Below are 68,795 nucleotides of genomic sequence, written 5' to 3'. Positions count from 1 at the left end.
AAGCACAACTCTATTCCCTTTGTTTCCCAATTTTGTACAACGCTAGTCTCTTTGCTTCACTAGTTTTGTTGGCCAAAAAGAAGAATGGCACCTGGAGGTTGACATTTGAATCATCTGACAATTAAGGATAAGTTTCCTATACCAAATATTGAAGAACAACTAGATGAATTGGGTGGAGCAGAATAATATTCCAACTTAGGTTTGTGTGTAGGGTACCATCAACTTAGAGTGAAATTAAATAATACATTTAAAACTGGTTTTCAGACCCATGAAAGGCATTATGAGTTTCTAGTCATACCTTTTGGCTTGACAAATGCTCTTGCAACCTTCCAAGCATGAATAAGTTAGGTTTTTCACTCTTATTTTAGGAAGTTTGTTCTCATATTGATGATATGCTAGTTTATAGTAAAACTTTGGAAGAGCATCAGGAACACCTTAAGGTAGATTTGAAAATCTTAAGAACCAATCAACTCTATGCAAAAGCCTCAAAATGTTTGTTGGCTCAGAGGCAAGTGGATTATTTGGGCCATGTAATGTCTGCAAAAAGGGTAAGCATGGACATGAATAAAGTGAAGGACATAGCAGAGTGGCCTACACCAGGTTCAATCAAAACACTCATAGGGTTTCTTGGGTTGACTGGGTACTACAGAAGGTTCATCAGAAATTATGGAATAATATGCACTCACTGAAGTTCTCGAAAAGGATGCTTTTGGCTGGAATAAGGAGGCGTAGTGTGCTTTTGAAACATTAAAATAGGTTATGTGCTCTGCACCTATGTCAACGCTTCGTGACTTCAAAATTCCATCTGTTCTAGAGTTTGGTGCTAGCAGTGGTGGAATTGGGGCAATGTTACAGCAAGAATCACACCCCATTGCATATCTCAGTAGAGCTCTGTCAGGAAAGAATCTGGAACTATCAGTATATGAAAAGTAGCTGCTAGTATTAGTATTAGCAGTTAAAAAGTGGAGACATTACCTCATTGGACATCACTTTGTTATCAAGAGTAACCACTAGTCCCTCAAATACCTACTAGAATAGAAATTAACTACTCCTTTGCAACACAAATGGCTCACTGAGCTAGTTGGTCTTAACTATAAGATACAGTACAAAAAAGGCTGCGAAAATTCTACAGCAAATGCTTTGTCTAGAAGTGTGCTTGATAACCATGAACAGGAACAAGAACAGAACAATTCATGTTCGGCTATTTCAGTTGTGAAACCAAAATGGATGGACGAGTTGTATAAGAGTTATGAAGAGGATATTAACTGTCAAAATCTCATCTCACAATTATTTCTAGACCCTGGTTCTCTTGCAAACTATGAGCTGGTTGATGGTTTGCTCAACTATAAATGGAAACTATTGGTAGGATCAGCTAATGACATTAGGAAACAACTGATTACGAGTATTCATGACTCAGGAGTGCAGGGTCATTCTAGTGAAAGAGGTAGTTTTCATAGGCTCCAATCCATCTTTTATTGGAAAGGCATGCGAAAAGATGTGATACAATACGTTAGATCGTGTGATATATGCCAGAGGTTTAAATTTGAACATGTGGCTTATCCTGGATTATTTCATAATCTACCCATATCAGAGTAGGCTTGGGCTCATATTACCATGGATTTTGTGGAAAAGTTGCGTATTTCAAATGGCTATGATACTATTTTAGTGATCATTGACTGTTTTACCAAATATGAACATTTTTTCTGCACTCAAACATCCCTTTGATGCATCTCAGGTGGCACAGCAGTTCCCAAATGGCATTTACATATTGCATGATTTGCCAATCTCTACAGTCACGAACAGAGACTAGTTATCTATCAGTCAATTCTGATAGAAAATTTTCAAGCTTTTGGGAGTATTTCTACATTTTAGTTCATCTTTTCACCCCCAGATAGATGGATAGTTTGAAAGGCTCAATCAATGTGTAGAAAACTTCTTAAGACGTATGATAGGTGACCACCCCACCAGATGATTTAAATGGTTACCACTAGCGGAATGGTGGTACAATACAACATATCACTCCTCACTACATGCTACACCTTTTGAAGCAACTAAATGGCTATCAACCTAATCACATACCATTGCAACCTTATCAAGACTCACTTGTTCCAGCAGCTGCTCATATGATCTAGGAAAAGGTTAGATTGACCCAGAACATTAAGGAACACCTTTCTAGAGCCCAGTAAGGGATAAAATTCTTTGCTAATTGACATAGGAGTGAGAGATCCTTTGAAGTTGGTGATATGGTGTTCCTTAAATTGCAACCTTATAGATAGCAAACAATGGCTATAAGGAGGAGTTTGAAGCTGTCTGCTAAATACTGTAGGCTTTTTGAAATATTAGAGAATGTTAGAGAGGTCGCATTTAGATTCAAGTTACCAATAGGGGCTAAATTGCACCCGATATTCCATGTTTCACTACTTTTAAAGGAAGATTGGTCCTACCCAAACAATATCCCCACATTTACCTATGTTTAGTGATCAAGATGAATGTATGATGCAACCAAAAAAAATACTGAAGAGGGCAATACTCATTCCAGTCTTACTGTCTTAGGGACAAGACTGATTTCTTAGGGGAAGTATTGTCAAGAATTTAAGGACTTGAAGGTAATTAGTTAATTGCAATAATAGTCCTTGTAACAAAAACTTTTTGTAACATAATTTTAGTAGTAATAGTAAAATAATTCAGTTATGATGAGAATGAGAACAATAGAAACTGTAAGCATATAAATGTAACCACCTTTCGTAAGAAAAAAGGCATGCAAGAAGATGATTTTGGTTCTCTATATTCTCCTTGCAATTTCTCTCTTTTTTCTTCTCTTCTTTTTCCTTTTCTGGTTCTATTCTTTTCTTGGTTCATTTTTAGCTATAATCATCATCTCCTGACTCTAGTCCAAGAGCATTTTTGTAAGAAGAAGGGTTTAATTCCTGACATTCTAGTACTTATCTAGCTCAAATTCAACTCGTTTATTGAAATTAATAAGTCAAGTTCGAGTCTTAGCAACCAAACTTTATTGAGTTTTCGAGTTGTTTGAATCGATTAACAGCACTAAATGCAAGGAAACAAAATTGTGAGTATCAATGTATCATGTGGTGTGTGATTCACAATTTAACCAAACATGAAGAGCAATATATGTAATTAATCTTTTCAACATTTAAGATGGGATTTGATTGGATAAACACGAAGACTTGCAAAGTAGACCAAAAGGTCAATTTTGAAATACATCCACTTCATTCCAGGCTTTCCAGCCACTAATTACCAATAAAACTCCCCATCTCATTATCTCAATAACCAATTGAATAACAAATAGTTAGTAACTGAAAAAAATAAAAAGGAAAAACACACTCCAAAAGGAAAAAAAAAAAAGCAAAATTACTAAACCACCAACAATCCGCCGTCTTCTCAATGAACAACCGCGCTGCTATTGCCGCCGCCGCCCCTGCGGCGGAAGCAGAAAGAGTAGAAAAAATGGGAAGAAATAACAGCAGTAGTATTTTTTGCTTATTGTTTTTAGTTAATTTTTTGAATTTGATTAGTACGAAAGTAAACGGCGGTGGAGTATTCCAGGTGGATTACAAGTTCGCCGGCACGGAGAGGTCTCTCAGCGCTCTTAGGGAGCACGATAGCATCCGCCACCTCCAAATTATCGCCGGCGTTGACTTGCCCATTGGTGGCACCGGCCGCCCTGATGCTGTCGGGTTTGTTGACATCATCTATCTCTGTGTTTCTCTTTCTCCATGATTTTTTCTGCTAATTAAATAATCAAAGCGAAAATCATGCTTTAAACGGTTGTACTGTTCGATAAGGTATGAGACTCTGAGCATAACGTACAAGTATTAGAACAGGCAAATGAAATGTTGTAGGGATGCTTTTTGTACTCTCTGTAGTTGTCTTTGTACCACTGTAGCTAATTAAGATTTGCGTCAAAGTTCCTTTCCCCGGTAAATGTATATGTGTGACTAATTTTGTGGTAGTAGTATATTTTTGAATGGATAGACAAATACTGAGGTGAATGAAGAGTTGTTCTTTATGCTTGACTGGTTGTGCAGTCGTTACTGATAATAATTTCTTTAGTGTAATTCAGTTCTGGAAGTCTTCTAGGAGTGCCGAGGCAAACAAATTTGTGCTAGCATGTATTGTGATTTGAGCATTGGTAAATTTTCATTTTGAATAGAATGGGATAGCTTGGTTGAAAATTTTACTAGCGCTTATAGCATTTCAAATATGCAGCTTTTCGGCACATAAGTGAAAATCTTGTGGCTGAGTTGGGTAATTTAGAATCATTTATCGGGCATGAATAAAAAAGATGACTCTGTTCCATTGGAAATTGATGACAATTAAATTCATACATTTTGGACATGAATTCTCTGTTTGACTGATGGACTCATGGAAGGGGGTTTGCACCTTTTTTCCCCCTTTATCAGTCAACCTGAACGAGTCTACCTAATGTTGGATTTTGCTGTTCCACTTGCCAAAAATAAAAAAGGATAATTTTGAACTGCATCTAAGATGGAAGGTGATTAGATGACTTCAGAGATGTTCGCATTTTATTTCTTCTTACTATTATTTTGTATTGGAGCTTAATTTCTGATTTCTTGAATGTAGGCTGTACTATGCAAAAATAGGGATTGGGACACCTTCAAAAGATTACTATGTGCAAGTGGATACTGGGAGTGACATCATGTGGGTTAATTGCATTAATTGCCAACAATGTCCTACCAGAGGCTATCGTGGTGTATGTCTCTCATTTTAGGCTTTCTCAAGTGCCATATCGTAATCAACGCCCACGCACCTTTTCCACGCACCTTTTCCTAGAACAAAATTTTTTGTATATTGGTGACATGGTTTTAAATTTGTTCTGCTTTGGCAGCTCGAATTAACCCAATACAATCCAAAGGATTCTCTTACCGGACAACTGATTACTTGTGAATGGGAATTTTGTAAGGAGATCATGCGCGATTCATCCTCGGGGTGTACCTCTAATGAGACTTGTCTATATACTGAAGTTTATGGGGATGGGAGTTTTAGCATGGGATACTTTGTTGAGGATTTCGTTCAGTATGATCGGGTTTCTGGTGATCTTCAAACTCAATCAGCAAACGGAAGTGTCATATTCGGGTTAGTTTATTTTCTGCTCGTGTAATTGTATCATGAACTTGCTGCTTTATGAGTGTGGATTTCTTGGTAACTGTTGTTATTCATGACTTAGCATTTGCATCTTGCTCCTTGTAAGCGATACACATTTCAAAGAGAATCAATTGTAGGAAATGGTTTTTGGGTCTAACCCAGGTATCATCCTAGTGTTTTTTTTAATGAGCTTTATGGTACTCTTCCTATTAGAAGAGATTTTGGGTGCCCTTTCCACCCAAATTGGGAGGCAATAATCAATGGACAAGAAGGAATTCAAGAGAATGGCAGCAGATAAGGAAAACTGGAAGAATTAAAAAGAGGAAGGAAGGATTACAAAAGAATTAATATTAACAGTAACCAACTAATTTTAGAAGTTGATTTCGGGAGAAGCTGATGTATGGTTTCTCTATCTAATTTTGCAAATGGTTAAATCTGATTCAAGAAGTTGCCTTGGATGGCAGTCTTGTGGTTTAGGTGGAAACCTTGGCATGTGGAGTTGTGAAAGGTCATTGAGGATGCCCTATTTTAAGTATTTTAAACCCTTGTGCATCAAGGCATTTGTACTTGAACTAGTGTAACAGAAAAATGTTATAGAGGTGCAATCCTTGTGTTATGATATCTACTGTTGGTAGTTGCATAAGTGCTTAAGAATCTGTAGTTGTATGAGGATAACTAGCTCTGTTTTTGTTAAGGGTTATAAAGATTAAATTATATGGATTCACTCATTATAGTAGGGTTGTGAATACAAGAAAACCTTGTATTCCATGAATGTCCAGATCCAGAATAAATGATTTCTTTGATGGAGGTTTTTGGAATTCTTTTAGTTCTACTATTAGTAGGACAATGTGAATTTCTCAAAATTGACCTTCAAAATCAACTTTTTGAGGATGTGTTAAATTTGTTTCCACAATGGAAATGCAATATGTGTCCTCATGCACAGTTGTATGTTCACTTGGATTTTGAGATGTATGCTTCGTCCGCTTTTGTTATCATAAGTGGCTGGTACATATCACACATGATGCTGAGCCTCAAGTCCTTGAGCACCTGCTTATGTTTTTAGAAGACTTCATATGATATGCTGGAAGATGGTGGTAGGTTTTTACTTTGAACCTAGTATTCGAGTATATGTTACTGCTGGTGGTTGTTGACCAAGTTCTTACAAGGAAGGAGAGAAGAGGAGGGAAGACCAGGGTAGTGGAGGTGTGGTGGGCATAGCCGAGACAGGAATTTCTGCATGTAATATGATCATCTCTCGGTGTGATTTTGTACACAAGGGTGGATAAAGGTGCATTACTTTAGAGAATTCAACGTAATATTTTTGATCAGTAAACGTAAGTTGGATCTTGCCGATGATTTATCAAAAGCTCATTGTGCTTTTGAGTTTTTTTTTTTTTTTTGGGGAAAAATGAGAAGAAATTATGCCTATTTTCTTTATATGTATTGCGAGTTCTAGAAAAGGTCTTGAATGTTGTTGATTGTCATGTTTGTATGGTCAAAAAGGAAAATTTAAAACATAATAATGGAAAAGAAAGATTTGGGAATTTCAATAACTTCAAAAAGGAGTTTATGGTCTATGACAATTATATTCAGATCAGGCATGGGGATCCATTAAGTGTAGCCCCATCACTGATAATTTTCTAATGCACTAGTAACAGAATGCCATAGAAACTTCAATTATTGTGGGTAGAAATTCAACTCTATAACATGTACATGTATAGCAACTTTGAGATGCAGAAGAAAGTTGGTTTTTTAGATTCTCTAGAAGTATTGCATGTTAAAATATGAGAACTTTATTGTACACGTTGTGAAAATACGTTCTTGATGGGAGAGCTGTGCAAATCCTTGTTTTGTAATGGATTTCGGAATCTGATATTTCTGCTGAGCAGATTGTGGATTCTAATATGGAAGGTTGGATGGTGGTTCATTGTTAAAAGCCGAAAGTGATTGGAGAAGTGAAGTCATTCAGGTAGAAGTTTAATAAGACTGATATTGGTGGGCAGTATTGATTTTGAAAGATAAATGGATGCAAGTGCTATTTAAGTTTTCAACTAAAAGCTTTTGATCATTTAGAAATGTTTTAAGCCCCTTAATACTTGTTATGGACCAGCAAATTGGCTAAGATGCATAATTTCTCATTCTTCTGCTTAGAATGACAATTTCTGGTTGTTTGAGATTATTTTGATGGAGGGATTTTGAGTGCAAAGTAGCTACCCCAGTATGGATTACTAATCAAATCATTTAAAGAGGTTCCATGCACAGTGACAACTTCAACCTGGATATGATATCTCTATTTGAAAGATGGTCCGTTCAGCATGAAGATTTGTCATATCGTACCTGTAGACAGAATCTGTTGACTTACAAAATGAGTTGATGTTGTATCAGGGAGTGTAAAAGTAGGAAATCTCTGGATATTTGTAACATGATATTGATATAAAAAGTCACCGATGTGTGTTTGTAGTAATTCTGTTTGCCCGACTCAAAACTTTCTAAGAAAGTCCCTTTAGAAAATACATGTTTCATTTCCATGAAGGAGCTGACTTCAATTTTTCAATTATAATCTTACAATGCTCTGTATGCCAAAATACATTCTGTGCCCCAGTGATCTGATTATACAGCTGACATTAGTTGTAGAATTAAATGTTGGCTTTATAGTTCAATATTGGTGGATGTTCAACTTATAAATATAGAATTATATGACTTATTTTCCGATCTGTTCTTGTTCGATTTTCCAGTTATTCACACAGATACGTGAAGTCTGTGCAGGTCAAAATTATATTAAGCATCAAAGAAGACAACGAGCTTCTATATGTTTCTTTCAACTCCAAGGTTAGGTTTGCTTGGGAGTGTCTACATTCTATGGATTTGATTGGAAACTGAACATGTAGCCCCTACTAAGATAGTGCTGTGACTATAAACTGTTGCATTATCCACTACCCCAATAGCTAAAAAAATATATAAAGAATAATCTTTTCTTCTATAGTTTATTGGTGAAGTAGTAGCTGAAAGTCTCAGGCAACTGTTAAGAATCCCTGGTCTTTTAAGCTAATCTCCAGCTTCTTTGATGAATTTTTGACAAAAAGATGCCTTATCCCACTCACAAAATTTTGTCCGCCAACATGGTCAACCATTCAAGATGCGTTGTTGCTTTCCATGCCCATCATTGTGTAACTCTTAGTTTAGGTGACAATTAGTTAAATTTTGTGGTAGCTTGGCGTTCGACAACTTCCGAGCTGCCCATGCCATGGGATAATCATCCCTTGCATATTGCACACTCAGATTTAATTTTGATCTCTGGAAGGTTTGAGTAGAGCTGCTTATGCAGTTTCTTTATGTTGCTGCAGGCAGGTTATGATATTATAATGTGCCAAAACCTGGTACAGTGGTCCAAAGCAAGTCCATTAACCTTTATAAAAATGAGATGGGTTTAGCAGAATTTCAAGTTCAGTGTTACTAGAGCTAAATCAATTCTAGAGTACGCATCAAGTCAAGTTGCTTGGTTGTGGTACAAGCTTTTAGTGCTGGATTCTTCATTTCATTGATGATCATAATCTCAAGCAAACCAAAATTTTGGGAAATTCTTTCTGATCTTATTCACTTAGTTGTTTATTTTTCTGAAAATGGGTCTTTGCATGCATATCATGGGTATGTAAGGTTTGTTTTGCAATAATACCAATATTCTCTGTGGAAAAAGTGTTAGGTGACTGAAGAGATACTTTGTATTTCTTTCTTTATCTATTCTTGCATTGCATTGCAGAAGTTAGACAAGAATTCTGTGTCAGTTTTTCACTTTTTAGATATCTTGGGGCTGCAAATTTGTCTTATGTATTCTTGTGCATTAGTTTTAATCGTAGAAGATGGTTTACTGGATTAATGGTTTGGCTTTTGCAATTGGTGATGGATAGCTTGTTTCTTCCTGTCAATTACCAAATTCTGCTTATTTGGCAGGTGTGGTGCTGGACCATCAGCTGATCTTAGTTCATCTGATGATGCCCTTGATGGTGTACTTGGTTTTGGAAAGGCAAATTCATCCTTGATTTCACAGCTTGCATCAGCGGGAAGGGTGAAAAATATGTTTGCCCATTGTTTAGATGGTGTAAATGGTGGTGGAATTTTTGCCATAGGACATGTTGTTCAACCAAAAGTTAACATGACAGCTTTAGTACCAAACCAGTATGTGGGATCTTTCCTATGAACTTAATTACTTTCACTTTTCAGATTTCTGAATGATAATTTATGTGGTTTGCTCGGTATGTTCTTTTGTGAGGCACTGCTTGCTCGATCATGTTTAACAAAGTTGAATAGTTGGTTTGGCCTTTTTTATCATTAGATTGGTAGATCAAGAGAAAGGGTTTTACAATTACAATTAATTTGATGTGGCAGTATTTGATATGTTCAATTTGCTTGTAATGTTCAGGAACATTTTATAATCCTCTGAATTAATCAATTGGAAAAATGTTTTCTTATGTTCTTTGGATTACTAAATTGGGGTTTTACCTTGGTTATTTAGCCTGCATATCTGGTTCACCCTTGATTGAAATTTCAGTTTGATTACTTTTACATCTTTTTACTTTGAAAATTGGAGTTTGGATGGTCTGTATTGATTTATGTATCTACATTAATGTGTGAAAAGTTTTTGATTTTTGGTTTTCTGAGAAGTGATGCCAGCAGAAACCAGGCATATAACCTTATTCTTGGTTGACATTATTATAAGTTGGTAACTAGAAAATCTGGTGCCCTTGCAAGCTAACATTTAGGAGAACAGATCTAAATGTGTGCTTTTTTATGGAATTTAACAGTACAAATGGATTTCCATGCATTGCTTCTCTTACATGTGGTACTTTCTTTTGTCATGTTCTATGAAACGATGTAGCAGATGACTTGTATGATTGAAAACTATCTTTGGATTGAGACAACTCATCTTTGTCTTGTTTGCTGATTTTGCTGTTGGTTCTTGTGTGGAGAATCTATCAGCTTATCTATGGAGATAAATAACTTAAGCAGATATTTTTACAGTCAGTAGATGCAGTGGTGTCAAATCTGGAAACATGTATCCATAAATATCAAAGTATGGAATATGCTTCTTCATGTATTGACGTTCTTAAACTATCCAGTTATTGTATCCAAATTACAGATTTTGCAGGCATCTTACATACAAATTTGTTGAATGTGCATACAAGACTTTGGATCTAAAATGTTTCATTACTGGGGAAAATTTTGTTTAATTGTGATCTCAAGTAGAAGCAGCTCATGACCAGTTTAGCGTGTCTTGCTGTTTGCCTTCTGTCTGATGTGTTTATAATATCATATTTTAGGTTGTAGTTTTGAAACATAAAATTGGCCTTTTATTCCTCTTCTGTTAACCAAACGTGTACTTTACCATGGAAAAATGTAAGGTCGCATTACAATGTCAACATGACAGCAATTGAAGTCGGTCATGTTATGCTAAGTCTTCCTACGGAGGTATTCACTGTTGGAGATACAAAAGGGGCAATAATTGATAGTGGTACAACCTTGGCTTATTTCCCAGAAGTCGTATATCAGCAACTAGTAGTAAAGGTATCTCTTGTCTTATATACAGAATAACCTTAAGTTGGGGTGCACTTGTCTTATCTTTTTTTCTTTTCAAACATGTTTGAAGATACTGTCCTGGCAACCTGATTTGAAACTGCAAATAGTTCACGATGACTATACGTGCTTTGACTACTCTGATAGGTATGGTGATTAATTCAACTAACCATCTTTTTTTTTTTTTTAGTCGTTTCTTATGACGTGACATCTTTTAGAGCAAACATTCAAAGTTGACTGAGGTGTAGAGAGATGATGTGAGCGGGATAATATTTCAGTGCATCTTTCTTGTTGGATGGGTTACAAAAAACCTGATTCAAGTGCACAACTAAGTTGTTTGACCTGATTCTGATAAGTCAGTAAAATATTTTTATCTGATAATTCAGAAAAAATAAACACGTAAACTACTGATTAGTTTTTTTTAAGGGAATATTTTGCTGATGCTGATTAATAGGTACTGTAACCTCCTCTATTCTATTGGAAATTATTTCGACTGTACTGTGATTTTCATGTGACATAATACGAACTTTCCCTGGAGTCAGTGACATTCTTAAGAATTGCTGGAGCATACATGAACAAAAGTATGAAATTTTGAATGAGATGAACCAGACGCACTATTTGTTGGATCTAAGAAGTGGAGTTTATTGTTTCGTGGAAAATCTCAAGCTGAGTCTTTATAAGTATGACAAGTTTTTGGATGTTACCATATCAAACGTTACTAAATGGTTCAGTTTCTAATTTGAGGTTCTGCTATATAACTTTTATTTCAATAGATTAGGCCAATAAGGCTCTCCCATACGTCTTAATCATTTTTTTGGTTAATAAACACCGAATTGTCTATGCCAAAATTCCACCATCTCTGGGTGTTGACTTGAAACAAAATTAGGTTGTCTTTAGCTTTTCATCCTTTATACAAATATTTTCTGTCTAATGCTAAAATATATGATCTGCATGAGAATGAGGTAAAAATGCTGCTTGAGACGTGCCAATTCCAGTTCCAAGGGAAAGCTTACTTGCAATACATTTAAAAATAGCTTCTTAACTTCTCTTGCTAAGAAGTCATTAACTTAATGGAAATTTCTCTTGAATTTGGGAGTTCCATTTATTTCTTGTTAAAGTTGTTCCTCACACATACTTATATTGTTGAGGACTTTATGTGGCTTCATCTTTTTTTCTTTTCACCCAAAGATTTGAAGTTGTTTCAATTTTGTCCTCCAGTTATGTTGTTTGAGATTCTGTTAGATAACTGGCAATGGCGATTGGTGGTTTATTGGAAAATTTGAAATAATGTTTTCTTATCTCTTGCAGTGTTGATGACGGGTTTCCCCCAGTCACTTTTCACTTTGGAAATTCACTTAATTTGACAGTTTATCCACATGATTATCTATTTCCTTTTGTAAGTATCTTCTACCCAAGTTTCTTTTGCGAAGTTAACACTGTTTGACAGACATCAATTTGTTTTCACTTTTTTTATATTTTTATTTTTTCTTCTGTTTTCAATTTTGTTGTTTTTATTTTCATTTTTATTCTTGGCCCCCTTTTTTTTGGGGGGGGGGGGGGGGGGGTCGTGTTGGTGGTGGGGTTCACAAGATGTTTGTTCAACTATTGCCTTTTCCTGATTTGTTCTTAGTGGTAGAGTTAAAAGAGTTCTGATTAGTGACTTCTTCATAATTTGTTATTTACAGTAGAATTAGATCAGTTCTGAATTTGCTTCAGTACAGTTCTGGTTAAGAGTTGCATGTTGCAATACAGATGCTTTTGTTTCTGTATAACAGTGAGGTTGAGCACTCCACTATATTGATTTTAAAGTCATAATACTTGGTTTCGGCATAGGTCAGGTGGTTTGGTACATATTAAATCATGACATATTTTTTTGCTGTCTCCTTTGCATCAGAACTTCTCTTCTGCTGTTACATGTCCTCAGAAACCTTCTTCAAATACCCATGCTCTGGTTTTTAGGTCTAATGAAATTTTTTTCTTCTTGCTACTTCTGCAGGATGGGTTAATGTGTGTTGGATGGCAGAACAGTGGGGTACTCTCTGGTGAGAAGACGAATATTACGCTCCTAGGAGGTATGTTTCTCTGTGTTTAATACATTCATTACTGGTTCTCTTTGATATACAGAACTCATCATCTCACTTAACCATCTTGAGCAATTAACTAAATGCTTCTGTCCTAGTTGCTCTCTCTTTCTGGCTTTCTGTTTCTTTCTTCCTGTCTCTATTCTTTGGTTCATCTGTCCTCCCCTCCCTCCCTCCCGTCCCCCCCCCCCCCCCACACGACAAAATAAAAAAAGAAATTGTGATGTGGAACTACTAATAATTGAGTCTCCACTGAACTATGTTCTCTATGGCCAAACCTTTCATGCAAGTTTCACCTTTTATGACTTGGAATATCTCTATGCAAAGTTAAGATTACCAATATGTGTTGTAAAAGAAATAGGAAAAATCTTGATTTGATACAAGTAACTGAAAATTTTCAAATTTGGGAGCTGATACTTTACTTGTCGTTTTACAAGTGCATATTCAATTGGCTGGGGTTCTACAACATGAATTGCAGTTTCAAAACTTCTGAAATATGACACAAACCTTGATCATTCTTTTCCATCCTATCATTCTTTTCTTCTGGAGAACCAAATTCAAACCTCAGCTCCCTTTTTACTGCATTACTTGGCAGTCCTGCATAGAACTGGTTGTTATTTACCAACCAGAAAACCTTACTCCCTCTCGTTTCAGGCAGTGGCATATTGCATAGCACAAAAGAGAACATTTAATTGATAAAGGGAATTAGGATAAAGAAAATAATAAAAATTTAATCTAATGGTATCTACCAGTCTCTAATGGAATTTCTAGAATCTTGCATGCCTTCAAAATCACATAAAATTCGTTTTCATTCTTCTTATTCCACTTCTTTTCTTTTCCTTTCCTTTTTTCCTAATCTCTTCAATTCTACACTTTACCCATCCTGAATATGAAAATCTTCTGTAATGTACAATTATTTTAACCTTTTGGTTTATGATTTAGATGGTTGCCTTGGGTCTATTTTTCGAGTGTGAGATATAGTTTTTTCGGTGAACTTCAAATCATCCATGCTCTAGCGAGTTTTGAAGGAACTGAATCCCAAGGAAAACAAGTATTCTAAAGAGATAAAATCAGTCTAGTAATGCTGAGGTTGTGGCTTACTGTAGCAGTTGGAAGCTCTTCATAAAATCAGTCAAATGGTCACTGCAGAAAAATTGTCTTTCTTTTCTTTATGCAATTTTCAACATTTTCATTTCATTGGTTCACTCTCTCCACTGGAGCCTGAATTTTCTGTAACTCAATGACCAGCTGAATGAGCATCTTTAGTCCTCTCTGCCTCATTTGTTGTTAACCACAATGCACTCTTTTGGTTAACAGATTTGGTACTGTCAAACAAGCTGGTCTTATATGATCTGGAAAATCAAACAATTGGCTGGACCACATACAATTGTAAGTATGGACAAACATGTATCTGTCCAAGTCTTCTTTTGATGTTTTCAAGAATGCTAAAGATTTATGCTGATTTCAACATTTTTTAGCTGTTGTATTCTTGTGCTTGTTTTATTCAATTATCTGTTAATCTTGGTTGGTGTAAAGTGGCATTCCTACATTGTCCATTTGTACAGTCAATCTAATAGCAAGCTAACTTAACAACGGAATCCTTCCCCTTTTTATACACATGTTTCTTCTTTTGGAGGAGGAAGGATCACACTGCACTTTTGGTTGTATCTTAAGGTGCTTTTTGGAATGGGTAACATTGGGACCCTACTCTCAAAGTCTCCATTTGTGTTTTTGTTCACCTTTATGTTATTCTGTTGAATGGGAGAGCTGGGAAAGATGTGGAGTTGTGGGTGTGGGCTTTGTTAGATGTGGATTGATGTGGAGAGCTGGAAAAGGTGGAGTTGTTCACCTTCATGTGGATTGTTATTTTGATAATATATTTTGTTAGCTCTAGGTTGTCACTACTTTTTTTTTTTTTTTTGCTTCTTTTTCACAAGAATGGGATGTGAAGGGTGTTGTAACTTTTCATGCCATGGGCTTCCATATTTACGTTGCAAGATTGGGCCTTGTTTTTAAACTGGTTTAGTTGTTACATATGATATCAAGCAATAGTGCAATTGTTTCGGCTGAATATCTTTCAACCAGAAAGTAAGGGAGCACCTCTAACTTGCTTGACTGCATGATTTGATTTTGTAGATTTCTACCTGGCGTACCGATAGCATTTTGCCATCTTTTGGTAAATCTATAGAACATTTCTTGTGTATGGAAAGTAGAGTGCAGACCAATCAAACATTATATACATTTTCATATCATTGCTATATGCAGCAATGCATTAATTCTTTTCTAGCATTCATGAGATGCAAGCCTTACAAAAATCTTATCTACTCCAAGTTTTAATGATGTTTATCCATAGAAGGTTGTTACTCTGAAACCTTTATTTATTTATTTGTTTTTGGAATGGGAAATGCAAACTTGTTGATCAAGTTACACAGCCTGAAGGAAAGAGCTTGATGTTACTGCCCAGCATATTTGATGTTCTGTTAGAACCACTCCTTTTAACTGTAAAATTCATCATTGATTTCAGGTTCTTCCAGCATTAAACTGAAGGATGAAATTACAGGGTCAGTGCATCTGGTTGGTGCTCATTCTATACCATCTTGCGCCTTCAGCCAAAGCGCACAAAAGGCTTTTATCTTCTTGTTACTGATGACTCTGCTGCAAGCTATTTTCACTGGTTTGTGACTGCCATGGTGAATGTTAAGATCAAGAAATTGATATAGAAAATAATTGACTGTTAGAAAGTATTCACAAGAGTATATAACAGAGTGGTGTGACTATCAAGATAGTGATCCAATTTGGCATACAAAGGTTAGTTTTTAGTCTGTTCTAGTACCTTGGAAATTTTGCAATGATAGTAGCAAATTCTCTGAAAACAAATTTTGTAAATAGCTCCGTATATATAGTGACCATCTCTTATATTGCAAGATATCGGCAGCATGTTCTATGATCATCCATGATTACAGTATTATTAATTAGTGTACTCCACAAAACTTGTAACCCCCCATATTCCCAGCATCAGTTACAGCTTTTGCATGTACTTTAAGTTACAGTATAACAGTTCAGGAGTCTTGAACAGACTACTAAATCAGTTCCTTTGATTTTCATCAAAGAAACTTATATGGACTGCCTACCAGATTTGTTAGGTTTGCATGAAATCTGGATGGCGAATATTTGGCATTAGTTTAGCTCTGTAAGGTTTCTGAACACCAGACTAGGTATTGAGCCCAAAAAAATAAGATGGGTGGTTCTTTCTGGATCTGGTTTTTGTAAAAACTCCTAGGTGCATGGCTGTTTCTCTTTAGTCATATAAATAAACAGATTTCAAATCTTTTATCTAATTGTATCTTATTTCTAGAGTTTATTGTCTATCTTCATGCATCGGATCTCTTAAAGGAACTATATGGACCTACCATTGTGAATTACTGAGAGCTTGAAGTTTATTTTCTTCCAGTCTTGAACTTCAACAATGATAGGTACACAGACATATATATACATATACATACATGCATGTGTATATGTATACGTCATTGTTATACATCTTTCATGCATTGGATCTCTTAAAAAAAACTATGTGGACCTACCAATGTAACGTACAGACAGCAGGGGGAGGAGGGGGGAGGAGGGGAGAGAGGAGACAGGAGGGGGAGGCTAGTGGTGGCAGTGGAGGATGGGATGGGTGGTGAAAAATTTTCAAAATTTTAAAAATATTTCAATAAAATTTTAAATTTGAAAACACTTCGAAATACATTTTGAAAAACACCTAAATCAAATGGACCATCTACTATAGTTGTTTTCACACACATCATTACAATAAAATTTTTTAAAAACCTAAAAACACCTAATCTATACTGAGCCGGAGTAGCAAAAAAGGAAATGATAAATAGTGAATAGTCTTTAGAAGAAAGAATTGTACAAGTGGTTTTGCACATTCATGATTTTCCTTTTCCTTTGAGGGAATAATTTATCATTTTGTAATGTTTTGTATGAAAATGATGCTTATCGTTCACAACAAATTTAAAACACATCATTGCATTTGTATATTTCAATTTGGGCTATAGTTCAGTGTGTATATATATATATATGTATGTATGAATGTATGTATGTTTAGGTTCACATTCTTTGGAAAATGCTTGTACTATGTTTACTAATGGAGGTTAAGCCCTAGGAATTAAAAGTTTTGGGAATTATGAATAATTGACCATTCAATCGGCATATGAACTTGTGTTCATTTTTGCATTCTATTTTTGGAAAGAATCATTTCTCAAAAAATATTTTTTTAGAAAATTTCATTCTTGTTCTGTAATTGGCGCCTTTTTATATCACATATATATAACCAAAAAGTTTGCTAATTGCATTAATATTTTTCTAAAATTACCTTAAAATCCGAACGAGGCCGACATTTCAAATGTGAGATATCAAAACAAAATATTTATAAACACGCGTGCATGGCCATATGTGCAGTTATCAGTTTTCGAAATGGTGTTTCTAGAAAAAAACTGGAATCAATTTTCTAAGGAAAAAGGCCTTCTCGACTCAAAAGATCCATATCAAATATGAGAATGAAATGAAAAAGTCGAAAAGGCCTTTCCATTCCAGGAAATTCCTGCGTACCAAATGAAGGGTTAGATAAGAGAAAAAAGATTGTGCACTGGGAATACTTTAAGTAATCTCCAAAAATTAAGGAGTACAATGGTGGAATCCCAGCTTGGAGACATAGAACCACAAAAGATAGGCTGAGTATCACAAAAGATAAGCAATGTTTCAAACTAATTCAAACCTTAGGAAATTTCTATGCTTCTTAGAACCATTCTCCAAATTTATATAATAATTGGTTGACACATGCCTAATAATGTAGCATCTCCCAAGGTCCCAAACGTTGGGTCAGGAAATTGATAAACTTGAAATGATGCATTTTGGTCCCTTATATATGAGGTATATAGTTTTTTAGTCCCTCACTTTTAAAATGATGCATTTAGGTCCTCTATATATGAGGTTTTATACTACTTTATTTCCTCACTTTTACAATAGGTTTTTTTGGTCCTTCACATATCCAAATGTACCATTTTCATCCCTATTCTCATCTCCAGCTATATTTTCACTTTCAATTCTAATGTTGAATTAAATTGAACTAAAACTCAAAAAAAAAAAATTCTTAAGGTATCTAAATTCATTCTCTGAATTCTAGAGTATTATCATAAAATTAAAAGTTTCCAAACACAACTGGCTTTTTTTTTTATTTTAAGGTGAATGTTAGGTTTAATGTTCAAAAGTTTTATGTGAGGTGTTTTTAGGGTCCAACTGAAATGTTTTCTTCATAATAACACATTATGAGTGAATTTCCAGAGTTTTGTAAAATATATTCTATTTCTTAACATGTTGTAATTCTTCTCAAACTCATGTAGCATTTAAACTAAGGCAGTTTTCTACTAAACCTAAGCAAGCTTTTTGCCATCTATGATCACAAGTCTCAATTGATATGTCTAAACTTTTATGAACCAACATTGTGAAAGAAAATAAGGTTTATTATTCGCAAGTAGCGGCAAATTAGTCTAAAACTTAGTTTTGTTCCATGGGTAAACTAATCCAAAGTTTTGTTATGTTATTGATAGCAGCAAATCAGTCAAAAACTTAGTTTTGTTATTAGTGAGGACAAATTAGTCTAAAATTTAATAGATTAACTTTTTATGTATTAACAGTACGGTAATTTTTTTATACTAACAGTTTTTATGTGTATCACATGTGCATAATTTGAAATTTGAATTTGAATTCATGTTATGTGGCATATGACCTAAAACTGTTAGTGTAAAAAAAAATTTATACACTGACAGTGTATAAAAAGTTATCCAATTTTAATTATGTTGTTAATAGGGACAAATTAATCCAAAATTGAGTTCTATTATTAGTAGCGGCAAATTAATCCGAAGTTCAGTAATGTTATTAATATGGACAAATAAGCCCAATATATGGATTTATATAGTTACTAAAATATAGCATTATTTTTGTAGTAAAGATATCTAAATCCAAAATTTTATTATCCTACTCACTTGGGGATAACTAATACAACCTTCTCCAATCGGATTATTTTATCCTCTATATGGGAAATTAATTTGATTAAGTGGAATGTCTAATCCTATACATATATATATATATATATATATATATATATAAAGTAATCAAATTTGGAATGACACAAGATTAATAATTCAATCTTATATCCTCAGTCATCCCATGAAGTAAATGAACCCTTTGTAAACAAAATAATGGTTAATAGTCATGATTTCTAATTTGGTTTACCATAAACTACCTGGATTTTAAATATCAGCTAAATAAAGCCAAATTTCCCTTTTGTAACTTAATTTTCAAAAAAGAAAGAAAAAACAAAACTTCTAAGTCGTGCTTCAACTATAAATAGGAGCTTGTATGCCAATGATGCCCCGTTTTAATAGTTAAAGTTGAAATCTCAAGAATTGCAAATTATAGGTACAATTTCCCCTCCCTCCTGCCAACTTCTTAAGTCTTATCCTTTCTTGACTAAAAATATAATTTTAAAAAATAATTAAAACAAGAGTTCATATCCATCTATAAGTTCTATACCTCTCCATTTTTTTATTTTTTTTTGATAGTTGTACCTCTCCTTTTAAGCTCCAAATAAACAAACGGTCAAAGTTTAATAACAGGTCAATACCGGAAATAATTGCATTAGTAGCTGATATATTTTGGTTATATAATACATTTCTTAATTTCTGGTGGCATGGGGGAAAATCAATAAGACGAAGGGAGTTTAATATACAAATTACCTAAAAGTAACACTTATAAATTACTTTTGGTGTTCAAATGGAGAAATTGATCTGATCTTCTGTTTAACATTATGAAACAGACATTGATCAAATTATAAAACCAAAGTCTACATCAAATACCGATCATAATAAGTTTGGTAACCAAATTTTATTACTTTTTTCCAAATATCTCCTATATTGTTTAACCCTCAAATAGATGATGAAAATCCAAAAACATTGTTGACTTTCACTAAAAATTTGAAACAATCCTCAAAATTGAACTTGGAAGGCAAATTTATCATTTTGTTAAGTTCTCATTCCAAGCTTATATGAAAAAGGCTTGTAGTCTTTTATCTATATTTATATCAAATCAGATAAGTCTTGAGTAGTTGTTAGCATCACTTTTTGCAGTTTTGAAATTGCTGATATTTATAGTACGTAGAAGGGAGGTTTATAAGCAAAATAAAGGTGTAAAATTGTATCTAGTAGTTTTAGTAAATGGGAAAAGCTTTTGGATCATGCTAATGTTCGTATCAAAAGAACTAAAATAATCTTCTATTCAGCCACTAAATTGGAAGTTTCTTGAAATTCTGTCTTGTATTTTGTTGCAATTTCTAGGCCATTTCTCATAGTTGATGAAGACTGCTGCAATTACAAAATTGGTCTTGACAAATGTAGAGATAAGTCACAAACTGTGTCTCCATCAATCACTCATCATAATAATATCAAATTGAAAAAAGCAATATAACTTCATAAACAAGCTCAACAAATTCTCCACCATCTTTCCTAATATTCCATTTTATGGCATATTCCCAAGCATTTGATGATTGGCTTTTCCTCCCAAAAAAAAAAAACCTCCCCACAAATTTCCATCTTTATCTTGACTTTCTAGGGTTTAGAACCAAGGGCGCCTACCTAACCATGTAAAGATTTTGCAAACTGGTCAAAACAATCATTTTGGCTGTAGATTTTAAATCATTTATAATAGTTTACTTGCTTTGTGCTTACCTAACCATGTTGATTAATTGCTCTAAACAAAAACGTGAATCTTTGTTTATCCTAAAAAACAAAAACAAAAAAATCATGTACAAATATCTTAAAAATATTGTTGAACTAAAGCAGAAAAGATTTTGGTTTCTGGAAGCTCCAGCAGTAAATAAATCTGAAGACAACTGTTTCTATTGACTTCTTGAGTTAGAAATACAACCTTAATATTTGTTAAGTGGGTTAGAACTAACAACTATTCCCGTTGTAGGTGAAGCATAATCAATGGAAGTTATCATCATTAGTCACATAAACAAGTTAAACACGAATTCTAATATAAAAATGAACCCATCATTATCGAACTTGCCATCTGATGCGATATCACCTAATTAAAATTCCTGATATGGTGTAAGTTTGTGGTAGTCTTTTTCGTTCTAATCTTTTTTTTCTTGTTTGTTAATTAGGAACTTAGGACTTACCCTACTAAGTTTTACTACTTCAGAGACAATTTTGGCCAATTAACTGCTGCTGCATAAGAAATCATTCAAAAAGAAAAACTGTCATTGTAGATTTTATAATATGTACATAGATACATACATACACACACATATATATATATACATATATACACTGGAGGAAGAAATGAATTGGATGGTATGAGCGAAGAAAGTATAAATGAGAGATTTCAAATTTGATATTCTCCGCTCTATATATATATATAGACACACACCCAGACACGTACTTCTAAGACTTGACTATGCAACCGAGTCTCATTGATTTTGACCATTTCATATTCCTGAAAAATCTTATGTAGTTTTCTCATGATTTAAAAAGATATACACAACATATATAAATACACAGTGTCTATGTGTGTAGGTGCAACTATTGAGGAAATATATTAAGCAAAGGAATTATTAATTGCTAGTTAATTTACTTTTTTTCTTTTACTTTTTTCCTTCCTAGTTTTATTGATTGTGCGAAACTTAAAATTGGGTTTATTTTAAAATTTAGGATTAATTAGTGAGTGTATGAATTTGGTGTATGTAATTAATATTGATGCTCAAAGTAAATTTGAAGGGGATTTGGCTTGATTTACCCATTTCTTTTCTTTGCGAGAGACTTAATCGATGTCCACACCATTCATCCTAATTTCTCACGCCTTGTACACCCTAATAATGTACCAAAAGTGTGAAATTATGTGAAAATGACAAGAAACTGCATAGTTTTGCACATTAATAATTTCTTGGGCAAAGCACGTGAAGTTATGTATTATTATCCCAACTAAGGAATTGGCTTTTCAAGATTTTTTTGGTTTTTTCAGTGTTTTTGTGTCCATTTGACAAAGCAAGGCATGTGATGGAAATGATCCACAAGGACTGTGGTAGCAAAAGACATGTACTACTGATTATGTTGCTTCCTTTTTTGTTTTTTCTCCTTTCTTTAATAAATAATATGAATTTACCTATAAAAGCGACCGTAAATTATAACATTTTTAAATGATAGATACAAGTATGAAAATCTCTAAAATCAAAGAGGTAGGTCATCCTTTAATTTATTTATATCGTTTCAGCCGTATGTTGTTTAGTATAAGATTTTTTCAAATAATATATGATATGATTTCTTTTGAAAGTTAATGTAGAAAACAAAAAGAAACACAACAATTAAGTTCGAGTGACACGAGACATCTCTCGGTAATCTCACATCCTAGAGCGAGCGTTGAGGAACAATAGAAGTGTCGTCCCCTCTGATGTTCTGCCGGTTGTTTCGTGATTTCCTCCAACTTTAGGGGCAATTTGTGCATGTCATTTTTCTTGCTGTCTGCTTTCTATTTTTTCACCGTTTTTCACTTTTCTTTAACTGACCCATGTATGCATTGGGTCAATTGTTAATGGCCCTCTCAACTGCGGTTTATTTCGGTTTTGCCCAAGTCAGCGCTTTTGTGGTTACATGTGTGTTTAGTGATTGTTAACGCCCTCTTAGCCATGGTTTATAAATTTACATTAACCATTTAGAACAAGTTCCGCTCCAAATTTCGTTTGCATTCTCGACCAAAAAAATCTGCTCCAAATTTTGATTACGTTCTTGACCAGAAAAAAAATAAAGAGTCCCTTGGGTGACCACTTATATAACACTACTTTTTGCATGATATATTAGTGGAAAAAATAGAAGCTTCCTTCATTGCACATTTATTTAATGCTCTTTGGATACATTAACTATTACTATTTTTATTAGCAATGAATTCATGCTTTATTATACTAAAAAAGTTATTGAAACAATTGGACCTCAGCAAATTTAACACAAAAAATATTAGCATGATTATTTTTTAGCAATGAAAGCCCCAATTGTTTCAATGCTAATAAAGCACAAGTTCATTGCTACTAAAACCAAATTTTAGTATAATTTTGCACCAAATTCAATTGAATATTTTAACACCAATTTTGTAAAAAATAAGAAAGCATGAATTCATTGCTACTAAAATTTTGTTTTTCAATTTTGCCCCGAATGGATTCTAAGAAAAAAAATGATTTTGCTTGCTTTTTCTCTTTGAGAGATATTTATAAATTTAGATTAACTGATGCAAATCTGGATGAATAGACATATCATTAACATTTGAATTAATCTTATATACACTGTCGGTGTATACACCATCACCATTACCATTAAACATATGACACATGTACAAATTTTGAATTCAAAATTTGCTCATGTGTTATCTATCCAACTATAATAGTGTATACATTAACGGCATATATAAAATTTACTCTTAATATTTTAGTGTGATTTTCACTCCAAATTTCATCTACATTCCTCACCAGAGAATCTACTCCAAATTTTGTCTACATTCCTGATCAAAAATGAATAAATAAGCCACGAATTCATTGCTACAAATACAAAATTTTAGTATAATTTTGTTCCAAATTTATTGGATATTTTAATACCAATTTTGTTCTAAATTCTTCTACATCACTAGAAAAGAAAAGGAGGTATGGTCAGCTTTGTCTACATTCCTGGCCAAAAAATAATAATAATAAAGAGTTCCTTGAGTGGCAACTTATATAACACTTTTTGTACTAATTCATTGCTACTATTTTTATGCATCGTTTAATTAGTTGCATAAACATAGTTTAGTATAATTTTATTCCAAATTTAATTGAATATTTTAATATCAATTTTTGTTCAAAATTCTTCTACATTGTTGGAAAAAAATGTATGGTGAGCTTTAATTACTTGCATACATTTTAAATAGTCAAAAAGTAATAATACCAACAGATGATTAAACAAACAACATATAAAGTCTTGGTAAAAAATAATGATGAGCTTTAATTACTTGTGTACATTTTAAATAGCCAAACTTTATTATTTCCCATCTGTTTCTCTGACTTTTTCTAATCCTTAAATGGCTTTTTTCCTAACTATTACTTTGTATTAATAAACATAGAGTAGCAAAAAATTCTACAATAAATTTTGTTCCAAATCTCTCTACATTAGTGAAACATGGTTGGTATTAATGAACATAATCTAATAAAAAAAACCTAAGGTACATTTTGCTCCAAATTCCTCTATATTAGAGAAAAAATAGAAGCTTCCTTGATTCGACACTTATTTAATGCTCTTTGGATACATTAATTATTACTATTTGTATGCGCCATTTATTTATTTCTTCGTTGCTAAAAAATAATTATGCTAATATTTTTTGTGTTAAATGTGTTGAGCTCCAATTGCTTCGATGACTTTTAGATAATAGAAAAATAATGTTTAATAGCTGGAAATGCTACACATAGAAAATGCAAGGTTGAATTTATTTTTTCCTACTTGCTTCCTTGAAAAGCTTTTTGCTCGATAAAATTGTATCCTAATTACTCCTTTCGTCCCATTTTTCCCTAATTCCTAAACCATGTGTTTTGAAAAATTCAAAAAATAATAATAATTAGTAACAATGAGTACGTAGTATTTTTGTGCCAAGCAGAGAAAGTGAACGGTCCAATTTATTATTTGTTATTTGTTCCTCTACATTAGTTTATATCTTAATAATATAAATATAGTTTGAGAGAATTTTATATTATATAAACATAGTCTGATAAAAGATTCTAAAATAAATACAGACATGGTCCGGTGAAAAATTGTAAAATAAAATTTGCTCCAAAATTATTTCCATCTTTGATTTCCCTCTTTTTCTTCTGTATTCAGATTTAGCTTAGTGTTTGAACGGCTATGTGTGATAAAAAAATGCCAATATAAATCCCGCTTCAAAATTTCTTTTACATATCTCACTTTTTTCCTTCCCTTCTTTATTCAAATTTAATTTAGTATTTGAACAACCATAATGTCATAATAAAATCCTAACATAAATTTTGTTCCAAACATATAAATTTTATTCCACGTATTTTCTATTTATATTAAAAGAAGAAATAAATGAACTCTTGATTAGATACTTATTCAATACTTTCTAAACAAATCTACTATTATTATTCCTATACACTATTTGTTTATTACTTAATTTTAAATGCATAATAATAATGATATCCTCTCTATTGGGCATAGTGAACTCCAATTGAATAAACATGACATGATTATATATAAAAAAAAATCATCTCATAGATTTTACTCCAAATTTCTCAAAATCAAATATTATTTCCTTTTTTTCCTTTGAATTTAGTTAAACAATTTAATATTAATTATGTTCCAAATTCCTCTCAATTCTTCACAAAAACATTAAATCATTTATAATTGAATATACTAAGCTCCAGTTAAACACAGAGAACATGTTTAAAAAAATTATCTTATACATTTTACTTCACATTTCTCTGCATTTCAAATTTTCCCCTTTTTCCATTTAAATTTAGTGAAATATTTTACCTCCAATTCCACTTCCATTAATAAATATTTCAATAATAATATTATTAAACTTTATTACTAGCCAACTAACATCATCACTTAACATTTTTCCTATCACCATTAAACAAAAGCCTAAAAAATCCAAATAACATGATTCGCTGTAAAATCTGCTCCACGTTTTCAGAGCCGTGTTTTGCTCGCTCTTCTTTTAAAAGACAAACACAGCTCATTTTCTCTTCTTCTTCTTCACTTACTCGCGTTTCATGCACACACTTCACAAAACATCAATTTTATACAATTTCCTTGCAAGAAAACATCAACCCCAACATCTTTTGACCTTCATAGAGTCATTTTAACTGATCAAAATACAAGAAAAAGAAAAAGATTGAAAAATAAAGGGTGCGAAGCCTACACTCCTTTTTGATAGCTTCTCATGATGATAATGAACATCAACATTGGACCATTTTTGGTTGTAACATAAACAAAGTCATATGTCACACAAACAAGAAGGAGAGCCCTATTGTCTTCGCTGACGGGAGCTCCTCTTCATAACCCTAACTCCAGAAATCATAACCCAAATTAATCATTCCAAAAATGACTTCTGCCCCACTATCATTAAGGCTTCTCAGGGCGTATCGTGCCGCGAAGAAAACTGCCACGAAGGCCCTTAAGACCTATCTCGTCGCCGTGAAAAATGTTGACAAGAAATACCAACGTCTGCAGAGTTTTCCCAAAGTTGTAATTAGATCGAAAGCAGATCTGGAGACTGTTATCAAGGTGAAGTGGTCCAATCCGAATTGGGAGGTGAAGGTTAAAGTTCCCACAACATATAAGCCCAATGGCCGAGATAAGCCGTCGGAACAACGCCTCATGGCAATCGCTAGTAAGGTTGGAATAGAGTTTGTGTCTAGAAAAGTTAGGAGAGGGTGAGGTTTAGGAGAATATTAAGGAAATGGGGTTAGGGTATGGGGTAGTAGGGGGGTATGGGATCTTCCTAATGCTTTTGACGTTGATATTTTCTATCTTGTAAATATGCTATCGTTATCAAATGCTTTCCATTTCCCTTTTGTTGTGTTCTCTATTTCCATAAGGTAAATCTCAAATGAGTGTTTTTTGCTAAAAAAAAAAAACAAACGAGAAGGAAAAATTAGAAAAAAAAAGAATGGTGCAGCTAATTAAAGTGACAAACTATCACCAAATCATGGGTAATCCTGCGCAAAGAGCAGGGCAAAACCACCTAGTACTCATCAAACGGGCAATGAGATAAGTCGGGAAATGGCATGACTCAATCTATGCGGATTATATGTCTATCTGCGCTTTGATTGCTTCGGGGTAGTTTGTTGCAGTCGAAACCCATTCAAATGCAATGAGCCGACCAACTCTTGATCAGATTATGGCATGTTATCCATGTCGTCATCCTGTCGTGCCTGAAGGAATTGAAGAGGATTTGGCTTTTGGGCATATGGAAAGATTGGAATGAAAAATCAAAATCAAGTGTGTGGTGAATCTCTGCCCCATGTTTCTCTCCTGTTTAACTTTGGCTAACTTGCCCCTCATCCAAACAAATTTGTGTTGGACAAAGGGGCGCAGGTATGGGATCAAGGAGGATTAGTAGTTTCTGCAGTCGGATATTAGAAAAAATAATAATTAGCAGGTATATATATATATATATACACACTATAAGTTATTTGGGGAGATGATTAGGGTTTTGTATATATATGATTATGAACATATTATATATCTATAAATTACTATAAGTTATTTGGGGAGATGCTAAGGGATTTGTAAATATATGATTATGAACATCTATGTATCTATAAATTACTATAAGTTATTTGGGGAGATGTTAAGTTTGTAAATAAATGATCATGAACATCCATGTGTTGCAGATTTTCCATTTCTGATTCAGTTAGATAGTTATTCTGCTAATTAACTTATTAATTGTGTTATTAACCATTTGAAATTTACCAATATTTGAGAATTTTGACGTGATGGTTGCTTTCTGTTGTCCTACTCTTTTGCTAAGACATCAATACATGTTCTATAATGGACTAGGAGAGGTAAACCGCGCTTCGCGCGGTGGAATATAAAATGCGAATGCCCATGAAGGATTCAAATTATGTAAATAGGAGTTGGGATTGTTGATAAGTAAATTTAGATCAGAAATTATATTGGAAGTATATGTTTTGGTTAACAATCGAAAACCGTGGGAGAAATGTAAAAAGCTAACTAATTTGGTAACCAAATATTCAAATATATTAAAAGTGAAATGTATGATGCCATGGATACATGATTTCTATGCCGTTGATTCCAAAAATTAAAACAGCAAGGGTTGTACGGGACTGGGGTATGAATACAAGTATTTCGCCTTGGCGAAGACCATGATCATCAACAAATTTGTTCCAATTTTGGTGAAATCTGTTGTCGGTCATTCCAATGATATAGTTTTTAGTTCCACTTGTGAGGACCATAGTTGGGGTTCTTGATTCATGTAATCTTGGATGAGCATGCTCGGGAACTTCCTGGAAAAGAAACAAATTTGTGTAATAAAGATAAAAAAAAAGGAGAAGTAGATTAGAAAACCATGGATATGTTTAACAGGAGAAAGCGCACACCATTGAATACTTAGCATCGGAAGAAAAAATTTGGTAAAAAGCATCTAATGCCATAAGATCATGAGAAAAGAATCGATTGATTGACGAAGTGACCAAAGTTGCACTCGGCTAGCTTTTGATATCTTCTGTAATGAAAGGAAAGGATGTGTGAGTGCATATATAACATAGGAACACAGTATAAGAGCAATAGAATTGTAGCTTCCTTGTGAAACGAAGAATTCGTAAGGGATCATTGATAAGGGCAAGGTCCAGCGTGTCCAGATTTGTAGACGATTGGTCGAGAAAGCCAGTGCATCATTTATGAAATTTGATCTTTTTCGCAAGAAAAGCATGTCATTTAGGTCAATATAGTTGTGTTTGCAAAAAAGTTCCCATTCGCCTCCAAAACAATGATTTGTGATTTTTAGACTCCATTCAGCAAGGCCGTGTTTAACTGTAATAGCCTGTCCTTCTGCAAAGTTATTATATCGAAACATTTCCACAGGAATTTCCTGCGAATAGAAGAGCACTTGGTTATTAAGAGCACATAACACCATATCTGGCCAGAATTGGTTATTAAGAGCACTTGATTCTCCATATCTGTGCAAAAGAGTACATAACACCAAGGCTGTCCATTTAATATTCGGGTAATCTTTGGAGGTTCTATGGAAAAAAGAAAAACAATTAGATTTTCATGTATTTTATAACAGTGGTATAATTAGGAAAGGATACTTGCCTTGGGGGACGAATGCCTGTGAAGAAATAAGGATGATATTTTGCAACCATTGTTTAACCGAAGCAAGTGAAAATAATGATGGTTCACCCATGTACGTAAATACCATGGGGAAAGCCTCTGCAAATTTTTTTTCGAGAGAGTATACTATTTTTCCCTCCTGGCTTTTAACACTGGTTGCTGCATGGATCTTTCTATGATCAAATGTGTGAAGATAAAACTTCACTTTATCAGCAACCCGAACTAACTCCCATCTTTTAAACGGATTTTTTTTCCCATTCATTTCCACCGCTAAGTATGTATTGGGAAATGTTAGGAAGGAATGCTAAGTAGTAAGGTTTGGAGAAATTGTTTACTGTATAAAGAGCTAGGTCTAAAGTTTTTGTTTGGATATTTTCGCATCGAAGCTGCACATTTGGACGCCTTGTTATGTAGAAAAAGGCTTAAAGAGGGAAGGAGCAGCTGGAAGGAAAGGAGAACACAAACAATGCATCAACAAGTATGAGTGACAATGCGACTGTGTAGCATTTTTAAACAATAAGTTGAGAGAAAGAGAGAGAGAGAGGCATTTAATATAAATGAGTTAGGTGGACGGTGGATGAAGCATTGGCTGAAATGCAAGTGTGAATCAATGAATATAGTTGTTGTGTTTGCATTAATTGGAATTGGGCATTTAGACGTTAAAAGCTATCAAGCTATTGACAAGAGTCATACAATTAATATATATAGAATTGCAGCAGATAATGTAATGACTAATAAGGGATAGCAATACTTGTCAGACATTTGTTCAGACGGTTGATAAAGCTAAGACTTCAAAAAGGTGGGTTATAAGTTCGAGATATAGTTTCAAAAGCTGCAGCAAAATGAATGCTTTAAGCATTAGCAAAAGACATAGACATCTGAATTCATAGCCAGAAAACTAAGGAACGAAAAGGCAATCAATTTTTCTTTGCCTTTTTGCTGATGGATGTCTCCTCGTCTTTAGATGTATTGTCATTTGCATCTTCAGATTGATCAAACTTTGTATCAAGACGAATTCGCACCTTTGATGAAGAAACTTGGTTTTCTAAAAGCAATTTATTGAGAAGTATCAGTGAACGTAATAGATTGAGGATGTGTAGCTGCAAAAGTTTTTTTAACACATACAAACCTGGTGCTACACTTGCTGGGACAGTATTGCCAACTTCCTCAAAACAAGTCTGGACATCAGGATTTGCAGACTTGTTAGCAGATTCTTCAGAGCTTACATCCTCAAAACAATAGACAATTGTATAACGCTGATGACCTCCTCCATCCCTGGTAGCTGCTGCCTTTAGCTGTATTATGAACATCTTTGATTGTAGTTCCTGATGGACTTTTTCTAGCGGCAATTATGCATTCTATATATAAAAGAAATAAAAGCGTCATCGATTTGTGCAAAATTTCTTTAAGGCTTTTTTATAGATATGTATCCAACCTCTTCGTGATAATTCATTGCTTTAAGTGCAGTAAATGTGAGCAAAGTTTCAGCTAAGTCATCAAACACAGATGCAGTGAGTGTATCAGTGTGGTCAGTGAGGTCTACATCAAAACGACACCTGCATGTAATAAAGCTCGAGTTAAGATTAGACAATATATTGGTTTTGAGAAAAACCTCTACGTTCACATAAAGCAATGAATTGCATGCCGAGATTGCTTTCCTGGGAGAAGCCTGTTGTTTCTCATTACAGTGATTGCAAGTGAACGTAGTTCCAAAGTTTGCTGCAGTCATGCGGTGGCATTTTATGCAATCCATGTAATAATATTTTTGAACAATGTGCTGGAAAGAAACCTGTGCCTTAACCCATGAAATCTAAAAAATATCAAAAATGAAAGAGGCAGGTTAGCTTTTTGCTGCATACCGGAAAAAGGGGAAAAATATAAAATGGGTACAAATGCAAACCTTTTGCGTTGGTACAACATCAATGATAGAAATAATTTTCTGGTGTGATTCGTGAAATAGCTGAGGACTTTGTTTAGCATGCATGTTATCCTGAAGAAGCCCCGCAAAGCTTTTTTCATTTCTGGCAGCCCTGTTGAAAAGCATGAACGCAAATGGTAGTACAAAATGATAAGTAATGGCATGTGAGAAGATCTGGAAAAAATCTCAGGAAGAAAAGAAAAAAACCAATGCTTTAGTTGATTAGCTTCTCTGACTGGTGGGTTGACAAGAATAACCGAGTCATTCCTAGTTGACAAAGCAATTCCAAGTAGACAGAGATAGCCAGACAAAGTATTAATACAAAGACAGGTGAGCATAACATTTAATTATGCATGACGATCAGCAATTATTCCACTTACCATTGTACATAACAACATTGAGCCTGTGACATATTACAACGGGATGCTTGTCTTTCAGATCAGTGATAGATTTTCCTTGATTTTCAGTGAACTCATTCCAAAGAGACAGCAGAATAGGATTCATTCTATGTAATAGCAAGAACAGAGAAATGGCTGTTATTTTTACAATGACGGGGTAAGTGTGTCAACTGTTTCCCGAGTCATAACGCAGCAAAGAAAGAACAAGAAAAGAGTTTACTCTTCATTCACAAGCCAAATTTTTTGCACCAGTAATTCATGTGAATCTTTATGGATTGGAATAATCGCCGATGCATGAATGACTATTCCAATGACATCTATATTAAGCAGAACAGGCAAGAAAAAATCAGATACAACTTTTCTTTCATATAAGTGCAATAGAAAACAAGCGATAAGGTGTGCTTTATACTAACCAATAGTTTCATATTTCATGTCTGCGTAAAGAGGCAGGTCTTTATAAGCCGTGAAATCAAAGTGGAACGGCAACACACTTGAATCAGCTTCATCAATTTCTTCTACAACTGTTTTGGTGCTTATAATCCACTGGAGCTTAAGTCCATCAGGTTGGAACCTTTCAGCAGCAGCCCTGACTTCAGCATTTGAGATGGATATTTTTTGTAAAGCTTGAGCTTCAGCATCTGGTGGAGTAGACTCTAGAATTTCACAAAGCTCCACAGCTGATATGTAATACTTCTTGAACGGCAGTAGAAGACCATCTACATGGGAAATGTCATCATCATAGACAACCGCAGCAACCGTAATACCCTGGAGGGGAAAAAAATAGACCAAGCTAAGTAAGATACAATGGAGAGGATCCAAAGAAGACATCTGCTGATTAAAGTAAATGGCAGAGAGCAAAACCTGGGAATCACCAAATTCAAAGCGACGGAATGCCTTTGAAGTACCATTCATTTGAACGACCCTGACACGATGAGACTCAAGGACGTGCACCAAAGTTTTCCAATTGACCGTAGTTTCACTAACCTCAGATATGCGAACAACTTGGGGGACAGCAGCAACAGGCAAAGACATTGTTCAATTTACGCAACTAAGTAAAAACATCAGATAACATCAGTGCATACACGGAGAAAAAAGGAATAACCCAAAAGGTTGGGGAAACAAAACAAACAAGTACCAAAGGTACAAGAGAGCAAACAAAAACAATATTTACAACAAACAACCAAGAAAAGGGAACAAGGAAAGAACACAGTTCCAGCATCAAAGCTCGAAAGTAGGGGAGGGAATGAAATAAAATCACCATCTGGAAAAAAGGAAATGAAACAAACAAGCAAAGGAGGGGAAAAAAAAGGGGAACAGTGAAAAACGCAGACTGAGGTAACAAAACACAACAAAGACCCAGAAGGGAAAAAGAAGGGAACAATCTAAAACCCAGATGCAACAATAAAACATAAAAGCAGAATAAAATAAAATCAATATTTCTGTCCTAACAGCTGAAAACGAATAGGAAGAAAAGAAACCAAAAAAGGGACAAAATCAACTCAAGGCCGGCAAGACTGGGGAAAAAAGCTTCCTCGAGGCCACCTCAAAACACAAGCCGCCTGAAGACTGTGGAAAGAGACCAAGAGAAAGCAACCCAACAGGGAGAGCAAACAAAAACAATTTTTACAAGCAGCAACCAAGAAAAGGGAACAAGGAAAGAACACAGTTCCAGTATTAAAGCTTAAAAGTAGGAGAGGGAATGAAATAAAATCACCATCTGGAAAAAGGAAACGAAATAAACAAGCAAGCGAGAAAAGGAGGGATCAGTGGAAAACACAGATTGAGGTAACAAAACAAAGCAAAGACTCAAAAGGGAAAAAGAAGGGAACAATCTAAAACCCAGTTACAGCAATAAAACATAAAAGCAGAATGCAATTAAATAAGTATCTTTGTTCTAACAGATGAAAACGAATAGAAAGGAACGAAACTAAAAAAGGGGCAAAATCACCTCAAGGCCGGCACAAGCCTGACCTTCCCCGAGGCCAGCTCAAAACACAAGCCGTCTGAAGGCTGTGGAAAGCGACCAAGAGAAACCAACCCAGCAGAGAGAAATCCAGTGGGCAAAAAAAGGGGAATGGCTAACCCCAAAAAACGCAGCTGGAAGAAGACGCAATTAAACGAGTAAAAAAAGGAAGCTGGTAAAGCATATGGGAAAAGACCAGAAAAGGAGTAAAAAAAAAATAACAATAACAAGTCACCTGAAGGTCGGTGAGCTCGAGCAGGATGAAGCTCCGGTAGGGATAAGAGTGTGGAAAAGCTATCCGAGGAAGTGTTTTCGAGAGGCCAGCTTAAAACAAAAGGCAATTAAAAGAGAAGGCAATACAGCAGTGAGATATCCAGCGGATAAAAAGATAGTGAAACGGGCAAAACGAAAAAAAAAGGGGAAGCCATAAGGAAATGGCCGGAAGAGACGAAACTCCATTAAGGAAATGAAGATGGAATAGTTTTTTGCAGGTCATTGAGATGCGAAGACAATACACAGAAGAGGAAAAAAAAGAGGACAGAAGAAAGAGGAAAGGTCAAAAAAAAATAAAATTATAAACCAGCTAAGGAAGTACGCCGCGTGGGCTTGTAATTAAAAGAGAGAAAAGACACGCCTTTGGCACGTGACACCGACGACGAAAAAGCAAATGAACAGTAACGCCTTTGGCTCTTAGAGTGTTATGTTAATAACAAACTCATGATGCCTTTATAAACAAGAAGAAACTATAGGTGGTTGGATCTTTTATACTTGTGCTTTTGTGGCTCAAAGAAAATTAAGAAATTTTGTAAAGGTATGATAGAATGAAATGTTGAGATGTAGGGTCAAAATATAATGTCGTAGCCTTTTGCATTTTCCTTTTTTTCTAATGTGACCTTATATTTGTGGCTATGACCATGAGGGCCAAAATTGACTGGTCCAGCATGGCTTCAAGGCCCCATTCTACTTTTAATTAGTTCCAAAAGTTCTCTGAAGTTCAAGAACTTGAAGGATTATTTACACAAAAACCTCTCTGTTCGGACAGAGTTGTTTTTCAAAAACATGTTCTAGAAAATTTCATACATGTGTTTTAATCCCTTTTTTATCTTACATACAAATTAATGTGAAAAATTGTTAATATTTCAACAGTTTTCTAAAAATACCAACCAAATGGAGCGAAATTATTATTCAAATGTGAGAAATAAATGTGAAGGGCCACTCATAAGTAGCTACTCTACAAATGAAGTGAAACAAGTGACCATTGGAAGGATATGGAAATAAATATTTAAATACAAATAAAAAAAAGTAGCTACTCTACAAATGAAGTGAAACAAGTGACCATTGCAAGGATACGGAAATAAATATTTAAATACAAATAAAAAATATTTAAATACAATGAGATTCATATAAAGGTAACCAAAATACCTATTATACCCCCAAAGACAACAATGAAAATGTTATTGGAAGTAACTATAAAGAATGAAAAATTATGTTACACAGAGATTATTGGTTTTTTTTTTTTTTGGCATTTGAGAAAAATCTTTTGATTGGAAAACGTATTTTTTTTATTTGCAAAAAATATTGCTATAAATTAGGGAAGGAGAAGAATGGTTGCTAAGATTACCTGGAAGTAAACTATCAAGATAATGAGTACAAAGTTGGATCCTGGCTGGGAGACACACAAAATCACAAAAGATATGCATTGTACTAAACTAATTCACAAATAGTGATTGTCCCCTTCAAATGTAAGAACTGATCTTGATTGAAAGAATATATACATTTTTATTGAGTTTTGGTTTTTGTGAGTTTGAGAATTAGATGCATATATACAAACTAATTTTACTCTCCATTCCTTTAATTTTGCAAAGCCTTGTGTATTTATAAACTATAAACTAGACGACAAGTATGCCACTACAACAAATTCTGCTTTAGGCTAAAAAAAAAAAAAGCCAAACACATTGAAATAAGAAGAAGAAACTAACATTAGGCCCTATTTGGCACTTGAGTTTTTTACCAAGCTTGTCTGTTATAAGTTTTTTAAAAACTTTTGTTGCAGTAATCTCAAAAAACTTTTCAAAAATTTTAAACTATATACTTAAAAATATTCAAAAATTTATACACTTCAAAAAATTTTTAAAAAACTTCTACAGTAAGTTACAGTAAAGTTGTAGACAAACACCCAAAAAACTCACTTGCCAAACGGGGCCTAGGTTTGAGAAATTAAGCAATTAGTTTAATCATATTAAATCGTGATTAATGACCGAGAAGTATTTGTAATTTCAAAAAAACACATAATTTGTAAATTTATTGTGTCTTTTCATTAGAGTCAAAAAAAAAATTTATGAGAGAGTACTATTAGGCTAAATGCGTTGATACATTTCGGTATTAAAAAAAGATAAACGTACGAAGACACTTGAAAACAATCATTTTTTATGCTTAAATTTGACATTAGATTTCATAAAATATAGCCTCTTTTACTCAAAGAATTATCACCCAAAAAAACAGGTTAATTAACCATTTTTTTATCCCAAATTCTACCTGAGCAGGTTCTAGGAACATCCCTAATTTTTGCTACAAGCTTCTATAATTCAATAGTATAAAAGATTTTTTTTTTTAATGAGTGTCCGGTAGATAACTTATTAACATATTTAAATTATACTTAACTTATACATAATTATAATTATTACATTAATATATTTAAATATTTCTAAATTAATAAAGTATATATGTATATATAATTTTAAAATTGACACCTGAAATACATGTTAACGGTGACCTGTGATGACTCCGATTAATCAAATGGTAGCATAAAGTAATAAACTACCAATTCTTTGTGATTATTACAAAGTAATATTTTATGATTTTATGCAATAGTTGGGCACAATCCGCACTTTCGAGATCCACGTTACGACATGGATCACTTCCTTCCTTCCAAAAAAGTATACGGTCACTCATTACCTAAACAGGGGCTTGTGGGGATTTTGTAGGACACAGAGAAGAAAATCCAAATGTTTCGAGAGCTCAGCAAAAATTTGGACAGGTCTAGTTTACTAGATCCCGTGGTCCAAATTTCGTCATATATTTAATATTTGAATTGGTGGGATTGTATTATAAATTTTAGTCACTTAATTTACTGGTGGAGCCGGAGATTGGGCCTACCAAAATTTTTGCCCCAGAGATCAAGCTTGAATACCTAAACTATGCTTTTCTAACTTTAAATTTTATCATTACTCTATGGACAACACAGTAAGCCACGCATTTACAATTTAGACAAGGGAATTTGGATGCTTCAAGGATTCACGTTTGAATGCCTAAACTATGTGTTTTGGCTCTAAACTTTAACACTTTCTGACATCACTCAATGAGTTCAAGATTTAGAGCCTGTTTGATAATTTAATTCAGTATTTAAATTCAATGGATTCAAATATTAGCATGTTCAAACGTATTTGATAACCAAAACTAAAATATCTAGATTAATTAAGTGGCGCTGGATTTTCTAAACAAAATTTGTTTCAAAAGATAAGTGATAAACCATTCACTTATTACTTAACGTGATTTACACTCAAATATATCAAATTTAGTGCTTAACAATTTAGCAACTTAATGGATTTTGAATTTCAAATTTCAGATTTCAGTTTTCAAACTTCAATTTTATTAAATGCACCCTTAAAATCTAGCCAAGGACCTTAGATGCTTGAAAATATCTTAACTTTGTATTTTAAAAGTACCATATGAACATCTCACAATGCATTATGGATTTAGGATTTTACAAAATGGATCTTGGACGTGGGGTTAGGATCCTTTCTATTAAATCTCTCCATTGGTTTCTTCATCTATTTATATCTAAATTTATATAATGTCATAAAAATTTGTAATTGTGTCATTAGTTTTGTTTTGATCTCTTGATCAACATACTAAAAATTGATATTGTTTTGAGAATATTTTGATATTCAATTTACATGAAACATTTGAACAACGAAAAATATGTCAAAATTGAGAAAAATTTAGAATAATTAATTAGATGGCAAAACTTGGTAAATTTCATATGAAAATTTGTGTATAACTAAAATAAATAATGAAATATATTATGAATTGTGTTGAATTTCAAAAATAAATTTTAAATTAATTTTATTAGGGTGTAATGGAATGAAATTCTCTTCAATGCAATGCAATGAAGAGGAGTCTAATTCTTTAAATGCTTAGAAATTTATGTTTGAACACCTAAACTATGAGCTTTGACTTTAAATTTGCCTATTAGGGAGGGATGAAATCATCCCCCTCTATTTTAAATTTGCATTTTTGATACATAAATAACTTATATCACTTATATTTTTCATACATTAATAACTTGTAGTACCACTTACAATATTAAAACTTCTACAAGTAGTCAATTGGAAATAAAAAGATGTAAACTTAACTTCTTTCTTACCAATATTCCACAAAAATAACCGAGTAAAACTTGCACTAATTTCTAACTCTTGCTAACTAACTCAAGATATTATCTAATATACCCAAACCATAATTTGTTGAGAATTAAATAAAAATGTTCATTGGAACCCAAATTTTTTTTTTCAAACTTAACTATCTTCTCATATAATAATTATCAAAATCAAATTTTTACCTTCCTTTTCTTACCGCGACTTGACAAGTGTCCAACCATCCACATCCTCTCATCATATCGAATTGGTATGCATGCTGACATATTACCACTACTACCCCCCTGAAATGAAACCGCATGCGTGCATTGTAATTGTACTTTTGTACTAGTAGACATACCATTCCCATCATCATCTCTTGTTAAGCTTAATGAAAACTGTTCACAGGTTTCTATGACAATTTCTTAGCTGCTGCTAATAAAAGATCAGTCCCCACCAGGCCACCACTATCCTAGTTGATGTGGGGTACTGAAATTACTGCCCCACCCCTCCAGAGTCCAGACTAGAGCAGATAAACCTTAAAATTGTTTCTGGGTTTTCTTTGTTTTTTTGCCTGCAAAAGAAATCTTGAAACTTTGCATATATGGTAGTACAAAAGCTCTGAAAAAAGGGTGTTCTAATTATTAGGCCATATCTCAGCTTTGAGGTGATATTTCAGGTAATTTGTAGTTATTTGGTGTAGGAAATCGAAAAAAGAAAGAAAACATATTGTTCTTTATTTTTTTTTTCAGGTGTTTGTGTTTTATCATAATTTTCATAAAAGATAAGTTTTGGAGCGGAAATTTTGTGGATGAAGGAATCTATATAACCAGAAAAGCTTTTCATTTCTGCATACCATTTCTTCCCGGTAATCTTTGTTTGCATGTTTCATCATTTCGGTCCTTTTTTTGATTTTCTAATTTACTTTTTTTTGTGGGTCTAATCCAGAAATGGGTTACTGAATTTTTTCATTTTTGAAGACTTTATGTTGTCCATACAAATGTTCTGTCATATATAATGAGAACCAATTTGACCATTTTTTCCTTCCACACTATTTTACAGAAAATCCCTGTTTTTCTTTCTTTTTCTTTTGGTGTATTTTTAAAATTAGATGCAGAGAGAAGGGGAAAAATGATTCCTTTTTCTGTTTTCCTTTGTTTGTTTACTTATGGGTAGCGGTGGTGGCAATATGGAGGTTAGCTTTGTTGTTTGAGAAACTCTGTTCTTGTTGTTCTAAGGAACAATAGTTGTATGTTGCAGGTGTGGAAAAAGCCAACTAAAAGGAGAGAAAATCAAGTAAACATGGCTAACAACCGCCAAAGTGCTCACCAATTGGACTACATGGAGGAGGATGGGGAGGATGAAGCAGATTCCGTGGCTGAAATGCAAGGGGAAGCCCAAAATGATGATACACAAGATGTAAACCTTGATGAATATGATATGGTTGGTTTACTCAATTGACTTGTTTAAGTATAAGATAAATTGGTCGGATTCCTTTTCTTTGTTTTCTACTTTCAGTCTGTTATGGAATTAGAATCTGTCTTTGATGGTAATATTCTTTTGGGTGCTTTTAGCTTACAAAAGTTACTGATACCTCGGCTTCACAAGCGAGGAATGGGAAGGATATACAGGGAATTCCTTGGGATAGGTTAAATATTACAAGAGAGGATTATAGAAGGACAAGGATTCTGCAGTATCAGAATTATGAAAATGTGCCTGCATCTGGTGAAACTGTTGATAAGGTAGGTAACGTTGGTTTAAGTTGAGTGAGTTCTCTCTCTCTCTCTCTCTCTCTGTGCTATGAGTTTAATTTCAGATTATTTATTTAGCAATGCACGCCAATTGAGAAAGGTGGTGAGTACTATGAGTTTTTCTACAACACAAGATTGGTGAAGCCTACCATCCTTCATTTTCAGGTATGTACTAAAATGCTATGCCACTACCTAGTTCTATAAGCTGATGTCTACATTTTGTATGTTTACATGAGGTGTTGCAGTTTCAAATGCACCTCTTCATATTTCACTCTCTTTAGTAAATAAAGGTGGCACTATGCATACTATCTGTCTTCCACTTCTTGGAGTTTTTATTTGAACATTTTGCAAATATTAGGCCTTCTTGTGTCCCCGTGTCATAACTCGTCTTGCTTGTAATTATGTTGCTGAATATCTGAGTTCATGCTTGAGGTGGCAGATATGTTGCTTTGATTTTTCAGTGTGTTTTTTGATTGATACACTTATTGAAGTGTTATCTTCCGATTTGTTGGTCTTCTACAATCGTCCCTGACCTGAAAATTATTGCAAATGGTAGATATAAATGATCTGTTGTCTGTATTGATCTGTCTTTCCATGTTTCTGCCTTTTCGAATTGAAGAATCAGATTGGGGATCAAAATATTTAATTATTGATCTGAAGTGCAGTACAAGCATATTTAAACTGTTGAATAGCTAGAAGATTAAGTCTTCACTCTTACAAGATAACATGTAATGCTATAAGTCAACCTATGCTCTTCTTTGAGCATATCTTTGGATTTTCTGACACATCTCAGCTTTTCATTTAAGTTCTACAATGCCATGGCTTTTTTTTTTTTTCTGCAGAATGTGTTTTTTATGTTAAAAGAGAGAAGGATATAGATATTATTTATAAGACAAGATAATGATAACTTAGTCTCTCTGTTATGTGTGAGTTGAGTTTCATGATGCTGTAGGAGTTTAACCAATAAATTGAGCAGATAAACATTAATGTGAGTTGAAACAGGTGCTCTTTATGGCACTGGAGCTATACTCGGGCAAGTACTTTCCTTAAATCTCTGCAAATTTGAAGCCTTTGGTTATAATCAAACTTTCTGCCCCTAATTGATTATTGTCTTTGATCCTTTTATATCTTTTTTTTCCCCTTATGACCCATTACTTTGCTGTTATGCACCTTATTGATTATTGTCTTTATGTTTTTGTGAAGACCTAGACTCTAAGACATTCAACCATGTTTTAGGCTTGCAATAACCACACCTACAAATTTGTCACATGTAGGATGAATTATCCAAGATGGTATGGTTTTACCGTTTCTGTTTCCTCAATCAGGCCATGGAAAAGCCTTTACATGTCTTTATCAATCAAAATCTCATCTTTATTCAAGCCTAGTTAACATGCAATTAAGCCATCTACCAAATGTTACATTTATTAGTCTTAACTGAAATCTCTATCGTCTCTACTGAAGAACCTTTTTTCTTGGAAGTAGCTACTTAATAAATTGTTGATTGATGTGGATTCTATGCGCCTAATCCTGTCTCTAGTCCTGAATAACCATATTTCTTGGCTTTGTGATTACTCTGCTTCACCAAAAGCTACCCACTGGCCACTTAGGTGGCAGGCCAATCCTGCGAATTCCTGGAAGATTATGTATGACTACGAAGATCAGTACTCACTTATCTGTGTTGGGATTGAAAAGTCAGTCGGAAAATAATGGCTTTGTTTGAATAGAGCATTATTCCAAATAATTATTTGGAATAATTAATGTAGCACTTTTTGTGATGTAATGTATGTGAGATAAAAAGGTGGTTGGAAATATAAAAAGGTGGATTGGGAAATGTATTTATGATGCAAGCGGAAATTTTTTTTGGAAAAATTATCTATCCAAACATAGCCAATATTTCTTTCTGTTTTTACCCCAGATCAAGTAGTTTACTTGTCAAGCTCACCTACTACAACTGAATTGGCTACTAGAGTAGTTTCTGTTATTTAGTAATGACAGAGGAATACAGTCAACAGTTGTTGCATCTTTAGGTGTCTTCTGGGTTAACATATTGTTTTTAGAATTTGCTTGAGCCATGAGAATGGGGGAGAGCTATTTTACTCTTTTCCTATTCCTTGCTTTAGAAGTTTTAAATTGTAGATATTCTTATGATGTCTCAAGCCATGTCTGAGTTAGAAGTGCTCGTTTTGTAATTGAGAATGTGATCTATCCAAGAAAAAAGGAAAAAGTTAGAGAGAGAGAGAGTTATCATGAGTTCACGGCTGTGCTGCTGCTTTAGTTCTTTAATTTTTTAGTTTCCATACAATCATATTCCCTCCTTTGCCTATTTGGTAGTACGGAATTCTCTCCAACCAGCAGAAGAAACATAGAGTAACGTCGTTGCACTTGAAAGGTCTCTACTATGACTATCCTATGGAACACCTTGTTCAGTGGATTATTTCAGAACAGGGATTCATATCTGTTGCACTCTCTTTGTATATTTAGGCAGTGAAAGAATTTATCCAAAGTAGTTTGCCTTGGGCTGGACTTACATTCATTTTTATTTTGGTCTTGAGTGACTTACATTCATGTTGGATGTTAGCCCCTGTAGCTTCTGTATTGATGCTAAATGTTTTATTGTTCTCTATTGCATTAGTTCTTATCTTTCAATATCTATCATGTAGTCTTTATCTCCTGTCACCAGTTAAATTGTCTAAGAAACTAGAATAGTTTCGTTTCAATTGGTAATAAAATTTCCATTGCTTTTAGTCATCCGTTGTTGATGTGCCATTATCTCCAACTACTAAAAGAAGCAAAGCAGCTGCTGCTTCTGTTCTTTTTCACATTTCTTTCCTTGGATGGTACGTCTCTATGGCGGGATTAATGGCTCTTCATTTTGTTTCTGTTATTAATGATTTTCTGTTTCCCTTTTAGTTTAGTACTTGATGAAGATTTTGTATGTTGTTGAAGGTCACTTTTTGGCATCACAAGCTATGCATTTTTCCTTCTCTCTTTTTGTGGCTTTTCCGTTTTACTTCATTCCATGAAAGAGTCGATATTTTGTTTGCTTAGTCTATACTGGTGTATTGAAGTTCTCTCTGACTTTATCTTGATTAGAGTGTTCTAATTGCTCTCACTATCATCACATGACTGCCTTGCCTTGCATTAGAGTGTTCTAATTTATCGAGTGTTCTAATTTATCATTGGATAAAAATGACTGCCTTGCCCTGCATAATGGCATAAAGCCCAAAAGGAGAATCAGTTCACATATCTTTTTGCTTCTCTATGCAGCTCAGAAACCTGGTGTGGGCTACTTCTAAACATGATGTGTATCTCATATCTAATTACTCCATCTTGCACTGGTCAGCTCTGCTTCACAGATTGTCCGAAGTCCTCAACTTTTCTGGACATGTAGTACCCACAGAGGTGATTAAATAGTATTTGTTACTTGATGACTACAGTTGTTATGTTGCAGAGAGTGGAAGTGTGGTTATTTCAATTCATCCTCTTTATTTTTTCTAAGAATTTCCCTTTCCTTCCTAATATTCTCCTTGGCTTCCCTGAACTTTCCTCTGTTGATGATAAATGCAGAAGCATCCTGGCAATTTGTTAGAAGGTTTCACCCAAACCCAGATTAGTACCATGGCAGTGAAGGACAGTTTTATGGTTGCAGGGGGCTTCCAAGGAGAAATTGTTTGTAAGGTTAGCTGATATAAATCTCTCTCTCTCTCTCTATATATATATATATATATATATATAGATATATAATTTTTGGTACATTTCTTGAAGGCATAATTTTTTTTCCCTTTAAATTTCCTTGTGCATGTGCGATTGGATAGAAAACTTCCATGTTGTGACTCAGAAATCATTTTTAACTTTAAAAGTAGTTTTCATGCTGGTAACATCACTTTTTTGGAGATGGGCAGATTTCATGAAAACCTTTATTTGGTAATTGGAAGTATGAATTTGCTTTGTTCTGCCGTTAAAGCTTGTCACACCTCCTTATCTTAATTTAGTCTATTGTACTTCTGCTCCCTCTTTCCAGAATTTAACGTACTGCTTTTCCTCGATTCTTTGTTGCTAACTGTGTTGTGAAGAATTGTTGTCTATTCATCTGGATTCCACGACTGAAAATGTGCAGTAGCTTATGGCTTGTGGGCCCCTTTTCGCCCCTTTTATTCCAACAGTATATTTCAATATACCATATGCTCTCTTGCAAGGTGAATTACCATCATTTGACGTCCTGATATTGCATCTCTCTAATTTACAAAGATTTTATGCTCTCTCGCTCCATCTGGGTGGTGATGGTGGTGGTTGTTGGATCAGTACACGTCCAAAATCTCTGATCATCTGTCCACATTGACCTTGTTGGTTGTTAGGAGGTCACTAGAAGTTCATGTAATTTGATGTTGATCTAGGAGAGTTCCAAATGCTGAGGTCTTAGATGCTTTCATCTAGGATTTCTTTGTGAAGAAGCTTTCAAGGTAGTAGAATGTTACTTTCATAATCTACTAGCCTATGAGAATGATAGTCTTCTTGGCTATGTAGTTGAGTAATTGTCAATCAAGCTGTACAATGCAGATCTCCTGAGCTTTCAAACTTTGACATTTTGCTCCGTTGGTCAAGCACACCATTGTACTCATTCATCTTATAGCAGACTATCCGCTCATAGTTATGGTCCTGTTGTTTTTTCTTGTCAGGTTTACATTGATTTGCAAGTAACACTAAAACATTCTTGCCTTGTTGTCTTCTGTGTTCTGGACTAATATTTATCATGCATGATAATGCGATCATCACAAATTTCTGTTTTATCCTTTTCTTTTTGTGGGTCCATGGTATGACATAAGGATGGATAGCACATTTTCTCGTGTTCCCTGCAGACCTCATGTAGTAATCAATGGCATTGGGTTGACAGAATGAATGTTATTGGATAAAGTAAATGTGGCATTCTTGAAATGTATTTTTGAATTATGAACCTGTCATTTATCATCATATACAAGTTTTACATTCAAACATTAGTACAATCAACACTGTTATTATGTTTGATTAACATGAGCAAAGGTTAGCCGAAGAACCATAAAAGCTGCTGATTTTGAGTGTTTCCTTGAAATGGTTTCCACGGATGAATTTTGTGCAGCGCCTGAATAAACCAGGGGTAAGCTTTTGTGCAAGGACCACATACGAGGATAATGCCATTACCAATGCCGTTGAGATCTATGAGAGCATAAGGTAGCATAATATTTCTAATCTTCTATTGGCCTAGTGCCTAGGTAATGTTCCCATAAAACTCAGTTTCAGCATAAATTCTTTTGCAGTGGCGGGCTCAATTTCATGGCTTCCAACAATGATTGTGGGATAAGAGAGTACAACGTGGAGAAATATGAGCTCATTAATCAATTCCAATTCTCCTGGCCAGTGAATGTAAGTGTTTTGGCAATGCTGCTGTATTTTATGGTGTTCCTTGTCTTCCATTTTCTTGTTTATCTACGAACAATGATGTATGCCATATTTGTCGTGCATATAATAGGAAGAGCAGTTGGTTTTGATGGGATCGATTAATTCTTTCATTTTCTTCTAACTGAGATATCTAATAGTGTAATATCAAAAGAGTCAGAAAAATTGTATCAACTGGTTTGTTTTGCAGCATACTTCAGTGAGTCCAGATCGCAGACTTTTGGCTGTTGTTGGAGATGATCTTGAGGGCTTGCTCGTGGATGCCCACAATGGAAAGGTACATGTGATAAGTCGTCTTTTCTGTAATTCAGTTATACATTGAATGCTGTGGACTTTATCGCAGACGTCTGTTTAGTTCAAATATTATGTACTTTGATTTTTGATCTGGTTCATGTAGTGAAATGATTTGTCATTCTATTAAATTCTGTAGATAAACCATAGTATTTCATCTACCTTTTTACTACGGTAAGTTGATTACTAGTAGTGTGAAGATAAAATCTACCAGTTTAGGACTGGATGAAGAGACTAGTGATCAAAGATTAAAATAGTTTGTTTTCGGTTTCCATTACAGAGAGTAAAATGCAAACATAATAATAAACTTCTACTGACTTAATGGTACACTTCTCCTGTCTCAGACTGTGGCCTCAGTTGTTGGTCATAAAGACTACTCCTTTGCCACTGCGTGGCACCCCGAAGGGCATATATTTGCCACAGGGAATCAGGACAAAACGTGCCGAGTATGGGATGTAAGAGACCTATCAAAGTCGTTGGCAGTTTTGAAGGGAAATATGGGGGCGGTCCGATCACTCCGGTTCTCGTCAGACGGGCAATTTCTGGTGGTGGCTGAACCTGCAGATTTTGTTCACGTTTATGATACAAAGGCAAATTACAGCAAACAACAAGAGATAGACTTCTTTGGCGAGATTTCTGGGGTATCTTTAAGTCCAGATGACGAGTCTCTTTTCATTGGAGTCTGGGACAGGACATATGCAAGCTTGCTGCAATACAACAGAAGGCATAGATATGGTTATCTTGATTCCTTCATGTGATCTCTTATAAATTTTACTTTACATAAATGTTTTTGGGATCTTTTCTTTTGATCATTCTATTGTTTTTAACATAGGTTTCTTCAAAACCTGGATAGAAAAACCTGTTCTTGGTCTTTTAACTTGTCGTCAGAAAATTGTACAGCTTACAATGAAAAAAAGCAAAATTCTTAAAAGACATCTAATCTCATGCCTTCCAACACCAGTGCCAAAAGTTCCATATTTCTATTCTTCTGTTTCTCCAAAGAAAGGGGAAAAGAAATAATGCACACCAGTGGCTGCTGTTTTGCAACCACACAGACTAAATTAGCAAGAATGCAACCTACACATTGTTGGGATTTAATACAAGATCTTTCATTGACAAAACTCTTTAAAATTTTTCCACTTTACCATGGCTCAACAGGCTTCTGAACCTGCTTTGAGAAACACTTTCTTTTTTCAAAAAAAAAAAAAATTGTGTCCTCTTTTAGCCTGTCCTCAAGCAACTGAGTGAATACATGCTGGACAAACCAAACAAGCTCAAACCAAGCATTGAGTAAAAGGAGACTAGGAGAGACAGTTGCAGTAATTCTATTTGTTTACATTGGCCATTAGTATTATAAAATGCATTCAATCCTGAAATATGACAAAAGTGCAATTCCCATTTAGTATTATCTAATGCTTTTGATTTCTTAAATATGACAAAAAGTGCAATGGGGGTCTTACAATACCAACCCTGAAACACTGAAAAGATGGTTTTAGTTGTAATTTATTATATACAGTCAAACAGAATCATCCAAGGTTCTAAAGTAGTTCTCCAAAGCAAAAGATCTCAGGTATTTATGCATAAACTAAAATAGGCTAGCCTATGTTTTTTCCAACAATAGGCATTTACAGGGGAAAAACTAAACTACACTCAGGGCACACCAATTATAAGGATGAAACATATTTTTTTCAACAATAGGCTAGCCTATGTTTTACATAAAATTGTAAGGATGAAACATATTTATCTCTCTTTAGGATTCCAGATAATTTCTTGTCTGTTGAAAGAAAGTTACAATTTTACAAATTTACATTTCAATTATCAATGGTAAACAACAGTAGAAGAAAGTAAGAACAATACCCATGAATATGAACCAAACTAAGACATTCATGTGAAGTACAGTATGCTAAGAATAGATCCCTATGATTCTGATAGAACCAAGTAGTGTGGATTTAATTTACCAAACGTCTATTTAAATCCTGTACAGGTTGGTATTTGTTAGTCCCATCAACTATTTAAATTTCAATAATTAAATGCCTATTTGATTTAGAATTTCCAATCAATGAATACATTAGACACCAAATAATTTGTCTAATAATTTTTAAGTCAAAATTTATCACCTAATCTGCTGAATTTTAATGAGTATAGTAATGTTGACTCAATTTCACATGTCCTCTATATTTATGCGCGCTATTTCTTCCCTCATCTACAGATAAACACAAACTGGCACACACACTTTCTATATTAGGATTAGCGGTGTCAAAATATGTGGCTCGGGTGGGTTTGGGCGAGTTATAATTGGGTAATAGGTGTAATTAGGTTAATCCATTTATACCCATTTAATAATTGTTCAAAATGAATCACTCATTTATACCAATTTAATGAATAGGTATGGGTAATGAATCACTCATTTATGCCCATTTAATCAATGGGTATGGATGGATATATCTAATTACCCATTTATAACTCACTTGAAATTTTATTTTATTTTATTGCATGTTGTTTGATGACATTTTATTATTATTAGATTGATAAGAAATTCAAATTTATCTGCTTCAGATCCACTAAAAATTGAATTTAAATATATAATTACTTTTAAATAGGTATAAATGGGTGAGCGAATCAGACCATAACCGAACCCATTAAATGGGTTCAATTGGATAATTTATTTAGACCCATTCAAAATTCATTATATACCCAAATCTATTTATTAGCAGGTTAGTTTAGACAAATCAATATAATTGGATTGTGGTTGACACCTTTGATTAGGATACATTCTATAAAGTATGAATAGATAATTTCCAAAAATGTTTAAATGTACATATAGGTAGGGAGGAGTTCAAGGGGCAAAGTGCTATAAAGGCCCAAGTTTAGGGGGTAAAGGGTAATTAACTCTTTGGAAAAAACTGCAGGGGCGTGGATGTAATTCACGCAGAAATGCATAAAAGTATACCTTTGAATAGTCCATTTTCTCGTGAAATGACACTATTTGGAAATTAGCCAAAAAGTCCATGTTCAAAAGTTTTGTCAACTTCTTTCTTTGCATGTGCTTTGGGGTGAGATTGGAAGGCAAAGACAATAAAGACAGAAAGTTGACTAGGAAACGGACACGCCCCACCCACTCCACTTGTGTAGCTGATATGATAGGCTTCACACATGATCAATCAAATGTTTTTCTTATATTAAAAAAATGAAAGAAAAATTACACTAAGAATTTGATAAAAATATGAATTAATCCTCTATACGCTGATCGTGTATGAATGATAACTATATAAAATTTAAATTTAAAATTCAACTTTACACGTGTATCATGCATTCAACGATGATAGTATATATACTGTTATTATGTATAAGATTTACTCTAAAAATAATGGTAAGACTTAGTACATTATTAAACATAAAAGCTTTTGAAATTGTACCAACTTGTCTTATATCTCTTCCAACTTTTTGATTGATATTCCTTGGTATTCTAACTATGTCAAGTTCTCCCCTTGATGATCAGTAGGTTTATTTTGATGTTAAAATGTTGAACTTGTTATTAGCATTAGTATGTAGCTAGGAAAGATGTTTACAATCACAAAAATATAAGAACTCGTTTGGACTGCTATTTTTTGAAACGGACACGCCCCACCCACTCCACTTGTGTAGCTGATATGATAGGCTTCACACATGATCAATCAAATGTTTTTCTTATATTAAAAAAATGAAAGAAAAATTACACTAAGAATTTGATAAAAATATGAATTAATCCTCTATACGCTGATCGTGTATGAATGATAACTATATAAAATTTAAATTTAAAATTCAACTTTACAGGTGTATCATGCATTCAACGATGATAGTATATATACTGTTATTATGTATAAGATTTACTCTAAAAATAATGGTAAGACTTAGTACATTATTAAACATAAAAGCTTTTGAAATTGTACCAACTTGTCTTATATCTCTTCCAACTTTTTGATTGATATTCCTTGGTATTCTAACTATGTCAAGTTCTCCCCTTGATGATCAGTAGGTTTATTTTGATGTTAAAATGTTGAACTTGTTATTAGCATTAGTATGTAGCTAGGAAAGATGTTTACAATCACAAAAATATAAGAACTCGTTTGGACTGCTATTTTTTGAAATTTCTATAAATATATATATATGTATAGTAGCGATTTGATATATATGAAATAAAAAGATAATTAAGAAATGTGATTATGGAAACGGTAAAATTTTTCTTTGAAAAATTGCAATCCAAATGAGTAATCTTGAGAACCAAGGGAAAATTTAGACTGCCATTGGGGCATTATATTGTTGGTTGTGTTTAATAACGATTCAATACATTGATTATGATACTATAATCTTCCCTAACTGTGCTCAAAATCAATTCTCAGTCACTTTCTTGATGTACCTTATTAAATCAAGGAAAGGGTGTACCTTGATCCCTTTGGTGCAATGGAGGTGAAATGCAAATATTTTGACTGATGAAAAGGTTTTCGTATATTTCTGGTTATATACTATCCAGGATAAAATAGGTTAGTTTAATACTAGAGATTTTTATTCTAGAACTGATAAATGTTCAATCTATGGAGCACATTACTAAATGAGAAAAAATAGCTGTAGGGAAATTATGATGAATTTAGAATAATAAACTAATTTTATAGCATGAAACAGATTGTTTTAGGATGAGATCACAATTAATCTACAATAGTGTGAAAATCAAATATTACAACAAGATGAGAAAATTGTTAGATAGAGTCTTCTATAATAAAAGGTGGGTCTTCAAAAATTTAAATGTTTAAAGCTACATATGTAGTTCAAGAAACAAAAAAGTTTTTTTTGGGGGGGGGGGGAGCATGAAATCCTAATGTTTCAGTCACTCCCATCTGAACTACAAATATATTAGAGGAAAATTTTTTATGCATTGTTAATGTATTTTTTTGTACTAACATATTTAAATTATACTATATAATATTAATTTAAATTTGAAATTCAACTTATGCATATATAGCATACATTTATAACTTCTTTAGTATATGTAGTTCAAGCACAAAAAGAGGGGGGGGGGGAGTCCACCCTAAAATCTATTGGTTTGGATAGTAGTTTATTTGAAAAAATTTATTTATTTATATTATCAACACATTTACAATTACTTTTTATTTTGCATATGTTACGTTAGAAAAATTTTACACTATTTTTTAAAAAAATTATCCCACATACACACTTAAGTCACTTCCATTTGAACCGCATATATTTTAACGTTAAAACTTTTACACTTTTTTTAACTAAAACTTTTACATGGATTGGCATTATCCAGTAATTATATACCATCTTTTTTTTATTTTTTTTTATCAAATATCATCAATTTACGGCTATACCTGCCTCCTTTTCCTAATCCTCCTTTTTTTTTTTTTGTCAGTAACGATACATTTGTATAACCTACTCTATCCTAATCTAGGGGGAGGGGGAACCTAAGGAGGCTGTGGTGGGAGCTAGTGGATATACAGACCCAACTAAACTAAGAGAGTACTATGACACAACCCTTAGATTTTTTTCACTGCAGGTGAGGTTTGAACCCTCAACCTACAGCCCAAGGAGTGACTTAAGTCCCTCCCTGATGGCCACTGAGCCATTGGCCCAGTGGTTGGCTGTACCTCCTCCTTACTCCTGCAAAAACAGTCTTTGGAAAAACTTGCCAATATCTAGGTAGGATGTGATAATGCTGTCAGGCATGAAATGACGAATCACTGGTGGTGTTTTATCATTAGTATTCCAAGATTTTAACATAAGCTGCTATTTGGTCTAGTTGAAATTCCCAGCACTTTACCATTGATGTGTGTGTCGTGAACTGCAAAATCTGGAGTTATCTAGGTAGGATGTAACAGTGCTATCAGGCATGACATGACAAATTGCTAGTTGAATTTTACCTCTCCAAGATTTTAATGTAATACTTTAATTTCCTCTAATTTCAACACTCATATGCGTCGCGCAAAATGTGACTTAGAGAGAAATACAGTTTTTATATCCAAACTTCAGCACATGAGCGGTTTTAGTTTCTAAATTTTGGATAAAAATAAATTTGGTACCCAATCTTTCAGCTATTGGGCACATTTAATACCCTTGACGAATTTTTTCAAATTGCTATCGAAAAAGGTCATGTGATAGTCACATGTTTGACAACTGTTATATTAAAAAAATACCAAAAAACGTAAAATATCCTTTTGATACTAAGTATCACGTTAAATATCCTTCTGACACTAACTAATTCGTTTAAGGACTAATAATTTTATCAAAAGGATATTTTACATATTTTGGCATTTTTTTATATAATAGTTGCTGGATATGTGATTATTACGTGACTTTTTCTAGCAATAATTTAGGAAAAAACTATCAAGGGTATTAAGTGTGCTCAAATATTGAAAGCTTGGGTAGCAAATTTGTTTTCGTCCAAAATTTGGAGAATTTTATATTTTTCTCATTGATTTATTCAGATTACTTTACTATTTGAGTAAATTTTATATAAACTGACAGTGTATACATTATTACTATTAAATTTATATCACATATCATTCATCCAAAATTGAAAGTGTATACAATGTCAGTATAGAAAAGATTAATCCTTATTATTTATTATTTATGTATGTTTGGTGAAGGCAAAGCTTGACATTATCTAAGGTGGGATATTACAATGCTGTCAGGCATGACATGAAGAATCGCTAATGGTATTTTGCCTGTGCTGCTCCAAGATTTCATAATGACAGTTCAATTCTGTTTGATCGAATTTCTCAGTGCTCATATAAAGTCACATAAAATCGGACTAATTTAGAGTAGCTTACCATTGAGTTTTCGTGTATACGTGGTAGACGCAAAACCTAAAACTATCTAGATGAGATGGAATGGTAAATTTCCTCGAAAAAAAAAGGTAAATTGCCAGTGGTAATTTACCTTTACTATTCCAATATTCCAGTTGAATACTTTGAATTCGTCTGAATGAAATTCTCAGCAGTTATATAAGTTGCAAAAAATGAGGAACTTTTTCAAAATACTTTACTAATTATGTATATTTGGTGAAGGCAAAACTAGGACTGAAAAATGAACTAAACGACTCGATACGTGAATCGAGTTTGGTTTGGTAAAAGCTCGTTCGACCAACCTCCTTGATTTTAAGTATTCTCATATTCATGTCTATCACTTAAAAATATCGTAATTTACAATCGCTTTTTGTAGGTGGGCTCTTTTGGAATAATGTAAGTTCTGAAGTGTTAAATCAATAAATTTCAAAAGAGAGAATAAAAGTGGTTTCTATGTCAAAATTTTAGACAAAAAATGCAAATTTTTTTTTTTGAGAAATCATGTGCAATTTAAAAAATAGATAATGATTTGAGAATTTTAATAATTAATGCGCCTCTTTTTGGTAGTTTATCCTATTCCCTGATTGCAAAGAATAGAAATTCTGAAATGATAGAGAGATGGGCATGGCTTGGATTGAATTGAAGCATGCAAAATGGGAGCTATAGAGCCAAATTTTTTTGCACAGAATTATTATCAGGATTTATAATTTCAACGACAAGATGATAAAGCAAAGACTAGATATGGGACCGCTACTTTTCTTAAGGTTTTGGTCTCTATTGCACTGCAGTTTGATCAAGGCATGGCCCGTGACTCCAATTTGGATCATGTGAATTTTTTCTCATTTTCTCTTTTATTTCTGAATCTATTTGTCACCCTAACCAAAAGGCTAATAGCGAACTACAAGAAATTCTTGTGGTCAGTACCACTACAAAAAAAGGATATGCAAAAAAATTTGCAATTTTTTTTTTGTATGGTAAGAAGAGAAAGTGAAAGGACGAGCAGCTCATGACAAAAAAAGAGACAAATGATTTGCAAGAAATGGGCAATAGAAAGTGAGTTAACCTTGGGACTTGGTGGTGGGAATGTGGCAGAAGTCTATCTTGGACCAATTGTTGATTGTGCAGACAACCATAACATTCTCCTTGGATTTTTCATCCTTTGTTATTCCTCCAATTCAAACTTCAAATCTCAAATCTCATTCCTTGGTGTTGCATTGTTGTAAAGTAAAAGGTAAATATTAAACAAGTACCAATTATGTTGCTATGATTTGCCCAACAACATGTCAACTTTTACCCAATTCATGGTAGTAATTAATTAACTTGAAACAACTGTTTTGTCAAATTCTTTTTAATCAACAAGATACAAATCAAGTGTCATTGAACACAAGAAATGAAAACTCTGAACTGATAAATATGGGTTAAATCTTTAATACACTAACCGTGTATATATTAGCGAGTCTAAATATATACCACATATGTAAATAAGATGTTTAAATTCAAATTAAAATGATATATTATGCATCTAAATCTGTCAACGTATATACGAGGTTGGTGTATACTGTATACATTTTAGATGTGGCATTCAACTTTATGTTTTGTGCGGTTTCGTCCGGTTATTGTACATGTTTAAAGTTTTGGTGTACAAATACATCATTATATTATACTAAATATATGTTAAATATTTTATTCGTGTACATCACTTTTACTTCAAATACAAAATAATGTAATGTAATTGTATACCGGATAATAGAAATATTTCAACAGCCAGACATAATCGTGCCAAATTCCAACCACACTGAATCCTCTCTGCAACTTTACCACTAATATGTAGTACAGGTTTGCTGAATTCTGGACCTTATGTGCTTGGTTAAAATTTCAAATTGTAACTGCGTTATGAATATTAGAAACGTAAGAAAGGGACTTTTTTTTTGTTAGATATATAACACAATAACACAAATTGCAAAATCAAGTGTAACATTATCAACTGTTGTGACATCTCACATAAATACTTAATTTTTATCTCAGGGAAAATTTATTACACCTTCATTGTCTCAAAACCTTAAGAACCGATCACTCTCAAATCCCTATACACAAAATTTCTTGATGATGTATGTGTGTTTGGATATGAATTATCTGCCAAAAATTATTTACTTGCATTACAAACACATTTTTCAATACATCTTTTAACTTTTTAATCAAATTTTTATCTCATATACATCACGTCGCAAAAAGTGCTACAGTAATTATTTCAGATAATATTTGGAACTTTAGAAATGGCATGATATTATAATGAATGTGTGAGATAATTATGAAATATATAACGTAATATTTGATTGTCAATGGAATATCGAAACTAAGTAGAATGTATAGGATATTCATTTACCATATGACGTAGTATTTAATTATCAATGGAACATTGAAAGTAAATAAGATGGTGCATTTTATATCTTGAAACCACATATCACACCTCATGTCTCTTGAGATTTCTCTAGTTTGAGACAGTTGGGCCTCAAAGGTTGCATGCAAAATTCCAAGTATTCTATGTCTAAGAGGCTGTTTTGTCATGATCTACTGGTCTTCATATATGCGTCTTTATTCCGTTGGGAATTGTTTCTCCTTTTATCGCTGCAAAAGACCCCAAACCAGTAACTAATCGTCTATCTTATATCACCACCCATCAGTATTCCTTTCTCCCTCTTTCTCTCTTCTCGTGACAAAAGCTGATGCAGCTTTGATTCAGATTTGGTACAGTATCTTTCTGTGCCAAGTCAAAAAGTTTTGCAGACTTAATTTGGTACTACAGTGTTTTGGCAATGCAAAACTGAACTTAGATGCTGGTCGGAAGCAGAGAAGTGGAAAGAAGGATGATGAAGTTTCAATCACCTTTATTCTTGTTTTGTTTTCTTTCAATAGCAATACTAGGAATTTGTAAAGCTGAAGATTCTCTACCACTCAATGATGATGTTCTAGGCCTCATTGTCTTCAAGTCAGCTATTTACGATCCATTTTCCCATCTAGAATCCTGGAGTGAAGATGACAGCTCCCCATGCGCGTGGGAGTTCATAAAATGCAATCCAAGAAATGGCAGAGTTTCTGAAGTATCCCTTGATGGATTAGGCTTATCAGGCAAGATGGGAAGAGGCCTGGAAAAATTGCAGGATTTGAAGGTACTTTCTTTGTCAAACAACAATTTAACTGGTAGTATTAGTCCAGAGTTTGCTCTTATAACTGGCCTAGAAAGACTTAACCTTAGTCAGAATAACCTCAATGGTAACATTCCATCTTCTGTTGCAAACATGAGCTCAATCCAGTTCCTAGACCTATCAGAGAATTCATTATCAGGGCCTATTTCTGATGATTTATTCGAAAACTGTCAATCGCTAAGGTTCATTTCTTTAGCTGGAAATCACCTTGAAGGGGCATTTCCCACAACCCTGTCTAGATGCGTAAACTTGAACCATCAGAACATGTCCAATAACCATTTCTCTGGTGACCCAAATTTTAAAGAAATGTTTCAATCCTTGACTAGGCTCCGGACATTGGATCTTTCGAATAATGAGCTATCAGGACAATTACCGTTTGGCATTTCAGCTATGCATAACTTGAAAGAGCTTCTGTTACAAGGAAATCACTTCTCTGGATCAATACCAACTGATATTGGATTCTGTCCACATTTAAGTACATTAGACTTCAGTCATAATCTTTTCACTGGAGCACTTCCAGAGTCACTTCAGAGACTCAATGCTCTTAACTTTTTTAGTTTGTCAAATAATGTTCTGGATGGAGATTTCCCTCAGTGGATTAACAAGCTGAGCAGCCTGGAATATTTGGACTTCTCAGGCAACAATTTACAGGGATCACTGCCAATGTCTATTGGTGAAATGAATGCATTGGAGTTTCTTGATTTGTCGAATAATGGACTAACAGGAAACATTCCCACGTCCATGGCTTTGTGTGGCAGCCTTTCAGTGATCCAGTTGAGTGGAAATGCCCTCAATGGTAGCATTCCAGAAGGCCTGTTTGACATGGAGTTGAATGAGTTAGATTTGTCAAGAAATGAGCTCACTGGTTCAATTCCATCTGGCTCGAGTGAACTGTTTGAGTCTCTCCAAGTGCTAGATTTGTCGGGGAACAATCTAACAGGAGGTTTACCAGCAGAAATGGGGTTGTATTCCAAGTTAAGATACTTGAATTTGTCATGGAATAGTTTTCAGTCAAGACTGCCCCCAGAAATTGGATACTACCAGAATCTCACTGTGTTAGATCTTCGAAACAGTGCTCTAACTGGATCAATCCCAGAAGATATATGTGATTCCGGAAGCATACGAATTCTTCAACTAGATGAAAATTCATTGACAGGGCCGATTCCAAATGAGATAGGCAATTGTTCATCCCTATTCTTGTTGTAAGTCTTTGATCTATCCAAGATTCAGTTTTTTTATTTTTATTTCCTGATATTTTCTTCAATGATAAGAATATTCTTTACAACTCTCTATTGCAGGAGCTTATCCTACAATAGCTTAACAGGTCCCATACCCCCATCTGTTTCTCTGTTGAAGAAGCTCAAGATTCTGAAGCTGGAATTCAACCAACTTAGTGGAGAGATACCTCAAGATCTTGGAAAATTGGAAAATCTTCTTGCAGTGAACATATCCTACAATAGGCTCATTGGTAGACTTCCTGCTGGGCCTGGGAGCATATTTCAGAACTTAGATCAGAGTGCATTGGAAGGAAATTTGGGTATTTGCTCTCCCCTCTTGAGGGGACCTTGCAAAATGAATGTTCCAAAGCCTTTAGTTCTTGATCCATATGCTTATGGCAATCATGGAGGTGATCAGAACCAAGACGATGAGCCTTCAAGAAGTACAAGAAGTTTTAGGCATCACAGATTCCTCAGTGTTTCAGCCATTGTTGCAATTTCAGCAGCTGCTGTGATAGCTGTTGGTGTGATGGTTATAACTTTAATTAATGCTTCTGCTAGAAGAAAACTTGCCTTCGTTGATAACGCTCTAGAAAGCATGTGCTCAAGTTCAACAAAGTCTGGCAGTGTAGCCGCAGGGAAGCTCATTTTGTTCGACTCAAAATCTTCTCCAGATTGGATTAGCTCTAGTCTTGAATCAATACTGAACAAGGCAGCCGAAATCGGGGGAGGAGTCTTCGGAACCGTTTACAAGGCTTCATTGGGTGGGGAAGGAAAGGTTGTAGCTATCAAGAAACTGGTGACATCAAATATAGTGGAGTATCCTGAAGACTTTGATCGAGAAGTCCGAACTTTAGGCAGAGCGAGGCATCAAAACCTGATTCCTCTCAGAGGATACTACTGGACTCCTCAGTTGCAGCTTCTGGTTTCTGATTATGCTCCTGAAGGAAGCTTACAGGCGAAACTTCACGAGAGGCCACCATCAGCTGCACCCCTGACTTGGGCCACCAGATTCAAGATTGTGCTAGGAACAGCAAAGGGACTTGCTCATTTGCATCATTCAATCCGTCCACCAATAATTCACTACAACGTAAAGCCTAGCAACATTCTTCTTGATGAACATATGAATCCCAAGATATCAGATTTCGGCCTGGCAAGACTGCTAACGAAGCTCGATAAACATGTGATAAGCAGCAGATTTCAGAGTGCATTAGGCTATGTTGCACCTGAATTAGCATGCCAGAGCTTGCGAGTCAATGAAAAATGCGATGTCTTCGGCTTTGGAGTGCTGATCCTTGAGATAGTAACTGGTAGAAGACCTGTAGAGTATGGAGAAGACAATGTTATGATTCTGAGTGATCATGTTAGAGTCTTGCTTGAACAAGGGAATGCGTTGGATTGTGTTGATCCTAGCATGGGGAATTATCCAGAGGATGAGGTTTTGCCAGTTCTAAAATTAGCCCTTGTCTGCACTTCTCAGATACCTTCGAGTAGGCCTTCCATGGCAGAAGTGGTGCAAATTTTGCAAGTCATCAAGACCCCGCTTCCACAGAGGATGGAAGCATTTTAAGAAGATTAATCCATGATCAACAGATGAAGCATTTTACCCTTTTTTTCTAATCTGTCTTGGGCAGGAAAATGTAGTAAAATCTTATCCTCCTGAGGTTCTACCACTATTTTGTGTTGTTAATTTCCCTTTCTTTTGATGATGTTATTTACTATCACTTGTTTGCAATTGTATTACAAAGTAATTAGCAGCACCTTTTTTTTTTGGTTGGAAGGATGAAACCAGTGAGGGAATGGAAAGTGAATTCGAATTGGAAATTCAAAGGAAATGACAATGCAAAACAAAACTAAACAAGAAAATTCATCCTAAATTAATAAGAATGAAAATGATTCAAAATTTATCTTATGATGTGTAAACAGTTAATTCTATGTAGGCAATTTAAACTCCATCTTTTTTTGTCTTGGTTTTATTACTAAGTAAAGAAAAAGAAAAAGGAATTGGATGTAATAGCTAGCATTAAGATAGTTAAGCAAAAATAGTTGGCTAGTACTCAAATGTACATCTGTTGACCAATTTTGGAGTTGCCATCATTAGGAATTTATTTTAACCACAGGTTAGGCATTCCCCCACTATTTTTTTTTCACTTAGGGGGTGTCCCAACCTTTTCTTTATTTGACCAGACAAATCCCCTTAAGGCCAGCAGAGCCCTGCCCAAGGATGTCAGCAATTTTACCACAGCAAGGTCGAACACGGACCTTACCGTAAAGACGGACTTACCAGTCCCGGTCGTGCTACTCGCATTCCCCCACTATTTATTTTTATCAATGATTACACATTGCCTTCAAATAATAATCATTTCTCTTGAGTTCAAGTTTGGGTGACACATAAACCCTATAAACTATAGAAACTGCAAGCTCAAAATAGGCTCCTATCAAAAAGGGTGTTAGCAATTAATCCAGCAATGAAAAAATTTCATTCTCTTGCTAGTAGACCAAGAATAATTCACCTTTTCACCATCTTCTAAAATGCCAAATGTACAAAATCCATTTATACAGTAAATGTAACAATAGTCGGTTTAAGTCTTGCACAAAAGTTCATGAGCCTTGATCCATTCACCAGATTTGCAATATGTATCCTTCAACGTGGTGTAAGTATATGTATCAGGCTGAATCCCTGATACTCGCATATCTTGCATTAAACAAACCCTTGCAGTATATTTCCTATTTCACAATAAAAGTTCATTCTGGGAAAATGGTCAGTTTAGTTCCTAAACTTTTTCATTAGTGCCAATTTAGTCCCTAACTTTTATTCCTAATCAATGTAATATGCGAACTTATTTTGCAGTTCCAAATTAAGAACCTCCACAGCAGGGTTACCACCTAAAACCAATCTGGTTCCTAATTGGCCAAGTTAAAAGGGGTATTTTGGGAACATCACACACGAGACTGTAATAAATCAAGTAAATCATGTAGAAAATCACAACATTAAACTTTTAAAAGTTTTATTTGGTGATTTGTTACACAATTCAAAAGTTTTATCTGGTGATTTTTAGTACAATTTATTTATTTTATTACAGTCCTATGAGTGACGTTCTCATAATATCCCTATTTAGTTGGTCCATTAGGAGCCAAATCAGTTTTAGGTAGCGGTGTTATAGCAAAGGTCTTTAATTAGAGCTGCAAAATAAGTTCAAGTATTAAATGGATCAGAAATAAAAATTAGGAACTAAATCAACACCAAAAAAAAAAATTAGAGACGAAATTGGCCATTTTCTCAAAGTTTCTTTTTAGCTGTACAGAGGCTCACAAGAAAGTTGTCACCCCTGTTGAAAACTTCAACCTCATTTTAGCTAGCTGGTCAGCACGAAAGTTTTCCTCTCACCAATTATGGACTGCTTTGCATTCCAAGTCCTTCATTCACACGTGTATCCTATTCGCGTACAAGTATGCAACATCTGATCTTCCATGCTTGTTTGAAACCAAAATTCAGCAATAATGTTGCCAGGGGCTCCATGCTTCCCTACAAATCACTTCCACACAAACAAAGTTGGTGGTGCAAAGAAAAAGAAATAATTACCTCCAGGAAGCAAGGGAGGGAGACAATGCCAAGGTCACAATTCATGATGGCTAAAGAGAAAAATGCAAAGGTACTGTAAAACAACAATATTGCATGCACAAAACTGGACATTCTTTGGATACAAATCGAGGACTGACTAATACCAAGAGATGGACTTGAAGAATTCATTTTCCTTTGGGGTTTTAAACACTGTATAGGAATAAGGTGCTACCAACTTGCACTGCCAGCAGTGGCGGAGCTGGAAAAAATTTTCAGTGGGGGCAAAAACAATTCTAAAATTTTTTACCTATTCTTTTTCTAGTTTTTTAAGAAAAAAAATATTCACCTACAAGTACAAATAAGTACAAATGATACATATATTCAATGAAAAATATAAAAAGACAAACTCAAAATTATTAATGTAATAATAATTTTATTTCAAAAAGCAAACTAAACCATTTACAATTGCTCATGACAAGTTTTCATATTTTGACAATGGTTTACAACCTTTTCATTTTAAACTTTACGAAGTATATTTTTCTCAATATAAGTAACTAAATAATTATTCATCCAAGTGTCTTCCATTCTATTTCGTAACCTATTCTTCACTATATTCATAACTGAAAAAACCCTTTTTACGGTAGTTGTAACAACAGGTAAAATCAAAGGCAACTTTAGGAGCATATAAATCAATGGATACACAAAACTCCGGGGGACACATTTAAAATTATATTAAATTTTTATGGGTATTATAAAAATTTAAGGGAGACAGTGAAGGCCCGTGCCCCAACATAAATCCGCCCCTGACTGCCAGTGCAAGCCTTTACCCAATAACGGAAGACCATAATTCTCCATATTTTCTGTCTATCAAGATCTACAAATGACCTTATAAGTTGGAACCCTAAATTTGATGCAATAAATTATTTTTCAAGATGGTAATAACCATGTAATCTGTCTACAAAGTCATCATATGTGAAGAAAATGGGCATCCATCCATGTATTACTGTTCTGAATCAAAAGAATGGAGGCACAACTTTTTACTTGTATTCAGGCCTGGCAGTCCTAAACCACATCTCAGCTTCACCTAGAAACAAAGAAGATAACCCTAATAGAACAGGCCAAACATAGCAGCTCTGACTCGAGCAAAACATTAAACTTAAAACATAAGCAGGAAGATAGCTACTAAGAAACATTAGTAGAAGGTTAAATATTGAGTGACGATATGGTAGTATCAGTCCTATGAACTTTGTTACTTTTAGGTAAGGGATTGTTTCTCATTCTGATAACCTGAAGTGCGTAGATAGTAAATTTTTGGAACCAAAACTAAACTATATTTCCGAATTCATGACTGCTGCCAATTTAACAGTGATTAAACCAGCAAAATTTATAACCAAAAACCACATGAGGACCTGGCAGAATGCACGTACACTTTGCTGAAACTACTTTTTTTTTTCTCCCACCGGCAACTGTCAAGTTTAAGATTTGAACCTTGAATTAGGTAGCGAGGAGGACTCTCCTATCCACTAGATCCAAGTTCATCGCATAAAACTGCCCAATTTTCTGCATTCATTTCATTTTCAGCATTCCAATTGCAAAAATATATAGGCCGTTGAAGATCAAGAAGTACTTGACACACAACAAGAGGACAATTTGCAAGTTTCTAATAAAAGAACAAATATCCAAATTTTTGATACAACTATAAGCAGAAATTACTTTTTTCTTTTTTCTTTTTCAATTATGTTCAAATTCGGCGTAAGAAAAATCCAAACTCCATATGCAAACAACCTCAACGTAAGGAATTTTTGAAAGTAGAATCGAGATATTAAGTACCAAGAACACAAAAAAAAAAAAAAAATCTAGCCTGGTCCATCTACAAGGAAAACACTTGCTATGGTAGAATGCAGCCATGCATGAGAAATCTTGATAGGGGACAAATCCAGATTGAAGAAAAATGGGAAAAACTTATGATTGAGCGAAAGAAGAAATTTGTGGATCAGATGCAGGGACACCAATCTTCAAAGTCTACTAGGAAAATGTGAATTATATAACAACTTAGGCATTGTCACACTTTACCCCACTCAACCTTAAATATACACACTTTACCCCATTAAAACTAGTCAAAGTTATAAATACAAAAAAAAAAAAAAGCAAGTGTAATAACATTATTGCCCTTTTATTCAAGAAATTATCTATAACTTAATATCATTTCCTTTTAGTGCTAAAATACTTACATCTTCTCTATCTTATCAATGAGACAAAAATATCAAACTAAATAACTAAAGAAAGTTAATATTTAGATTATATCCTTCAAATATTTCTTCTTGGATTAAGGTTTGTATTTATATATGTTTTGTTCATTTTATTAGACTTTAAGTCAAACATAAAGGATAGATAACACAACACTAAATTAAGCACAAATACATTTTTTTAAAAAAAGAGATAATACAAAACTTATTTTTTCTTTTTTTTTTAAAATATTTTTTTGTTATTTTAATTTATTTTAAGTTTTAAACAAATATTATTGTCTTTTTTATTTTTCAAATTAATCCAATATTAAATTCTTAATCAAAATTGCTAAAAATGGCTGATGCGTCTCATTTTTAAACTTAGAGAAGGAAATGGAGATTAAATCAAATTTAATTTTGTTATGATACATCAACAAAAAATGACAACAATATTAGCCTAAAAGTTCACATAAAAACTAAAATAATAAATACAACTTTTTAAAAAATAATTTTAGTATTACCTCTTTTTTAAAAAAAATTGGAAATTGTGATTAACTTACTATTGTATTATTTATCCATTTTGTTTGACTTAAAGTATAGTAAATTGAACAAAGCATACATAAAAGTGAATATTCCTCCAATAGGAAAAATTCTAAGGATATAAACTAAATGTAAACTTTTTTTTTTTGATATTGTTTTATAGTTGATACAATAGAGAAGATTATATTTATTAGTAATGAAAAGAAATAAGACTAAGGCTCCGTTTGTTTCGGGTGAAAATGTTTTCCAAGAAAATATTTTCCTAATTTCCCGTGTTTGGTTGCACAAAAGTTACTGAAAACATTTTCCTATGTAAAATATTTTCATTCATCTTATGGAAAACAACTTCCCTTCCAAACTTATTGAAGTTGTTTTCCGAAATGCATGCATCCCGCCTGTAGTATGTTCCAAACTTACTGAAAACATCTTGTAGTATATTCTTTTTTTTTTTTAGTGTAAACAGGAGGACTCGAATCCAAGACCTCTCCCTTACACTCCCTCCCCCGTACCACCCAACCCTCCCCTAGTATATTCAAAAAAAAAAAAAAACCTCATCCTGCTCATCCTATGCTAGTAATTAATTATGTATAATAGGGACATTCTTTTCTAGAGAAACTTTCAGCAGTGAGAATGCAAGATATATGTCATAATAAGCATTGCATGTGATTGATATTTGACACTAAATGAACAGCAATTTATTTATTGCTTAAGGAGATATTTTTTATTCATATATACATTTCTCCAAGATTTTTTAAAGTTAAACAATGAGATAAATTTTTTTATTTTGCATGGGAAGAAGTATGTAGTTATAATATGCAGAAAGTAAAGATAGAGATAAAAGTGAAAATATTTCAAAAGTTAAACAAACACCAGAAAAATGAAATAAGAAAATATTTTCAATAAGCTAACCAAACACCTGAAAATGCTGAAAGGGAAATGATTTTCATGGAAAATTACTTCCACGAAAAATATTTTCTCAAGGAAAACATTTTACTTCCAACCAAACAGACCCTAAGATATAGATAATTTCATGAATAAAAAGGTAATAATATCATAGCACTCCTTTTTTTTTCTAACTTTGACTAGTATATATGAGGTAAAATGTATATATTTACATTTGAAGGAGGTAAACAGTAACTACCCCTAAGTTCAGGGGGGCAAAATGTTATAAATCTGTATATATATATAGGAAAAATGACCGGTTTCATCCCTCATATTTTATAAAATTATTCTTTTCGTCCCTCACTTTTAAAACGAAGCAATTTCATCCTTGACATTTAAAAACTGAAGTTATTACATCCCTGAACCCAATTTTCAATATGAATCAAACCATCTATCAACATAATTACAAATTTTGGAGGTATAATTGGTAGATCACTTGACTAACTCAACTTGATATTCACGTGAAATTTAATGAAACCAAAAATAAAAAATAAAAAATTATAACATAAAAAAGAAGAATTAATCTTTCCTACATTGTCATTGTATACACTGATGGGTTTATGTACTTGTCATATCGTTTCAATTTAAATTTAAACACCAAATTTTGTATTTATGATATACATGTAGACTCACAAGCGTATATACTAACGGTACATGAAAAGATTTACCCAAAAAAGAAATCCTATTATTCCAAGACAAAGAATGACCTTTTATGATATACTTTTTATTTTTTTTGGTTCAATAAATGTCATGTGAATATGATCTATCAATTCTATCTCCGAAATTTATTACTGGGTTATTGGATGGTTTGATTCAAATTGACAATTAGGTTCAGGGATGTAATAGGTTTAATTTTTAAATGTCAGGGACCAAATTGCTTTGTTTTAAAAGTGAAGGACGAAAAGAATATTTTTGTTAAATGTAACGGATGAAATAAGTCATTTTTCCATATATATATTTAAAGTTGAAGGAAGTAAAGTGTGTATTCCCCAAAGTGTCATTAACCCTACCTGATTCTGGAATTAAAAAGATAGAAAAAAAAAGAGAAAAGATCCGAAGTAAGATTTTTACCCGGGAAGGGTCCGTGCTAGTTTAACCCGTCACAAAACTTCACAAAAAGGTTTCCAAATACACATGCTCAAACTCAAAGCTCAGGCCTTTTGACGGGAGAAAAACGAAAGACAAAAGGAAAAGCTCCGGGGCCGTCACTCTCGGCAAATCTTCCGCTCGCCGGCCGGCGGACGCCCTATAACAGTCGGATCCTTACATGGCAAGCAACAACAGCAGCAATCAGTCTCAGTCTCAGGCGCCGGGATACCGCCCATATCGGCTGAAGAAAATTCTCAATTCCCACACGCGGGCTATATCGTGCGTGAAGTTCGCCAACAACGGCGAGCTCTTCGCTTCCTCTTCCTTAGACAAAACCCTAATTGTCTGGTCCGCTGAAACCCTAACCCAAATTTCCCGCCTCATCGGTCACTCCGACGGCGTCTCCGACCTGGCCTGGTCCCCCGACTCCACCTACGTCTGCTCCGCTTCTGACGACCGCACCCTCCGCATTTGGCGAGCACGCTCCGCCGAATGCGTCAAAACTCTCCGCGGCCACACCGACTTCGTCTTCTGCGTCAATTTTAACCCCCAGTCGAACCTCATCGTTTCGGGCTCCTTCGACGAAACGGTTCGGGTATGGGACGTGAAAACGGGCAAGTCGGTTCATGTAATTCGGGCCCACTCGATGCCCGTCACATCTGTGCATTTTAATAGGGACGGATCGTTGATAGTTTCGGGTAGTCATGATGGGTCTTGCAAGATTTGGGATGCCGCAAGTGGCTCGTGCCTTATGACGCTTATTGATGATAAGGTTCCGGCGGTGTCCTTCGCAAAGTTTTCACCTAATGGCAAGTTTATTCTGGTCGCCACTTTGGATGATACTCTTGTAAGTGTAAATGTTTTCCTGTTTTACTTGGTATCATCTAAGAATCAATAGAATTTTTACTCTATTTTAAGTAGAATGGAGATCATTCATTTAGTTTATAGTTATGAAGTTGTTTAGATTCTCTCTGTTCAATTGAGATAATTAATTTGACTTGGGTCTTTTCTTTCTGGTGGCTGGGGGTGCAGAGGTTGTGGAACTATGCAGCTGGGAAGTCTTTGAAAGTGTACACCGGCCATGTGAATAGATTATATTGTATAGCGCCTACTTTCTCAGTCACAAATGGGAAGTACATTGTCAGTGGTTCAGAGGACAAATGCGTCTGCATTTGGGATCTGCAAGGAAAGAATATGCTTCAGAAGCTTGAAGGGCACACTGATGTTGTCATCTCGGTCACTTGCCATCCCATTGAGAACATGATTGTTTCTGCTGGGCTTGATAATGATAGGAGTCTGAGGATATGGGTTCAAGATTAAGGAACTTGTGACAATAGTTAAAAAGGTCAGTTTTGATCGTCCAATCCTGTAAATGTACAAATACTATTGCAGTTGAAAATTTGAGCTTTATAAGGCTTTGTGTCTTTATTGATACTCTATTAGGTTTTGCTTAAATGCTACATAGGATTTCATCTTCTACTCCATTTGGACCGACAAAATAATTCTTGCTATTTTTACCGTGTTCAATTGGTATCTTCAACTTCACATGACCTTTGCAGAAGTAGCTACTTATACATAAACAAATCTGCAGTGGGTCGCACCCACAAGACGTGAAGCTAACAATTGCCTAATGAAGGTTGGATCTGGTAACAAAGTAACACCTATCTCCAAATTCACGTTATTTTTGGCTAAAGCATCAGCACAGGACTTCCCTTTCTGCCAAAAATGAGTTTACAAATCAATCCCGACTTAATAGCATGGATCTTCCAAATCAGATTAAAATAAGTTTGATCATCTCATGCATACTGAACCAAGTAATGGAATCTACAGTAAATTGGATGTAACCATGCATAGTCTTGATTGCTAATTGAATATCATACTTAGGTTACTCGGCAATGAAAAAGGGTTTACCTTGGAGGAACATCAAAGAATTATTGGTGATTTAGGGTTGCCAACCTTATCCACTCAAGTCAAGGAGAAGGTTGAAAAACACAAGATTGATGTGGAAGGCAAATTCAAGATGACGTTGTGTCAGGGACGGCTGATATTAATGAGCAACTAATTGAGAAGGAAATTGGTAAGGGTTCTTTTTTGGAGTCTTCAACTAGTGACTTGGTTATGATTTCTATAGAAAATTCCAAGGGATGAGAAAATGTGATGAAGTCATATAAATTGTCAATTGCTGGATAATACGAAGAATGAAACTCATGGAATTTGTGTACAAAAGAATGTTGATATTGAGTCCCAGGACCTGCAATTGATGGAAGGAAAAAATAATATCTCTAAATATTTTGACGTGTGTCATGAAAGGGAAAGATTGCAAGATAAAGTAGATGAGCCTAGTATATTACAGCAGTGGTCTATTGCTGAAAAGAATCAGAAAGGGGTTGAAGAACTCAGATCATTGATGTTATTAGGAGGTCTTGGATTGGCTGAATCTTGTGTACTACTGCCTTGAAGAAAGAGACCAAATTTGTGCTACAATTCTTCAAGGCAAGAGACTTCATGGAGGTTCTCATAGGTTCTCTCCTTCAAGAGTATTTTGGCTGGAATTATCAGTAAGGAGTACAAAATTGTAATGACAACCGTGTCTGAAATAGCCACTGGTTCAAAGGTGGCACTAGTATTGGAGAAGACAGCAAATTCTCACACCAAATTATTATCAAGCAAGATTCTTTGAGCTGCAATTTGGGATATGAATATGATGATTCTTCCTAAACCCTTGGGAAGATCTAGAAACGAGTTGAGCCTTTTTTGTGTTGAGAACTTCCATGGGGTGTTAATTGATTTTGGACGTGTGGGAAACTTGCTGTTCAATTTTGGAAGTGAAGGAAGAACTGTGATGCAATTTTCTCAACTATGTTTTCTGACAACTTTGCTGATCTTACACAAATCTCCAAGCAGTTGTCCAGAGAGTAGGATGGTAAATTATCCCCATGAAAGGGGCATTGAAATTACGTTGTTGAAGGTGCTTGTCTACCTGTATAAGTGGGATCAAGAGACCAATCATGGTTCCAAGTCAGAGGTCGCGGCTTGGATCGTTTCACATCGGTTTCGGCATATCGGTCGCGGTTTCGGCAAAACACAAATTTTTGAAACATTTAATATTTTAAAAATTATGTATGATATAAAAACGCATGATAAACAAAAATAATAAAAAATTTATCAAAAATAATAAAAATTTGAGTTGACTCAGAGCTATTCGGTCGTTTCTATCTGTTTCATCCGAGTTCTTGGTGATCTATTATCACGTACTCATCTTGTCCCGATATCATATCGGAGAGCTCCGTTCTGGTTATGACTCGGTCGAGTCTTTGAACCTTGAGACCAATAGCAAACATGTATTAGAAGCGAGATGTCACATTACAAAATTTCAGTTGAGGTTGAATCTTAAGGAGGTATTGGATTACGAACTTGTGGAAGCTATAATGAGCCATGTTCCAAGGAATCAGTGCGAAATTTGCCACTTGGGTGTATTGGATGCTGGAATTGTTTTTGGTAAAAGTTGGCCGAAAGGGACTGGGCTTGTTCTTGAGTTAAGTGGTAAAATTGGAGAAAAGAATAGTTCTGATCATACACTTGCAGAAAGTTTCATTCTTGTATCTGTTCATCCCAATAGAAACCAATTTGAGATGAAGAAGATCAAGTCATTGGATTTTGTTGATGCTGACTCCAGGGGGATCAATCATAGGGAAGTAATGGAAATGGGAATATCCTCATTTGAATGGGAACCTTATGGTTTGCACCAGTATACACCTGGTTACAAGGTTCAATGATAGTCAAATTATCGAGTTGCACTTGACTGTAAAGATACAATTGAGAGTTCTCATTTCAAATTAACTAGTCAAGTGGGGGCAGACTATGTCCAAGCTATAATTGAACAAGGACAAGGTATTTTCATTGAAGTTTATGGTGTGTCAAAGATTTTGATAGTTGCAAGAACTTGGCCTGCAAGAGGAAGTTCAGTTCAAGGCTACAAACTTTTGGAAGAGAGTCTTTTCATGGGTCCAGGAGGATGGGATTTTCTACTAGGCTGCAACTTCCAAAATTTACCTCAAGGCTTCGAAAGCAAATTGATACAGGCTGCTTCTTTGGTCATATTCTTTTTAGGCCAAGCCAAAATTTAGTATCATTCCTGATCTCAATCCTTTGAGGGCAAGGATTCTTTTAAGGAGGGAATATTGTCATGACCCCAAATATGTTGAATATTTCACAAGTATTTTGATAATTTATGTATGTTTTCACTGGCATAGTTTGTGTGAGGCTCAGTTAGTTGCTCAGGGAAATATAAATACTTG

General features: G+C 34.2%; 5 protein-coding genes across 7 annotated transcripts; 4 read left to right on the top strand and 1 right to left on the bottom strand.

Annotated features, from left to right (window-relative positions):
* Positions 1-3,333: 3,333 nt before the first annotated feature.
* Positions 3,334-15,726, top strand: LOC113764546 (aspartic proteinase-like protein 2). The gene is made up of 10 exons (XM_027308472.1): positions 3,334-3,698; positions 4,606-4,735; positions 4,871-5,118; positions 9,076-9,300; positions 10,524-10,686; positions 10,769-10,842; positions 12,004-12,091; positions 12,692-12,767; positions 14,094-14,165; positions 15,301-15,726. Exons 1-10 carry the CDS (start codon positions 3,406-3,408, stop codon positions 15,456-15,458), a joined length of 1,527 nt encoding a protein of 508 aa, XP_027164273.1. The 5' UTR covers positions 3,334-3,405; the 3' UTR covers positions 15,459-15,726.
* Positions 15,727-29,353: 13,627 nt separating this feature from the next.
* LOC113764642 lies at positions 29,354-33,564 on the bottom strand. 3 transcript variants are annotated; one of them, XM_027308608.1, is made up of 8 exons: positions 33,235-33,564; positions 32,985-33,133; positions 31,898-32,084; positions 31,450-31,801; positions 30,621-30,750; positions 30,156-30,530; positions 29,850-30,078; positions 29,354-29,765 (listed from the first exon to the last, which is right to left on the bottom strand). In XM_027308608.1, exons 3-6 carry the CDS (start codon positions 32,066-32,068, stop codon positions 30,461-30,463), a joined length of 723 nt encoding a protein of 240 aa, XP_027164409.1. In that variant the 5' UTR covers positions 32,069-32,084; positions 32,985-33,133; positions 33,235-33,564; the 3' UTR covers positions 29,354-29,765; positions 29,850-30,078; positions 30,156-30,460. The 3 variants fall into 3 exon arrangements, with proteins under 3 accessions (XP_027164409.1, XP_027164412.1, XP_027164410.1); XM_027308611.1 differs by having other exon boundaries at positions 30,333-30,530; XM_027308609.1 differs by lacking the exon at positions 32,985-33,133.
* A 4,339-nt stretch (positions 33,565-37,903) lies between these two features.
* On the top strand, positions 37,904-45,695 carry LOC113767127 (uncharacterized WD repeat-containing protein C2A9.03-like). The gene is made up of 10 exons (XM_027311307.1): positions 37,904-38,090; positions 38,672-38,854; positions 38,986-39,153; positions 39,241-39,327; positions 42,430-42,564; positions 42,730-42,840; positions 44,276-44,367; positions 44,454-44,559; positions 44,783-44,869; positions 45,228-45,695. The coding sequence occupies exons 2-10, from the start codon at positions 38,714-38,716 to the stop codon at positions 45,639-45,641; spliced, it is 1,341 nt and encodes a 446-aa protein (XP_027167108.1). The 5' UTR covers positions 37,904-38,090; positions 38,672-38,713; the 3' UTR covers positions 45,642-45,695.
* An 8,552-nt stretch (positions 45,696-54,247) lies between these two features.
* On the top strand, positions 54,248-57,897 carry LOC113765403 (probably inactive leucine-rich repeat receptor-like protein kinase At3g28040). The gene is made up of 2 exons (XM_027309567.1): positions 54,248-56,124; positions 56,221-57,897. Exons 1-2 carry the CDS (start codon positions 54,551-54,553, stop codon positions 57,707-57,709), a joined length of 3,063 nt encoding a protein of 1,020 aa, XP_027165368.1. The 5' UTR covers positions 54,248-54,550; the 3' UTR covers positions 57,710-57,897.
* A 6,651-nt stretch (positions 57,898-64,548) lies between these two features.
* On the top strand, positions 64,549-66,042 carry LOC113765327 (COMPASS-like H3K4 histone methylase component WDR5B). Its single transcript, XM_027309462.1, has 2 exons — positions 64,549-65,344; positions 65,530-66,042. The coding sequence occupies exons 1-2, from the start codon at positions 64,676-64,678 to the stop codon at positions 65,815-65,817; spliced, it is 957 nt and encodes a 318-aa protein (XP_027165263.1). The 5' UTR covers positions 64,549-64,675; the 3' UTR covers positions 65,818-66,042.
* The last annotated feature ends 2,753 nt before the right edge of the window (positions 66,043-68,795 follow it).

This window comes from Coffea eugenioides, chromosome 3, assembly GCF_003713205.1.
Source record: "Coffea eugenioides isolate CCC68of chromosome 3, Ceug_1.0, whole genome shotgun sequence".
In the NCBI taxonomy this organism is placed as follows: Eukaryota; Viridiplantae; Streptophyta; class Magnoliopsida; order Gentianales; family Rubiaceae; genus Coffea; species Coffea eugenioides.
Note: the sequence above shows the minus strand (reverse complement) of the source record. Positions and strands in the feature narration are given on the sequence as shown.

What these genes read in the sequence shown, in the direction of transcription:
- LOC113764546 (XM_027308472.1), top strand. Translation starts at nt 3,406, where the DNA reads ATGAACAACCGCGCTGCTATTGCCGCCGCCGCCCCTGCGGCGGAAGCA. An exon ending in GGCCGCCCTGATGCTGTCGG is followed by an intron (nt 3,699 to 4,605) that starts GTTTGTTGACAT and finishes TCTTGAATGTAG; the next exon opens with GCTGTACTATGCAAAAATAG. An exon ending in ATCAGCAACTAGTAGTAAAG is followed by an intron (nt 10,687 to 10,768) that starts GTATCTCTTGTC and finishes ACATGTTTGAAG; the next exon opens with ATACTGTCCTGGCAACCTGA.
- LOC113764642 (XM_027308608.1), bottom strand. Translation starts at nt 32,068, where the DNA reads ATGTCTTTGCCTGTTGCTGCTGTCCCCCAAGTTGTTCGCATATCTGAG. An exon ending in CATGAAATATGAAACTATTG is followed by an intron (nt 30,751 to 31,449) that starts GTTAGTATAAAG and finishes GCTTTTCAACAG; the next exon opens with GGCTGCCAGAAATGAAAAAA. An exon ending in ATGTTGTACCAACGCAAAAG is followed by an intron (nt 30,531 to 30,620) that starts GTTTGCATTTGT and finishes GATATTTTTTAG; the next exon opens with ATTTCATGGGTTAAGGCACA.
- LOC113767127 (XM_027311307.1), top strand. Translation starts at nt 38,714, where the DNA reads ATGGCTAACAACCGCCAAAGTGCTCACCAATTGGACTACATGGAGGAG. An exon ending in GACATGTAGTACCCACAGAG is followed by an intron (nt 42,565 to 42,729) that starts GTGATTAAATAG and finishes TGATAAATGCAG; the next exon opens with AAGCATCCTGGCAATTTGTT. An exon ending in AAGGAGAAATTGTTTGTAAG is followed by an intron (nt 42,841 to 44,275) that starts GTTAGCTGATAT and finishes AATTTTGTGCAG; the next exon opens with CGCCTGAATAAACCAGGGGT.
- LOC113765403 (XM_027309567.1), top strand. Translation starts at nt 54,551, where the DNA reads ATGCTGGTCGGAAGCAGAGAAGTGGAAAGAAGGATGATGAAGTTTCAA. An exon ending in TGTTCATCCCTATTCTTGTT is followed by an intron (nt 56,125 to 56,220) that starts GTAAGTCTTTGA and finishes TCTCTATTGCAG; the next exon opens with GAGCTTATCCTACAATAGCT.
- LOC113765327 (XM_027309462.1), top strand. Translation starts at nt 64,676, where the DNA reads ATGGCAAGCAACAACAGCAGCAATCAGTCTCAGTCTCAGGCGCCGGGA. An exon ending in CCACTTTGGATGATACTCTT is followed by an intron (nt 65,345 to 65,529) that starts GTAAGTGTAAAT and finishes CTGGGGGTGCAG; the next exon opens with AGGTTGTGGAACTATGCAGC.